The sequence below is a fragment of the Olea europaea genome, unplaced genomic scaffold (genome assembly GCF_002742605.1).
Source record: "Olea europaea var. sylvestris unplaced genomic scaffold, O_europaea_v1 scaffold1355, whole genome shotgun sequence".
In the NCBI taxonomy this organism is placed as follows: Eukaryota; Viridiplantae; Streptophyta; class Magnoliopsida; order Lamiales; family Oleaceae; genus Olea; species Olea europaea.
In genome coordinates this window covers 1,797-73,885 of record NW_019231051.1, presented here as the reverse complement: position 1 = coordinate 73,885, position 72,089 = coordinate 1,797, and the positions used below count along the sequence as shown (strand labels likewise).

The following is a 72,089-nucleotide window of genomic DNA, read 5'->3' as shown; positions in this document are numbered from 1 at the left end:
GGGGCTGAAATCTTTAAAATTTCAGCGAAAGCTACCGTCTTCATTCCAACCAACCAATTTATAGTAACCCCTAAAGTTTTTTTTCCTTCATCTGGCTGCCCCGCCATAACCCATAGAGGCAAGAGCTGCGATGGCTCTTCCTTGTAGCGGCAGACGTCGTGGCTATGTAGCGATGTCTGCTACTACTTTTGGCAGCAGCATCTGTCATTGCGGCGGCGAATAGCCCGCCAAATAGAACTTTTTTTTTTTTTTTTTTGCTAAGAGAATATAAAATCTATTGTTGCTAGATTCAAGAATAGCATATAAAATCAACTTTTTGATTTCATCAATATGTAAATCAATTCCCAACGAACATAGAGAAGGCTTTGATACCACTGTTTGAAATTTACTTATCATGCACATCGAAATTAAAAACCAATTTCAATTCCCACCAATGATCTTCTTTGTATTCTAATAGAAATTGTGATAAATGTTATACATTTTTTCGAGATCGGCAAATTACTTTGTTTTTTATTGTTCCAGCAACCTTGATCTACCATCTACAATTGTCCAATTATCTAGCTTCCAATGGAATTCTACATAGAGAACAACTTGTAGTCACCAGCTTACTCTAAGAACAATGAGAATCTCTACAAATTGAAAACCATAGTCACATATTTATATAAGCCCAAACGGACTTGGCATGACTTGTCTGATATTTAATTAACTCATTTTAATTAAATCCAGTCCGTGAATTAATTAATCCAATTAACTAATTCAGGCCTATAAATAAGCAACCCTATTAATTAATTTATATGACGCTTATTAAATAAATTAATTGACAAATCACAATCTTCCAGTTCTCTTTTAATGTGCGACGCATCAGATCTCCGATCATGATGCCTAATGACGTGAAATATTATTTCGATCTAATTAAAATTAATAAATTAAAACACTCCTTTAATTTATAACTAATTCACACTCGTCGTCCCATATTGATATCTAGCAGGGACATGTGACGGGAAATGTCACGTGGTATGACAAAACCAAACTTATTCGTTTATCGTGAAATTATAATCCTTTTGTCAATATGATTCGATCAATTACGAGATATGGAAGTGTTTCAATTGCGATCATTGATCGTATCTTTCATTCCACTATTAAGTCTATATAAGTTGAAACTCTTTTTCGTCTTCTAAGTACACATTGGCCAATGATTTCGTTATCGACTTAACTGAATGAAATGTGGATCATAATATCTTACTATCTAAGAGTGACAAATCCTCTATTGGTAATTCACAACCTTCATATGATTCTTAACATACTCAAACGATGTCGTATTAGCAACCCTTGGCAGAACAACATCTAATACCATCAAAGTATGACTGTTCTCATACAAGGCACTATGACGACCTCAAGTCAAATGACCAATTCTACTACAGAATGATAGAGATTAACCACTGACATAGATAGTTATCCATATAAAATCTCCTAGAGGGTCTCCAATGCTTTTGTTCTATAACAAAACATTCACATATTCATTAAAGTGTCACTAAACTTTAGCTTGTGGGATCAGCTACTTACTTCACAAGTAAGAAATGTCATACGTGATGGTCTCTAGCTTGTTATTACTCACAACCATGGATTATTTAAGATCCAGTCATATGTAATTTGTATCTCAAAATCACAACTCCTTGTGATGAACAAGTTACTGAAATATGAATCTGAGTACTCTATTATTTAACATTATTCATCATAATATTAATTTAAATAAATAATAGATCTTGCCAAAAATAAATGCGTTAAACACGTTAAACGTGTTTACAACCTAAATCGATTTGATCTAGAGCATAACACTTACACTAAGAGTATGACAAAATCAAACTTGTTGTTCATTTATCGTAAAAATATAATTCATTCATGAATATGATCTAAGTTATTATGAGATATAGATGTCTGTCAATCTCAATTTATTGATCATAACTTTCATCCCACTAATAAGTCCATATAATTCAATAACTCTTTCCAACTTGTACACCTTGGCCAAAGATTTCATTGTCAATTTAATTGAATGACGTGTAGATCATAATCTCTTAGTATCAAGAGTGAAGAATCCTCAATTGATCATTCACAATATTCATATAAGTTTTCACATAATCGAAAGATGCCGTATTAGCGACACTCTACAAAGCAACATCCAACATCACCAAAGTAAGACCGTCCTCATATGACCTCAAGTCGATGGACCAATTTCACTATTGAACATTAGACATTGACTACTGACACCCAAATAGTTATCTGTGTGGAATCTTCCCAGCATGTCTCTAATGTTTTGTTCTATAATAAAACATCTATTTGTTCATTTAAGTGTCACTGTACTTTATTTTGTTAGATTAGCTATGCACTTCACAAGTAAGAAGTCTCACATGTCATGATTTATCCGTAATATCGATATTCGTATCACTTTATTACTTATGACAAAGATAATTTAAGATTCAATCATATGTAACTTGTAAATATTATGCCCTAGGTCCAATCAACATTGGACATAAATACTTTTAATACATAATGTAATTTTATGGCAAATATGTTGTTTAATTAATATTCAATTCAATTAAATAATAGAATTTACATATTCAAATCCTAGTAATTTGTCAATCACAAAGAGTTGCGATTGTGAGATACAAATTAAATTTGATTGAATCTTAAATAATCCATGGTCATAAGTAATAATGAAATATAGTTATCGTTATTACAGTTTGATTTTGTCATAGCACCTAGCATTTTCCATCATATGTATTGCCCTAACACATTGCTAAATGTCAATCTATGTGAACAAATGTAAATTGGTGATAAATTGAAAATAAGTATTTAAATTTATCAATTTTAATTAGATCAAAATAATAATAGCTCATGTCATTAGGTATCGTGATCGAAAACCTAATGGGTCACATACAAAAAGATAACTAGAAGAATGAGAATTACCAATTAATTAATTGACAAGTATTAGACAATTAATTAATTGGATGGCTTGTTAATAGACCCAAATTAATTAATTGGACTAACTAATTTATGGACTAGATCAACTTAATTGGATTAATTAAATATTGGACTATGTTAACTTCAAGAGATGGGCCAAGTCCACTTCGACTAATATTAATAAGTTGCTAGGGTTTGAAAAATTGTAAGAGAAAATAATTATTATTACTAGCACAAGAAAAGAAAATTCTAGTTCTTGCAATCTTGTTCCCTGTGTCGATTATCATTGGAGGCTAGACAATTGGACAGCTGTAAATTATAGATCATGATTGTTCGAGTACAAGAAAAGTAAAGGAGTTTGTAAGATTCAACAAAGGCATAATTCATATCACAGCTTCTATCAAAACACAAAACAAATCCTTTGTGAGAATTGGAATTTTTTTTAATTTTCCGCTATACATGACTAAGTAAATTCTTAGTAATGGTATCAGAGCATATTTTGTGTTTGTTTGAAATTGTTTTGTATCTTGGAACAATCAAAAGTTGACTAGTTTTGTTTCCAGCTTTTAAGAAAATTAATTTTCTTTTTAAAAGTTAATTTTTGGTGAAAAGTGTTTCGGAATTAGCAATAGGCAGAGGCGGCGACTAGTGGCAACACTGTACAGAAAGCTACAACGAACAGATGCACCACATGTTACTGGGTGTGATGCTAGCGTGACGCAGCACTGCGTTGGCGGAGCGGCAACACGCCACTGCAACAGCATCTCTTATTACTACTTATGCGTCAACGATAAGACAATGCACATCACTTGCTTTGTACTTGTTGTTGAGGCGCCGGTGCCCTCCCTGATTTCATTTCTTTAGGGTTTTCAAGTAACGCCCCAAGTTTTTATGAAACTGGAGTGTTACAAAAAAACTCAATTTTCTTTTTAATAATTGCGGAACAACTTAAATAAAAAGAAATTCTTTATTTTCAACCATTTAAAGTAAACAAATGAGTCTTTAAACAAATAAAACTTACAAATAATTTAGAGACATAAAAGGAAATAACTAAATTCTTATTTTTATTTTTCCTTGGATCCCCTTGGTAGTCCACATCACCAATTTGCCATGGTTCCAATTGAACCAAACCAATCTGAAAAAAATATTTGTAAGAATGAGTATTCGAAAACATTCAACGAGATATGTGCAGTTTCCATACGCAATTATATAACAAATAAAATTTATACTTCATACTACTTTGCTCGTATGGAATATATGGGTGACCAAGTGATACACCCATCTTAAGGTACTCTTATAATCCCGTAAGATTTCATCTCTCTTTTTCAAAGAATCCAAAGGTCCACTAGCAATCCATGCACACTTAATTGAATATAAGAGCATAACGAAATGAAAACATTGGCACAAAAGTATCTTACCTAAATAAAATAAATTTTTTTGAAAGAAATACGAATGGACGTTCCAAATTCTCTTCTTGAAATCTCCACTTCAATGAATATAGGTATGCCACGACTTTCCTTACTGTTTTAAATGGGTGCAAATAGACCCTGGTTTTTTTTTTCCCAAAATAAACAAAAGTGACAAACTATTTTCTGAATTTTCTTTGGGTAGGTGCTTGGGAACCCGTGAGCTATATATAGGTTTAGGCTAAGTAATTGATAGGTTTTATCTTAAAAAAAATTGATTTGATTTAATCCCGATTAAATTATCATTATCCATGCATGCACTCGTAAGTATAAGATAAGGTATTGGAGTTGTCAAGATAAATTGGACTCCTGCTTGCATTAGATGCAATTTATTTTAATACAAACAAACAATTTACATAAATAAACAATCAAACTTTTATTTTATTTATACCAAAACTAGTGTTCTATAATCTTTCATTTTATCAAAAACTGAGGGTTGATGATGGACGGCTTCCATAGGATTAGTAAATGTAAAGATTCACACTAGGTCTTAACCACTAAAATGATATTGCTTACATATGATAAAGATTTAAAATTTTACTTTAACTAAATTAACAATGGGAAACAAAATTATGGATAGAGTGACGGCTAATTACTAACATAGTATTAATCCCTTAAGATTCATTTATATATATATAACTCTTTGATCACTCTAAATTAGTTTGATCTTATGCAAATTGACTTTTCCATAAGTCCATGATGCGTCAGTTACTATGAACTACAAAACGAGCCCAATATTGGTATACTAAAATTCGTTCTATCAAAATCTGACCCAAAAAATAAGAATTTAAAACCTATTTTATTTTAGTCTTTATATTTTTCAAAATAAAAGTTATACCATATAAAACAAATAAATTTTCAGGACGTCACATTTCAATTGATTTTTTAGGGTGATGGAGGCTGGGCCTTTGATGCCATTTGTAAGATTGCAAGCCCCCACTTATAATATGATTTTAGAGTCAAGTTGTATTTTTAAGGGATGTCCTGCTTTGCAATTTCTGAAAATGAAAGGGACCCGTCAATAATTTTAATAGTAGGGGTGAGTTTGCAGTTTCGAAATAGTTCTGAATTTAAATTTGAAAAGGGTTGTATATTAGATTTTAAAGGGTTTGTCCCAAAATTTCAATTTGGACCCATTTAAAATCTTCTTTAAAGTTAATGACTTTTTATATTTTCGTTAAAATGGAATTTTAGTTTAAATATTAAAATTTGATCCTAGATTGAATTTTATTTTAATTAGGAGTGTTATCCTAGATTAAAATGTTAATTCAATTTAAATTAGAATTGAAGTTAGAATCTAATTAGGTATTTAATTAAAATTTGATTTTAAGTAAATAAAACCCAACTAAGCATCTTGAAATTAGAGTTGAACTCTAATTTAATATTTAATTATAATTTGATTTTAATTAAATTGCTAATTAAATTGCCTTGCCTTAAAACTTTGGAATTAGAATTGGACTTTAATTTAGTATTAATTAAAACTTGATTTTAATTAAATAAGTTCATCCTAAATCTTGGAATTAGAGTTAGACTCTAACTTTGCTATTTAATTAAAATTTGATTTTAATTAAATTTATCCGCCTTAAGTTTTGAAATTAGATTTGAACTCTATTTTAGTATTTAATTAAAATTTGATTTTATTTATGTAGTTCCGCCCCATAATTGTGGAATTAGAGTTACACTCTAATTTCGTATATGTAATTAAGATTTAATTTTAATTAAATATATCCACTAATTAAATTAATTGATTAGTATGATTAATTAATATTTTATTGAATAGATCCATTTGTCTAAATTAGTTTAGACGACCTTAATTGCTATAAACTTAAAGTATACATGCTTATAATATTAGATATTATATAAGAAAGTATTTATATGATAAATGTTTTATTAGAAGATGATTATGGACTTGACCATGTGGATGTGCTAAATGGTTAGTTTTATTCTTGTTGTTTTATGAGCCCGCGATCACTTATTTATTTTGGACCTATGAGTCCACTATAATTATTGTGGGTATGTGGGTCCAATTGCTTAGAGCTACGTGCCAGTTAGAATAAGATACAAGTTGCAACTGGACTAATTGAAGATATAAGAAGAAAAGGGGACCATAGAGATGGAACATTGTATAAGTCAATGCAATAACCTCCAAGAAGTGACCAACTAGTCTTCCTTATGGCTCAAGAAGACTAAATAGAAAAATCCATAATCGTCCACCTATTATATGGATGTTTATTTACATATCAGATGTATAATAAAACATATATAATTATTATGATAAGACCTTTGCATGCAAAACCCTTCGTTAAGACATTAAGTCATATAAATATTCACCTCCCAATATTATAGTGAAAAACGAGAGTCCTAAATCGGTCTTGGCTTGTTGAGTACACTCAAAACTGGTCTATTTGGAATATATTTGATGCTATAAAATATTTGATATTTCTGAATGATGAGTTTGATTTAACTAAAATTTATCTTTTGTTGAGTTAACTCAAGGAGATAAATTCTAAAGACATATTAAGCTAACACATAAGATGTGTGACAATAAAGAGTAGCCAACTTAATGATATGAGAGTTGTATGGTGATAAAATTGATAATAATATCTACCCAAATATTTTATTAAGGCTTATTAAGTACACACATAGTCTTAATATAACAAATGGGATCCCATCCCACTGAGAGTCAAGTGTGGATTCCATAAATTTATATGAGAGTATCATAAATTTGAGTCAAACAACGGGAGCATAATTAATTTAATAAAAGACCATGTTAAAATAATCACACACACACACACATACATACATATATGTATATGCAAATACACACACACACACACACACACATACATACACACACACATATATATATTCTTTTACTTTTCATTATATATATTTATTTAATCACGAGTAACCATATATATTTAAGAGGCAACCAAACCAAAATTTCTTGATTAGCATTGCAATCTGGGAATTGTTCTCAAGCATGAGAAAATTGGTTATGTCCTTAAGTAGCCCTATCCAAAGACCCTGCTAATAATTCAATTAAGAAAGGGGTGGCTATGCAACATGTGTGATGGATGCAACTATGTCGCCTAAATTACAAAAACAACATGAGAGTATAGATGCTAACACATTTTTTTTATCTCAAGGACTTGTATAATGAATAGTTGCATACGGAAGGATATTAGACTTCTAAGCAACTATACTAGGGCAAAAATGATAGAGGGATCTTAGTCAGTGCTAAGGTATTGAAGATAATTGATATTGAGAAATTGTCTCAATTGGGTTTAGTCAAGAATTATGAACTAAGTATTGACTTAGTTCTGCATTCTCTACTAGAGAGTTAGTCAAAGCTAATTATGAATTTCAATATGAACAAGAGTGCATAGTCATTAAGCTGCTAAGCATGCTTAATACTGTTAAGCCTAAGCACGAAAGTCATATAGTGGACAAATCTTGGTCATCGATTCTTCTAAGCTTACTAATAGAAAGTCTAAAGGGGTTTTAGGGAAGCATCCAAGATGGTTAAGACGGTCAAAGCAAATAAGGACAATAATAAATCTAATGATCTTTGCTATCATTTTGGAACAACATGTCATTGGAAGAATAATTGCAAGGCTTATGTATACTTCATTAGTCTTTTGGGTATTAGATACTGGATATGAATCTCATATTTTTATAAATATACAAAACCTAAATAGAATCAGATCACTACAAATGAAAGAAATTGACCTGCACATTGAAGAGGAACAAAAGTTGCTGCACTGACTGTAGGAGCATAATTCTCGCCGTTGGGATATTGCCATGCTAAAGTCTATTAGGATTTTGCTTGAAATAGCTAAATACCATGACTACGAGTTATGGCAAAAGGATATCAAAATTGCATTCCTCAATAGGAACCAACAAGAAAAAGTGTACATGGCACCACTCGAAAGTTTTGAATCCAAATTTGCTAACAAGATATGTAAGCTCGATCAATTCTTATGTGAATTAAAACAGTCTTTTGGAGCCGAAATCTTCGTTTTGATGAAAAGTCAAGAAGTTTGACTTTATCAAAATGAAGAATATCCATGTGTTTACAGGATAGAAGGAGCGTTATCATATTCCTAATATTATATGTAGATAACATATTTATAGGAAGTGACATTCCTATGTTTTAATCGTTCAAATCATGGTTGTTAAATAGTATCTCCAGGAAAGATATGAGAGAAGCAACTTAATCTATAGAGATAAATCTAGAAGATTGCTTAACTCATCCCAAAAGATTTTAAATGAAGAAATTGAATTGAGAGTTCATGAACATATTGATGCTAACTTCTAGTTAGACTAGAATAAAGCAAATCTCAATCAGGATATTGGTTTACTCTTAAGGGGTATGTTGAAAATGTTTTAAATAGGAAACAATCATTGATTCAATAGTGGAAGCCTTATACATTATTGCTTTAGAAGCAACAAAAATTGTGGATTGCGTCATAAAGTTCATTAATGAACTTGGAAAAGTTCCTAACATTGTTGATCACGAACTTCTACATTGTGACAACAATGGAGTCATCATGCAAATGAAGAAACTAAGGACTCATCAATGGTCCAATCATGTGTTAAGGCAGTATCATCTTATCAGAGAGATAATATAAAGAAATAATGTAAAGAAAGAACGAATTCTCACAATTGATAATATTCCAGATCCATTGACAAAGAGTTGTCATAATATCGATATGATTGTCGTGTAGATTCCTATGATATTATAAACATAAGTTATTAGATCTAGTGCAAGTGGGATGTAAATATTATACCCTAGGTCCAATCAATTTTGGACATAAAAACTTTTAGTATATAATGCAATTATATGGCATATTCATTAGATAATTAATATTCAATTAAGTAATAGAGTCCGTAGGTTCAAGTTCGGTAATTTATTAATAAAAAAAGTTGTAATTGTGAGATACAAATTACATATGATTGAATTTTAAATAATCTATAGTCGTAAGTAATAATGAGATACAAATATCGTTATTACGGTTAGACTATCACGTATGGCGTTTCTTATTTGTGAAGTAAGTAGCTGATCTCACAAGCTAAAGTGTGGTGACACATAAAGGAACACATGGTTGTTTTGTTATTGAACAAAACTATTTGAGTGACAGTGGTTAATATCTAATGCTCGGTAGTGAAATTGATCCTTTGACTTGATATCATCATAGTACCTTAGATAAAGATAGTCATACTTTGGTGATTTTAGATATTGCTCTGCTAAAGGCTGCTAATACGACATCATACGAGTATGTTAAGAGTCATATGAAGATTGTGAATGATCAGTAAAGGATTGGTCACTCTTAAATAGTAAAAGATTATGACTTATATTTCATTCAGTTAAATTGATAATGAAATCCTTGTCCAAACTATACTTATAAGTTGAAAATTCCTTTTCGACTTATATTGACCTAATAATGGAATGAAAAATATGATTGATAATTGAAATTAATACATATCCATATCTTGTAATTGATATTGACAAAAGGATTACAATTTCACGATAAATGAATAAGTTTGATTTTGTCAGACAACGTGATATTTTTCTTCACATGTATTGTCCAGATATATTGATAGATGTCAATTTGAGATGACGAATATGAATTGGTGATAAGTTAAAAAGGTGTATTTTTATGTATCAATTTTGATTGAATAAAAATAATAGCTCATGTCGTTAGGCATTGTGATTAGGAATTTAAAGGGTCCCACAAAAAGGAAAACTAGAAGAATGAGATTTAACAATTAATTAATTTAAAAATGATGGACAATTAAGTTAATTATGTTGCGTGTTAATAGGCCAGAATTAATTAATTTTTCTAGTTAATTTATGTACCAAACTTAATTGATTGTATTAATTAAATATTGGGTTGGGATAAGTTTAAGAGACAGGTGAAGTCCGCTTGAGCTAATATTAATAGATTGCTAGGGTTTGACAATTCATAAGAGAAAATGCTAGCACAAAAAAAAAAAAAAAAAAAAAAAAAAAAAAAAAAAAAAAAAAAACTCTAGTTCTCTTAATCTTCTTCCTTGTGTAAATTTTCATTAGAAGCTGAACAATTGAACAGTTGTGGATTGCATATCGTGATTGTTCAAGTTCAAGAAAAGCAAAAGAGTTGCAAAATTCAACAAAGATATAATTTATATCACAATTTTTTATCTAAATACAAATCATGGTAGGAATTGAAATTTTATTTATTTTCCGCTATCCACGATTAAGTAAATTCCCAACAATTTATATATTACAATCACAACTCCTTGTGATTAACAAATTAGTATGATTTCAATCTACGGACTCTATTGTATAAATTAATTAAATATAATTAAATAATAGGTCTAGCATAAATTGCATCAATTATATATTGAAAGTGTTTATATCCAAAGTTAATTGGTCGTAGGGCATAACATTTTTAACTTCCCCCTTGTAGTAGATCCAATAATTTTTTATCTAATATCGTAAGAGTCTATATGACAATCATATTTATGCTGCGACAACTCTTTGTCAATAGATCTGCAATATTATCAGTCGTGGGAATTTGTTTTTTCTTTATTTAATTTCTTTGATTTATTTTTCCAATGAGATGATACCGCCTTAATACATGTTTTGATCATTGGGGAGACCTTAGTTTCTTCACTTGCACGATGCTTCCATTGTTATCACAATGCAGATGCATGTGTTCAGCAATCTTAGGAACTACTCAAAGTTTATTGATGAACTTCATGATTAAGACCACAACTTTTGTTTTTTCTAAAGCAATGATTTATAAGACTTCTATTATTGAATCAACAATTATTTCCCGTTTGGAACCTTTTCAATACACCGCTTAAGTGTAAACCAATATCCTAATTGAAAATTTGCTATCATTCTAATTTGGCTAGAAGTTTGCATCAATGTATCCATAAGCTCTTAGTTCACTTTTCAAGATTTTATCTATGTGGATTAGAATGAGATAAACAATCTTCTAGATCTATCTCTATAGATCAAGTTGCTTCTCCTATATCTTTTATGGAGAACTTATTCGACAACCATAATTTTAATTATTGAAACATAGAGACGTTATCTTTTGTTAATATGTTATCTACATATAATATCAGAAATAAGAAAACACTTCCACTATTATCTTATGAACACACGAATCTTCTTCGTTTTTTGATAAAATCAAACAATTTGACTTTTTCATAAATTGAATATTTCAACTTCAAGAGGCTTGCTTTAATTTATATATGAATTCATCAAGCTTGCATACCTTATAATCAAACATATGTGGATTGAAATCATTTTTGTTTGTGTCATGTTATATTTCCTCTTACAAGTCCTCATTAAGAAATGCAGTTTTGACATCCATTTGTCATATTTCATGGTCATAATATGCAGCTATTGCAAGCAATATTCATACGGATTTTAGTATGGTTACAGATAATAAGTTTTCATCAAAGTTAACTCATTATATTTGTTTTTAACTTTTTGCTACTAGCCTTACTTTGTATGTATGGATGTTTCCATCCATATCAAACTTTTTCTTGTAAACTCATTTACAACTTGTGGGTTTTATTCCATCAGCCGGGTCGATTAATGTCTAAACCTTGTTTACACATATCAAGTTCATATCGAATTTCATGGCCTTCCACTATTTATTTGAGTCAACATTTGACTTTGCTTCTATCTAATTAGTACGTTCATCATCCTTGATTAGTAATGCATGATTACTAATCTTGAATTCGTACCTTTTAGGAGGTTAAATAATCCTACAAGATTTACATGGAGCTGACATGTCCCTCCCAGGAGTCTCTATTTCCTAATCAAGAGTATGGCTCTTAGAAGATATGGGATCAGACTCAGTTTCATCTACTTGGTCAACTATATATACAGATTCTTGAATTTTCTTAAAGATCAGTTATACTCCCACCGTCTTCTCCAAAATAAAATCCTTTCTCTAAGAATATGATGTCATAAGACAAACACCTTCTTCTCAATTGAATTCTCGAATTGATATTGAAATATTTCTTTTCAATATCGCACAAACGTGTGTTTATTGAATCCAGACTTAAACTTATCCGATTCAGTGCGTTTTGCATAATCATCAAGCCCCCAAATAGTTGGACATTCTTCCTTTCCATAACTTGTATGGAATTTTATCAATCGATTTAGATAGAACACGATTTAGTGTGTATCATGCAGCAATTAGTTTATGACGCTAAAATAATTTTGAGAGGTTTGCATGGTACATCATTAGTCTCACTGTATCTAATAGTGTATTATTCATATTTTCATATACACCATTATGTTGTGGTGTATATGGTAGAGTTCACTACGAGAAAATTCCATCCCCTTTTAGATAATCTAAAAATTCACTTTTTAAGATATTCTCTTCCTCAATCAATCGTAGTGTGAGAATATATTTACTTAATTGTATATCTATTTCTAGCTCGAATCCCTTGAACTTTTCAAAAGTTTCATTCTAGAATCTCTTCAAGTATATGTGAGCATTTATGAAATAGTTGTTAGTAAATGTGATGAGATAGCAATAATTGACATGGGTCCACATACATCACTATGCATCTAGCCCAATAATTATACAGCTCTTTTTCATTTTCAAGTCAAATGGGTGTGGCATTTTGCCTAATAGGCACGACTCGAATTTTTCAAATGATTCAAAATTAGTTGACCCCTATATATACATCTCTATGTAATTTTGGAATTGCATTTTCGTTTATGTTACCAAGTTTGCAATGCCTGATATGTGTTATTTAGATTATCATTTTTACGCATTTGGTTTCTATACTCATTATAGAATATAAATATCATTTCATAATTTACGATAACTATTATGATCCTATCAAGAACAAGTGAACAACAATTGTCCTTAACATTTACATTTATGTCAAAACATGAAATTGAAATAATGTTCTTGGTAATGGTAAGAACAAATGATATTTTTCTAATTTTAATATTAAGCCTAAAGACAATGACAAAAAGTATGCTTCTATAGGAAATGTAGCAACCATTGCTCATTTTCAATGTGTTAGGTCAACTTCTCAATTTTACAGTAGTCTACTTCCTTTAATCTCTACATATTTATACAAATATGAGATCCATATTTGATATCTAATACCCAAGAGACTAATAAAGAAGACATAAGCATTGCAGTTTTTCTTTTGATGACCTTTTATCCTATAATGATATCAAGGTCATCGGACTTGATGATGTCCTTATTTAATTAGATTGTCTTAGCCATCTTTGATGCTTTCCCAAAGCCCATTTAGAACTTTTCTTAGTACCCTGAGATGAATCAATGACTTCCCCACTACTAACTTTGATATTAGGCTTACCAATCTTAAGTATGTTTAGCAACTCAATGAGTGTGACTTGAATTTATTCATATTAAAATAAATAATTAGCTATAAATAACTTTTTGGTAGATATTGCAGAACTAAGTTAATACTTATTTCACAGTTCATGATTAAACTCAATTGAGACAACTTCTCAATGCCAATCATCTTTAGTACATGAGCACTGACTGGAAATCACTCTATTATTTTTTACCAATATAGTTGGTTAGAAGTCTCATATCCTTCCACACTCCATTATTCATCATAAACTCTTTAAAATGAAAAATTATGTGTTATCATCTATTCCCTCATGTTGCTTTTGTAACTCAAGTGACATAACGCAAGCATTACACATGTTGCGATACTATCATCATCTCTATGTTATTATAGCAGTCACATCTTCCTTAGTCAAGTCATTAGCAGGATATAACCAATTTTCTCATGCCTAAGAACAATCAGTATGCCTCTCAAATAAATACAGTTACTCATGATTCAATAAATATAAATGACAAAAAGTAAAAGAATAATATATAAAACAAAACAATTAATTTAACATGGCATTTTATCAAATTAAACATGTTCCCACTATTTAACCCAAATTTATGACTCTCGCATAAATTTATGTAATCCATACTCGACTCCCAGTGGACTGAGATCACATTTTTTATATACAGACCTTAAGTTTACTGAACAAATCTTAAAAAAATATTTGGGTAGGTACTGATATCGGTTGTATCTCCATACGAGACAACTCTCATATTATTAAATTGACAACTATTTGTCTTTACACATCTTATTTATTAGCTTAACATGCCTCTAGAATTTATATCATTCAGTATACTCAACAAAAGATAAATTGTAGTTAAGTCGAACCCATCATTTAGAAATATCTAATATTTGATAGTGTCAAACATAATCCTAATAGACCATACTTAACAAGCTGAGACAATTTAGGATTATCATTTTTCAATATAATGATGGATGGCTAATAATAAATCGACTTAATATTTTTGCAAGTGCTTTATCATGCAAATGTCTCATCATATTTATATATATAGGATGCAAATAAACATAAATATAATAGCATGAACTATTATGGATTTTTAATAAATAGTCTTCCCGAGTCATAAAAAAAAGTCTAGTTCATCAATTCCCAAGGGGCACTGCATTGACTCGTACAATGCTCCATCTGTATGGTCTCATCCTCTTCTTATTTCTTCAATCAGTCCAGTTTTAATCTGTATCTTATACTAGTTGGCACGTAGGCCTAATTCACGTAGGCCCATAAAATTACAACGGACTCCAAAATAAATAAGAGCTCGCATGCCTTTAAAACAACTAGAATAAAACTAACCATTCAATACTTACATATGATTGAGTCTACAATCACCTACTATTAAAACATTCACAATATAAATGCTTTCTTATATAATATCTAGTATTATGCACACATATATATTTCAAGTGTTAAGCAATTAAGGTCGTCTAAACTAATTAGACAAATGAATCGGAACAATGAAATAATTAATTAATCAATTAATTTATATAGCAAATTTATTTAATTAAAATCAAATTTTAATTACATATTGAATTAGAGTCCAACTCTAATTCCACAATTGTAGAGCAGATTTAATCAAATTTTAATTTAATATCTTTTAGAGTCTAACTCTAAATTTAAGATATTAGGGAGAACTTATTTAATACAACTCAAATTTTAATTAAACACCCAATTAGAGTTGAACTATAATTCCAAGAATATTTTTAGGGATAGACAATTTACTTAAAATCAAATTTTTATCAAATGTCAAATTAAAGTCCAACTCTAATTTCAAGAATATATTAGGGTGAGATAATTTATTAAAATCAAATTTTAATTAAATATCAAATTGGAGTCTAACTCAATTATAAATGAATTAACATTTTAAATTAGGATAAAACTCTAAATAAAATAAAATTCAATTTAGGGTCAAAGTTTAGTATTTAAGTTAAAAGAAAATTTTAAAGATAATATAAAAAGTTGTCAATTTTAAATAAAATTTTAATTGGGTCAAAATAAGAAATTTTTGGTTAAAATTAAATTTAAGATTAGACCTTTTAAAATCAAATTGAAAACCCTTTTCAAATTTAACATCGAAACACATCTTGGAAATTTACATTTTGACCCATTTTAGCATTATACACAGACCTCTCTCTAAATACTAAAATTGCAGAGAAGATCTTCCATTTATAATTGCAAATAGGCCCTGAAATGGAATTGCAGGCAGGGGTCGTCAATATCAAATATTGCGAAACAACCATTTTTCCATCTGGTATTTGGAAATTGGCAATATTGGTCATTACCCTAACCACTATGTCCATTTATATATAGTGGTGACCTTTTAGCAGTCTGCTTTTGTCGAAAGTTAAATGTGTCACTAGCATGAATGAATTTTGTTAGTCTTACTTGAATACTTAATCGTGTATTATGTTTTAATCACTTAATATGCTAAATGTCTTCCATAATTGCTGTAATCCTATTATTTAAAAAGTGAAAAAGGCATGTACGATCATGCACAATCATCTTATTTATGATTAGTTATGTAAATTTTTCATGGATTGCAGTATACGAATTCATGTGGAAAAGAGGAAATTTCACCGACTTAGGAACAAAAAGAAGTGACTATTCACCTCCCACATTTGTATTTCTATTTAAAAATTTTCCGGTGTGTTGGGAATTTGCTTAATTAAGTACAACGAAAAATATATTATTTTTCAATTCTCACCAAGGAACTGCTTTGCATTTAGATAGAGAATGTGTTTAGAATAATACTTTTAATAAATTCTACAAACTCTTTTGCTGATCTTGGATTACGAATAATCAGGATCTGTAATCCACAATTGTTCAATTATTCAGCTTCCAACAAAAATTCACACAGGGAACAAGGATGAGAGAATTTTGGTTTTTTTTCTTGTGCTAGCAAAAATATCAATCGTTATTTCTGAAACTTTAATGGCATATTAATTTAAGTCCAACTAGACTTGGCTTGTCTCTTAAACTTAATCCAATCCAATGTTTAATTAATCTAATTAATTAAATTGGAAATTATGCCACATACCTAATTTTCAATAAATATTTATGATTTACTATTCAACATTTTATTAACCATATATACTATTTTTTTATATAGTAAAATGGAATGTGAGAAATTATCCAAATATTAAACAATTCATCACCAGGCTAAGATTTCTCCATCAAACATACCCTTGAATTCGTATACAACAAACACACCCATATTATGCCAATCAATGAACTAAATCCCTGAATTAGCATCCTTTCATATTCCACTTCCAAAATCCCCAAGACTTCGTCTCTCCAAAATCACCATCAAGAAATTCTTGCTGCCAAATCACTAATTCGATCTTCTACTGATCTACCACAGAGAATATGTCACTCCATATCACTCATTCAACTAATTGATTCTTCAGTTCTAGTCGATTCGTTACATGTCAGGGTTATAAAACCCTAGCTCGACACCTTCACTCGGCTCCATATGAGTAATGAAAAACATCGAGGAGACTCTAGTCGTGGTTGCACTGAAATGTCAATTGTCATTGGGTTTTATCAAGACCCAGCAATTAGGTACTTCATCCAAGTCAAGTGAGAATGTCATACCAAAAAATGAACTGGCCAACACTCCTCATCGTATTACCCGTTTGATTAATATAACCTCATAATCAAAAGATGACGACACCCACCCATCAGGTGAAAGAGTCATGGACACCAGTTCTAAATGTACATATGTGAAGAACAAATTAGAGAAGAAAAGGTAAGAGGCCAATCGAAGATGATGTTCTAGGTTTAACAACCAAAAAGCAAAAGTCGGTGCTTTCTCAACACAAACCACATGTACTTGTTCTTGGGGTGGTTTAACACTGCTTGGTTCCATTTTGTTCTTTTTTCATTTCAGTTTAAGGTATGCCAAATATTTTTAAGTTATGAAGTATGTAAAATCTAATATACATGTTGTATGATGCATCATCATAGGTCAGTCGTTTTTTAGTTAAGACGATAGAAATAGATAGGTGTAAAATAGGCCATTATGTTCTATATTACGATGAATGCCAAAATTTTGTTTAACCTTCATTTGTTCCATCATGTTTTTTACTTGAGACGAATGTGAATATGCAGGTGTAAAATAGGAAATTATATTCAATTTTATGACAGCGTCAAAAATTTTATTTAAACTTTGTTAAATTTTGTACGACATGCTACTTTATTGCCACATGTAATTATGCTTTTTTATTCAGTTTTAAGTATTTGATATTAACAACCTTAATATGATGTTCGCAATTCCTATTTTACGATTTAATTTTTGTGTATACCCTTGTACTTAAACTTATGACAATCTTTTAATAGGTTCAAGAAAGATTTTCATGCTTTTGACATGTTTCTAATCTTTATTCGTTATTTTTGTCTCAATAAATAGTATGATGAAATTGTCTGCCTATAATGAAACAGAACGAGAACGTGAAGTGCATTTTTCTTTTTTTTACATAAACATCTAATGCATATTTTTAATAAATGCTGACATTATTCTTTTACATTTATGGTTCTGAATAAACTAACATCATCTTTTATTTTTTTCTTAATGGTACAGGATTCTGTATACTTCCTAGAAGCAGGGAATAGGGTAGGTACCAACGTTAATATCATCTTCAAAGAAGATGTAATCTTAGATCTAAAAGACAATCTAATTGAAACACGGAAGCAAATTTTTTCGAGAACTTGTTTTGGACACTTTCTCCATATGAATTATATTCAGATTCAACACCAAATAATACAAAAAATGCTTTTGATGGAAGTGAAGCAATCTAACAACAATGAGATGTGGTTTAATGTTGCCGAGAATCTCCTTAGATTTTCAATTCAAGAATTCTGTATAGTAACTGGATTGTAATGCATTGGAGAAAACAACATAAGTTCGTTTAAAATTGGCAAATGCAGACTAAAAAGGAATTACTTCAGCGACATGAAAAGCATGTACATGAAGAATTTTGAACAGACTTTTCTAAACCATCCCCAGAACACGCCAGACAAAGATGTTGTGAAGTTAGGGATTTTATACCTTTTAACATCCTTCCTGTATACAACCCCACAGCCCACCGTCGTAAACGAAGTATTAGTGCAAATCGTGGACTCTATGTACATCGATTTGTTCACGTAGGGTAAGGAGCTGTACCAAAACACACACTTCCACATGAAAATTGCTCTCAAGAAGCCCAAATAAAATTTATGTCATTCAAAGTTTATAATTTCATATAGACTATATCGATTCCAACTCGCTTTCCAGTTATAGATATACGAGTCGATCCCATTGTTAACCAGTAAAGTGTATCAGAATTTCTCGCACTTCACCTCAAATTTTAAACTAGTCAACGGATGATACTCGTGTTTTTCTTATAGATCTGGACAAGATACTGTATGATCTTGACGAGGTATGAATATAGAGTATTCTTCTTGACCTATAATTATTTTGACTTTTATCGAAGTTGATTTTTGTTATTTTTGTGGATTGTTCCTTCTTACATTTCCAGTTCGAATTTCTTGATACCCATCCTAGCAAAGTGGAGATGCAGGCAGGATATTTTGCTGGTTTACCCATCAGGGAACGTGAGTTTAAACCTATTGGCATTAGCCGCCATGGCCCCGAGGCTGTTGAAGCCTGTGTTCATAATCAAAAAGTGAAAGTCAAACCTACTACATCAAAGGGTGATTTTATCTCTTGCCCCAAACGGACCATCCCCGACACATCAATTGAGCAACAGGTTAAAAATTTATGCCATTTAGTTTGTTAAAAGGAATAATAAAACAGAAGTCGAATGTAACATATTTACTTTAATTCAAAAGTTTTCTTTACACACTGTCTTTATATATTTTCAAAACATAATCACTGGTCTTATCAATCTTATGTACAGCTTTGTTGAGTAGTAAACTTGATTTTTGGACGAAATAATATAGGCTTAAGGACTTTGCCCATAGGCCCCAAATCAAGTAAAAAGCCCAACATACCTAGCAGTTCTAGAAATATTTTCTAGAAAAATCTATATAAATATTTACTAGAAAAATCCATGTAAATATCTAAGTAAAATATGCGGTGATAAATGTGGTAATGTGTCCAGAAAAATATGTGATCTTATAAATTCTATCTAGAGTATTCTAGGAAAATATCTTGTTCAATGTGTAGTCTTTAGTCTTACGTAAATATGTGGTCTAGGATTCTCTAGAAAAATGTGTGGACTAAAAGTTTCATGTAAACACTATAAAAAAGGGTAGTGTCCTCCATTTTGTAACAAGCCAAAAAAGTGTGTAAGTCTTGAAGAAGTTTCATGTAAACACTATATAAAGGGGTAGTGTTCTCCATTTTGTAACAAGCCAAAAAAGTGTGTAGGTCTTGAAGTTGAGAAATACAAGTTTCCTTTTGTTCACTTCCTTCTTTCTATTAGTGTTGTCCTCCTTAAAGTCTTAGCCAATCCAAGTTAGTAAACCCCTCTTTCCTCCAACAAATTGGATTGTATAGGAAATACTTCAGGAAGTTATGTAGGGGCATCCTGTATTGCTGAATAGAGCACCCACTCTGCATAGATTAGACATACAGGCATCCTAAGGTTTTTGTGAAAAATGGCAAGTGGGATGATTCCTTTTCAAGTTCCCCAACTCAACAAGGATAACTACGACAATTGGAGCATAAGGATGAAAGCAATGCTCGGAGATCGTAGAGAAAGGCTACACGGAGGCACAAGATGAGGTCGCTCTATTCCAAGCACAAATAGATAGTTTGAAGGATGCAAAGAAGAAGGACAAGAAGGCACTCACCCTCATCTATCAAGCCTTAGATGAAGGCATGTTCGAGAAAATAGCTTGTGCTACTACAAGTAAGGAAGCATGGGAGATCTTCCAAAACTCCCACAAAGGAGTTGAGAAGGTGAGCAAGGTTCGACTCCAAACACTTCAAGGCGAGTTTGAAACTTTACATATGAAAGAATCGGAATCAATTTCTGATTACTTCTTTAGAGTATTGGCTATTGTGAATTAATTAAAGAGGAATGGAGAAAAGTTGAATGGCACTCAAGTAATTGAGAAGATACTTAGGTCTTCATATTCTAAATTTGACTACATAGTTGTAGCCATTGAGGAATCTAAAGATCTAGATAGTATGAGTGTCGATCAACTCATGGGATCTTTTACAAGGCCATGAGGAAAGACTAAAGAAAAAGGTGGAAGAAGAGTCGTTAGAGCAAGCTCTTCAAAAAGCTCACTTTCAACGAGGGTAAAGGAAGGTTTGGTAGTAGAAGAAGCCAAAGAGGAAGAGGACGAGGTCAAGATCGAGGAAGAAGTGCATTCTACAAGGAAGAAAGTAGACAAAGCTCATTTTCCACCAGAGGTCGTAGAAGAGGAAAAGGTACGAGACAAAATGAAAGGCCAAGGTATGACAAATCTCAAATTAAATGTTACAATTGTCAAAAATTTGGTCATTATGTTTCAGAATGTGGAAATATTACTAACCAAGTTGAGGAGAAAGCCAACTATGTTTGTCGGGAAAGTGAAGTAGATCCAGCACTACTGTTGGATTACAAAGATGAAGAGAGCGAAAAAAAGAACATTTGGTATTTGGATATAGGAGCAAGTAACCATATGTGTAGAAGAAAAAATATGTTTGTGGAGCTTGATAAATCAGTAAGCGGAAACATTACATTTGGAGATGAATCCAAGATCCCAATGAAAGGAAAATGTAAAATCTTGATTCGCTTGAAAAATGGTATGCATCAATTTATCTTAAATGTCTGTTATGGGTCCAATATGAAGAATAACATTTTAAGTTTGGGAGAGCTCTTAGAGAATGGCTATGATATTCATTTGAAAAATCATAATCTTTCCATAAGAGATCAAAGAGAAAATTTGATTGCCAAAATCCCTATTGTTGGGAATTTACTTAAACATGCACGCGAAATTAAACAATTTCAATTCTCATTTAGGATTCAGCTTTGTATTTAGATAAGAACTGTGATGAGAAATATACCTTTTCTTGATTTTGCAAACTCCTTTGCGTTATTCTTTTCCAGCAACTTGAATCTACCTCCCACAGATGTACAATTGTCCAGCCTCCAATGAAATCCACACAGAGAATAGACTGCAACAGCTAGGGTTTTTCCTCTTGTGCTAGCAAGAATAATGAAAACCTTATGGACCTCAAACCCTAGCCATCGGCCCAGCCCAGTCCGGTCCAATATTTAATTAATCCATTTAATTAAACTCGGTCCGTGAATTAATTAATCCAATTAATTAATTCGGGAATATAAATAACAAATCCAATTAATTAATTTATCCAACAATTGTTAAATTAATCAATTGAAAATTTGTAATCTTCCAATTTTCTTTTGTGTGCGACCCATTAGGTTCCCGACCACGATGCCTAACAATGTGAAATATTATTTTGATCTAATCAAAACTGATAAATTAAACACCCTTTTAATTTATCACAAATTCACACTCGCCGTCCCAGATTGACATCTAGCAATGTATCAGGGCAACACATGTGACGGAAAATATCACGTGGTATGACAAAACCAAAACTGTTCATTTACCATGAAACTATAATCCTTTCGTCAATATGATCCAATCAACTATGAGATATGAAAGTGTATCAATCTCGATTATTAATCATATCTTTCATTCTACTATTAAGTCAATATGAGTCAAAAACTCCTTTTCGACTTATATATATACCTTGGCTAAGGATTTCGTTATTGACTTAATTGAACGAAATGCAGATCACAATCTCTTACTATCTAAGAGTGACAAATCTTTTATTGGTCATTCACAACCTTTATGCGGTTCTTGACATACCCGAACGATGTCGTATTAGCGGCCCTTAGCAGAGCAACATCCAACACCGTCAAAGTATGACTGTCTTCATACAAGGCACTATAATGACCTCAAGTTATAGGACCAATTCCACTACCGAATGTTAGAGATAAAGCACTGACACTTAGATAGTTATCCATGTGGAATCTCTTAGCGGGTCTCCAATGTTTTGTTCTATAACAAAACATCCACTTGTTCATTTAAGTGTCACCACACTTTAGCTCGTAAGATCAGCTACTCACTTCACAAGTAAGAAATGCCACACGTGATGGTCTATCTATATTAACGATATTTGTATCTCGTTATTACTTACGTCCACGGTTTATTCAAGATCCAATCATACGTAATTTGTATCTCACAATCACAACTCCTTGTGATTAGCAAATCACTTAAACTTGGATCTTTGGACTCTAGTATTTAATATTATTTATCACAAAATTAATTTAAATAAATAATAGATCTTGCCAAAATTAAATGCATTAAACATATTAAAAGTGTTTACAACCTAAATCGATTGGATCTAGAACATAACACTTACAAACTCACACTTGCACTTGATCCAATCACTCATGTATCTAATACCATAAGCGTCCACATGACGATCATGTTTATGTTGTGACAGCGACTTTGTCGGTGGATCTGCAATACTATCATCTGTGGGAACTCACTCTATCGTTACGTCATTTCTTTGTATAATCTCCCTGATGAGATAATATCGCCTTAGCACATGTTTGGATTGTTGATGAGACCTCGGTTCCTTCGCTTGTGCAATGGCTCCATTGTTATCACAATACAAAGGTATGGGATCAACAATGCTAGGAACGACTCCAAGTTCATTAATAAACTTCTTGATCCAGACAGCTTCCTTCGCTACTTTAGAAGCAGCAATGTACTCGACTTCTGTTGTTGAATCAGCGGTTGTCTCCTGTTTGGAACTTTTTTAACTAGCCGCTCTATTTTTGACAGTAAATATATATTCTGATTGAGACTTGCTATCATCTTTGTCAGTTTGAAAACTAGCATCAGTATACCCATGAATTTTCAGTTCATTTCCTCCATAGATTAAGAACACATCTTTAGTCATTCTCAAGTACTTAAGAATGTTCTTAACCACTATCTAGTATTTTTCACCAGGGTTTGCTTGAAACCTGCTCGTAACACTTAGAGCATATGAAACATCTGGTCTTGTGCATAGCATCGCATACATGATAGATCCTATCGTCGAAGCATAAGGAATCTTATCCATACGACTCTTTTCATCATGTGTTTTAGGACACATATCTTTTGAGAGGTAAATCTCATGTGACATGGGACATAAACCTCTTTTAAATTCTTCCATATTAAATCTTCTCAAGATTTTATCTATGTACGAAAATTGAGATAAGCTTAGTAATCTTTTAGATCTATCTCTATATATCTTGATTTCCAAGATATACGGTGCTTCTCCCATATCTTTTATGGTGAAATTCTTTGATCACCATAATTTTATCGATTGAAGCATTGGGATGTCGTTTCCTATTAATAATATGTCATCGAAATATAATATTAGGAATACGACCGCGCTCGCACTTGTCTTCTTATAAACACACGGTTCATCTTCATTTTTGATAAAATCAAACCTTTTGATTGTCTCATCAAAATGAAGATTCCAGCTCCTAGAGGCTTGCTTTAATCCATAAATGGATCTATTTAGCTTACATCTGTTGGCTCCTTTGGATTCAAAACCTTCAGGCTGTGTCATATACACCTCCGCTTGTAAGTTTCTATTAAGGAAAACGGTTTTGACATCCATTTGCCATATCTCATAATCATGGTGTGCAGCTATTGTAAGCAAAATTCAAATGGACTTTAGCATGGCTACAGGCGAAAAAGTTTCATCAAAGTCAATGCCTTTTCTTTGTGTGTAACCCTTCGCTACTAGCCTTGCTTTATATGTATGGATGTTTCCATCCACATCGACCTTTTTCTTGTAAACCCATTTACAAGCTATTGGTTTTATCCCACCTGGAAGGTCGACCAAGGTCCAAACCTTGTTCACAGACATTGAGCTCATTTCGGATTCCATGGATTCTTGCCATCTCTTCGAGTCAACACTTGACTTCGCTTCTGCGTAATTTGTAGGTTCATCATCCTCGACTAATAATACTTGATTAGTAACCGTGAATTCGTACCTTCTGGGAGGTTGAATGATCCTACTTGATTTACGTTGAGCTGGAGTGTCTTCAGGGTTCTCTACATCCTGACAAGAGTCTGTCCATCAACAGGTGTAGGATCAGACTCAGGTTCATCTAATTGGTCAACAGTATCTGTGGAATCTTGAACTTCTTCAAGTTCTAGTTTGTTCCCACTATCCTCTCCTAGAATAAACTCTTTCTCTAGGAATATGGCATGTCTTGAGATGAACACCTTCTTCTTAACAGAATTATAAAACTAATATCCAATTGTCTCTTTTGGATATCCCATAAATACGCATTTATCTGATTTAGCCTCAAGCTTATCTGATTCATTTCGCTTTACATAAGCATCATAGCCCCAAACTTTCACGTGAGATAAGTTTGGTCTTTTTCCTCTCCATAGCTCGTACAGAGTTTTGTCGACTGATTTAGATGGGACAGGATTAAGTGTGTAGCACACAGCAATTAGTGCATGACCCCAAAATGATTTTGGGATGTTTGCATGGCTCATCATAGATCACACCATGTCTAACAAAGTGCAATTCCTCCGTTCAGATACACAATTATGTTGCGGTGTATATGGAAAAGTCCACTGCGAGAGAATTCCATTCTCTTTTAGATAATCTAAAATTCTCCCTTTAAATATTCTCTACCTCGATTTGATCTCAGCGTGAGAATATTTTTACCAGACTGTTTCTCCACTTCAAGTTTGAATTCCTTGATCTTTTCAAGTGCTTCATGCTTGAATTTTATCAGATACACATAACCATATCTAGAATAATCATCAGTGAATGTGATGAAGTAAGAGAAACCACATCTGGCAGTTATTGACATGGGTCCACATATATCAGTATGTATTAGTCCCAGCAATTCTCTGGTTCTTTCTCCTTTTCCAATAAAAGGAAACTAGGTCATTTTGCCTAACAGGCACAACTCGCATTTGTCAAATGATTCAAAATCAGTTGACCCCAAGTATCCATCTTTATGTAACTTGGAAATGCGTTTGTCGTTAAGATGACCCAGTCTGCAATGCCAGAGGTATGTATTATTTAGATTATCACTTTTATGCCTTTTATTTTCTATATTCATAATAGACGACTCAGTATCAAGAATATAAATTCCAGTTTGCAAACACCACAGCCATAAAAGATCTCATCTTTATAAAACGAACAACGATTGTTCTTAACATTAATTGAAAAACCATTCATGTCCAAACACGAAATAGAAATAATGTTTTTAGTAATGGCGGGAACAAAATAGCAATTTTCTAATTCTAATACTTAGCTCGAAGGCAGTGGTAAGAAGTATGTCCCTACAGCTAATGCAGCAACTCTTGCTCCATTTCCCATGCGCAGGTCAACTTCTCTTTTCTGCAGTGGTCTACTTCTCTTTAATCCCTGCATATTTATAAAAATATGAGATCCACATCCGGTATCTGATACCCAAGAAGCTAATGAAGTAGACATATTAACCTCAATTACAAAAATACCTGAAGTAGAAGTTTCAAAAGACTTATTTCCCTTCAAGCTAGCAAGGTAAACCTTGCAATTCCTCTTCCAATGACCTTTCACTCCACAGTGATAGCATGGGTCATCAGATTTGGTATTGTCCTTGCCTGCTTTGACTGCTTTGTTATTGACCTTAGCCTTTTTGGATGTTTTCTTAAAACTTCCTTTGATTTTCCTCTTAGTGCCCTTGGAGGAATGAATAGCTAAGACATGCCCAGTGCTAGCCTTGACATTGGGCCCCACAGTTTTAAGCATATTAAGCAACTCAGGGAGTGTGCATTCGATCTTATTCATATTGAAGTTCATAATGAACTATGAATAACTATCTGGCAGAGATTGTAGAACCAAGTTAATACTTAGTTCATGATCCATGATAAAACCCAATGAACCCAGTTTTTCAATGAAACTAATCATCTTCATTACATGAGCACTGACTGAATATCCCTCTCCAATTTTACACCGATATAGTTGTTTAGGGGTCTCATACCTCTCCACACGACATTGTTCATCATACAACTCCTTGAGATGAAAAATCATAGTGTAAGCATTCATACCCTCATGTTGCTTCTGCAACTTAGGTGACATAGCTGCAAGCATCACACATGCTGTAGTGTTATCGTCATCACTGTGTTTGTTGTAAGCAACCACCTCTTCCTGAATGGAATTTTCAGTAGGCACCACTGGAAAGGGCTGCTCAAGGACATATCCAATTTTCTCATGCTTCAGAACGATTCTCAAATTGCGGTGCCAATCGAGAAAATTTGGTCTGGTCAGTTTGTTGGCATCCAGTATGCCTCTCAAATTCATATGATTACTCATGATTCAAAAACTGTAAATGACGAAAAAATATAGAATTAATATGTATTATAATGCATATGCACAAATTCAATATGGACTTTAATTAAACGTGCTCCCACTGTTTAAAATAAATTCATGACCTCATACATAAATTATTTGAATCCACATTTGATTCCCAGTGGGCTGAGATCCCATTCATTGTATCAAGATCTTGAGTGTACTCAACAAATCTTAATAAAACATTTGGGTAGATAATATTATCAATTGTATCTCCATACAACTCCAAGATCATTAAACTGACAACTCTTTTGTCTTCACACATCTTATGTGTTAGCTTAATATGTCTCTAAAACTTATCTCCTTGAGTGTACTCAACAAAAGATAAATTTTAGTTAATCAAACCCATCATTTAAAAATATCAAATATTTTATAGTGTCAAATATATCCCTAATAGACCAGCCTTGAGTGTACTCAACAAGTTAAGGTCGATTTAGGATTCTCGTTTTTCACTATAATGATGGAAGGCAAATAATAGTAACTTAATATTTTAACGAGGGATTTAACGTGCAATGGTCTCATCAAGCAATTATATACATATATATTTAAATATTCATCTACTATACGAATAAATATATATAAATAATAGTATGGATGACTATGAACTTGTTCTATCTAGTTTTCCCGAGCCAAAGGGAAGACTAGTTTGTCAACTCCTAAGGGGTACAACATTGGATCAATACCAATGCACCATCTCCATGGTGTCCACCTCTTCTTGCTCCTTCAATTAGTTAAACTGCAACATGTATCCTATACTAGTTGGCACGCAAGTCTAAAAAAAATTGGACTCGCAGGCCCATAATAATAACAATAACAACGGACTCGCAGGTCCAATATAATAAAGAGCTCACAGGCCCATAGCAACAATAATAACAACGGACTCGTAGGTCCAAAACAATTAAGGGCTCGCAGACCTATAAAACAACAAGAAGTAAATCAATCATTCAACACATTCATGTGGTCGAGTCCATAATCATCCATAAACATTCATCACATAAATGTTTCCTATGTATAATATCTAATATTATATGCTACGTCTCATAAATCTAGCAATTATAGTCATCAAAACTAATTCAAAATTTTTGGATCGAAATAATTAAATAATTAATTAATCATATTAATTAATTAATTTAATTGGGGGCCTATTTAATTAAAATCAAAATTTAACTAAATCCCGAATTAGATTAGAGTCCAACTCTAATTACATAACCATTGGGCGAAGTAATTTAATCAAAATCGAATTTTAATTAATTGTTGAATTAGATTCATACTCTAAATTTTAATATGCATTGGGAAGTGGTATTAATTGAAATCAAATTTTAATTAATATAATATTAGAGTCCAACTCTAATAAAATTGAATTAATATTTTAATATAGGGCAAAATTCCCAAATAAAATAAAAATTCAATTAAGGGTCAAAATTAAATATTTAAGTTAAAATCTAATTTTAACAAAATATAAAAGTTGTCAAATTTCAAATAAATTTTAATTTTGGGTCAAAATTAGAGTATGGGTCAAACCCAATTAAAAAATCATTTTAAAACCAATTTTAAAATACAAATTTTAAAACACCTTTTTGAAATTGCAAATTTGACCCAATTTAAAATTTAACAATAGGGCTTCATTATTCGTAAATTGCAGAAAAGTCCTCCATTTAAAAATTGCAAATTGATCCCCTTTCAGAATTGCAACCAGGGGCCGGTAATTGTATTATTTGCAAATGAGGCCCCCGTCTCCAACCAAAACCTTAAAAAAAAATAATAATAATGAATTTCTTTTCTTCCTTGCGCCGCCCCGCCCAACAGCCGGCAGCGGCAGCTGCTGCAATAGCCTCACTACCACTGCAGTCCGCAGCGGCACCTGCCGTTGCTGTCGCTACTACCGACGCTTAGCAGCGCGCTGCTGTATTAGTGGTGATGGCGGGCGGGCACCGACGTTGTCGCCACTCGACCCAAATTTTTTTTTTCAAAATCAAATTCTGGAAAAATAAAATTAAAACTACAATTGCTAAATTCATGGATAAACATGATTAAATCAACTTTTAATTTAATCAATATGTAAATCAATTCCTAACAAATACAAAGTTGGCTCTGATACCACTGTTGGAAATTTATTTAAAGATACACAACGGAATTAAACAATTTCAATTCTCATTCAAGATTCAACTTTGTATTTATATAAGAATTGTGATGAGAAATATACCTTCTCTTGATTTTGTAAACTCATTTGCATTATTCTTTTTCAGTAACTTGAATCTGCCTTCAACAGTTGTCCAATTGTCCGGCCTCCAATGAAATCCACACAGAGAATAGACTACAATAGCTAGGATTTTTCCTCTTGTGCCAGAAAGAATAATGAAAACCTTATGGACCTCAAACCCTAGCCATGTATTTATATAAACTCAAAAGGGCTCGGCCTGACCCGATCCAATATTTAATTAATCCATTTAATTAAACCGGGTCCATGAATTAATTAATCCAATTAATTAATTTGAAAATATAAATAACAAATCAATTAATTAATTTATCCAACGATTGTTAAATTAATTAATTGACAATTTGCAATCTTCCAATTTTCTTTTGTGTGCGACCCATTAGGTTCCCGACCACGATACCTAATGACGTGAAATATTATTTTGATTTAATCAAAACTGATAAACTAAACATCCTTTTAATTTATCACAAATTCCCACTCCCCGTCCCAAATTGATATCTAGCAATGTATCAGGGCAACATATGTGACGAGAAATGTTACGTGGTATGACAAAACCAAAACTGTTTGTTTACCATGAAATTATAATCCCTTCGTCAATATGATCCAATCAACTACGAGATATGGAAGTTTGTCAATCTCGATTATCGATCATATCTTTCATTCTACTATTAAGTCAATATTATTCGAAAACTCCTTTTCGACTTATATGTATACATTGGCCAATGATTTCGTTATTTACTTCATTGAACGAAATGCATATCACAATCTCTTACTATCTAAGAGTGACGAATCTTCTATTGGTCATTCACAACCTTCATACGGTTCTTGACATACCCGAACGATGTCGTATTAGCGGTCCTTAGCAGAGCAACATCCAACACCGTCAAAGTATGACTGTCTTCATACAAGGCACTATGATGATCTCAAGTCATAGGACCAATTCCACTACCGAACGTTAGAAATTAACCACTGACACTTAGATAATTATCCATGTGGAATCTCTTAGCGGGTCTCCAATGTTTTGTTCTATAACAAAACATCCACGTGTTCATTTAAATGTTACCACACTTTAGCTCGTAAGATCAACTACTCACTTCACAAGTAAGAAATGCCACACGTGATGATCTATCTGTATTAACGACATCCATATCTCGTTATTACTTACGACCACGATTTATTCAAGATCCAATCATACGTAATTTGTATCTCACAATCACAACTCCTTGTGATTAGCAAATCACTTAAACTTGGATCTTCGGACTCTATTATTTAATATTATTTATCGCAAAATTAATTTAAATAAATAATAGATCTTGCCAAAATTAAATGTATTAAACATATTAAAAGTGTTTACAACCTAAATCGATTGGATTTAGGGCATAACACTTACACCTATGACAAGAAATAGAATATTTTGCATTAAGCACTCAAATGATGTCGCTAAATGCTTAAAAGCTTGTTTTAAAGATTCATCTTGGTTTTGGCATTTGAGATTTGGACATCTTTATTTTGGAGGCTTAAAGTTGTTGAGTAAGAAAAAGATTGTGAAAGGTTTGCCACGAATAAATCATGCAGATCAATTATGTGAAGGATGTTTACTTGGAAAGTATTCGAGGAAAAGTTTTCCAAAAGAAGCATCTACAGGAGCTAAGAAATGGCTAGAACTTGTACACTCGGATGTTTGTGAGCCAAACAATCCAAGCTCTTTTGGTAAGAACAGTTAGTAGAAAGACTTGGGTCTATTTTCTCAAACAAAAATAAGAAGTTTTTAGAACTTTCAAATGGTTTCAAGCTCTTATTCAAAAAGAAAGTGGCTATAGCTTAAAAGCTATGAAATTAGATAGAAGAGGAGAATTCACCTCCAAAGAGTTTGAGAAATATTATGAAAAGAATAGAATTCGTAGTCCATTGAAAGTTCCATACTCTCCACAACAAAATGGAGTAATCAAAAGAAAGAATAGATCCATTCTTAACATGGCCTGTTATATGCTCAAAAGTAAGAGATTGCCCAAAAAACTTTGGGCCGAAGCTGTTAATTGCATCGTGTATCTATCTAATCGATTGTCTTCTAGAAGTGTGTGGAATAAGACACCACAAGAAGTTTTTAAATGTCTTGTTGGAAGTCTAAGATACTAGATGTGCATAAGACCAGATATCCTTTTTGGAGTTGGGCTCATTAGTCGCTATATGGAAAACACCTACCATGACCCATATGAAAGTTGGAAAGAGAATCCTTCGCTACATCAAAGGTACGCTTGATTATGGCCTTGTATATTCATCATCTAATGAATTCAAACTTGTTGGATATAGTCACAACGATTGGGACGGAGACAGTGATGATAGAAAGAGTATGACTGGGTATGTGTTCTACTTGGTCAACACAGCTTTCACTTGGAGCTTAAAGAAGCAATCGATCGTAGCACTATCTACATGTGAAGCTGAATATGTTGTAGCTACATCAAGTGTCTACCATTCGATTTGGTTTAGAAATTTGTTAAAGACGCTTGGAGTACCACAAGAAGAACCAACTGAAATCCATGTTGATAACAAATCGGCAGTGGCAAAGAATCCAATATTCCACAATAGAAGCAAGCACATTAATACAAAATATCACTTCATAAGAGAAAGTATTGTAAAGAAAGAAATGCAACTGAAATATGTAACCTCCTAGGAGCAGATCGTCGACATTCTCACTAAGCCACTCAAGCATGACGTGTTCCGCAAGTTAAGAACTCTACTTAGAATAGTAAAATCAAGTTTAAGGGGGATGTTGAGTAGTAAACTTGATTTTTGGACTAAATAATATGGGCTCAAGGACTTTGCCCATAGACCCCAAATCAATTAAAAAGCTTAACATGCCTAGCATTTCTAGAAACATTATCTACAAAAATATATATAAATATTTACTAGAAAAATTCTTGTAAATATCTAAGTAAAATATGTGGTGATAAATGTGGTAATGTGTCAAGAAAAATATGTGATCTTATAAAGTCTGTCTAGAGTATTCTAGAAAAATATCTTGTCCAATATGTGGTCTAAAAGTCTTATGTAAATATGTGGTCTAGGATTCTCTAGAAAAATATGTGGACTGGAAGCTTCATATAAACACTATATAAAGGGGTAGTGTCCTCCATTTTGTAATAAGCCAAGAAAGTGTGTACGTCTTGAAGTTGAGAAATACAAGTTTCCTTTCGTTCACTTCCTTCTTCCTATTAGTGTTGTCCTCCTTAAAGTCTTAGCCAATCCAAGTTAGTAAACCCCTCTTTCCTCCAACAAGCTTAACATCCTCAAGACTATGGAGGAACTGCACTACCATGTACGGAGCATTCAATATAAACAGAACTAAATAATGGTAGGGAAAAAGGAAATGAATTCGGACATTCAGCGACTTGAAAGGTATGTGGAATCCAAGTACGAATGTCTGGTGAAGGAGTTAAGGCAAAAAAAAATAAATGTGGCTGTAGGGCCTAATTCCAGCAATTACCAAGGAAAATCGGGCTCGATTTCACCTATATATCGACACCACCACCGGGTTGAGAAAACGCCCAAAACCACCACCTATATTCCCACCTCCGGTTGCTACAATATACTGACAAAGAGTTGGCCAAGATGAAGAATAATAATATGCCCACGAGAAACCACAAAGGTCATAAGAAGAGGAAAAGCCGAGAAGCAGTCACAGAGAGAGATAGATCATTTTTCATTGTGAAGGCGGAGAAAGGGCCGAGAATATAAGCCAAGCAAGTGAAAAAAAAATGGTAAGTTAGGTTAGGTTCATTTAGTGGACCAAACAAGGCTCGACTCAAAGTAATGGGCTCCAAATTAATACTATAGCCCTCCAAGGAAGTGGGACGAACCATGAGCAACACTATTAACAATAGGTTGCTACTAACGGTCCATAGGGATCTGGGTTGGGTTGTCTCGATAATTGTGTCTACATATAAATCAATTATATGGCTAAGGTCAATTGATAATAGATAAAACCGAGGTTACATCATAGCCCGGGGGGTCGTTTGACAACAAATTGCCTAACAACCTCCACCTTGGTGTCAAAAGACCTGCAAAAGAAAACGTCTCCTATTAGTGATACCTCTAATAGAAAACCAATAAAATTGGAAATCATTTACATGTACCAATGTTTAGAAGTTCCTTCCAACTTCTAAACTTTGCCAGTGGCAGTACCTTCGTCCCCATATCATAAGGGTTGTAGCGGGTGTGGACCTTTTCAAGTCTTACCACCTCTTGAGATACTATATCTCTAATGAAGTGAAGTCTAACATCAATGTGTTTAGTGCGCTCGTGAAAAATAGGGTTCTTGCATAAATGTATAGATGACTGACTATCAGAATACACTACCACATAATCATTCAAGACACATAGTTCATAAAGAAGGCCTCTAAGCCATAGAGCTTCTTTAATAGCTTCAGTGGTAGCAATATATTCTGATTCTGTAGTGGATAGTGCAACAATATGTTGTAACTGTGAATTCCAATTAACACATGAATTAGATAAGGTAAACACATAAGACGAAGTGGATTTCCTACCATCCCTATCTCCCGTGTATTAGCATCTATAAAACTCTTTAATTTTATACCTCCTTTATTAGCACTAAACTTTAAACCTACGTCACTTGTACCCTTCAAGTACTTTAATAGCCACTTTAGCGTTTCCCAATATTCAGGGCCCGGATTAGCTATATATCTACTGAGAGTACTAACAGCAAAACCTAAATCCGGTATAGTGCAAACCATCAAATACATTATGGAACCAATCACATTAGAGTAAGGCACTCTACTCATGTATTCTACTTCACGCCCATTGCAAGGGGATTGTTCTTTCGATAAAACAAAATGATTAGCAAGAGGCAACGTGACAAGTTTGCAATCACTCATATTAAATTTTTTCAATACTTTGGATATCTATGGAGACTGATGCAAAATCAAAACGGAATTTGACCTATCCCTTTTGATTTCAATACCTAAGATTCTCTTAGCCTTACCTAGGTCTTTCATGTCAAATTCACCAATTCACCACTTAGTTTTGCTTTTATGTTATTTATCCCCTTAGAGGATGATCCAATCAAAAGCATGTCGTCCACATAGAGCAACAAAAATAGGTAATTGTCATCAGTCTCATTGTGTTGAAAATACAAGCAATGATCAAATTTACTTCTTTGGAACCCTATAGTGAGTACAAAGGAATCAAACCTCTTGTACCAATGTCTAGGAGATTGTTTTAACCCATACAAGGATCTTCTCAGAAAACACACATAATCAGGTTTTGACTTATCCTTAAAACCTTTTGGTTGTTTCATGAAGATTTGTTCATAAAGCTCACATGTAAAAAAGCAGTTTTTATATCAAGTTGTTCAAGTTCCCAGTCAAAGTGTGCAACCAATGTGAGCATGACTCTAATAGTGGTGTACTTAACAACTGGTGAGAAAATCTCATTATAATCAAAGCCCTCCTTCTGTGTGTAGCCTTTAGCTACTAACCTAGCTTTAAACCTTAGGGGTTCCGAGCTACTAGTACCTTCCTTAACCTTAAAGACCCATTTGCAGTCAACAATCGATTTGTTCTTAGGCCTAGGTACTAGATCCTGAGTATGATTCTTTTCTAGAGAACTCATCTCTTCTTTCATTGCCTTAAGCCATTCATTAGATTGATCACTGCCTATTGCCTCTTCAAAGGTCTTTGGTTCTTTATCAGCTAGTTCTTCATAACTAGCCTGGGTGAAAGCTAATTCAGATTCAAAATCGAACCTTCTAGGTTCTCTCGTTTGTCTCCTCTCTCTATCCCTAATTAAGTTATAGTTAGCTAAAGGATTTTCTTCCTTATAGTGCTCTTCTATCACTACTTCGTTACTATTCTTCACCTCGGGTTCCTGAGCTTGAGTCTCCACCTCATTAGAAGTAGTAGGGCAGGTGTACTGAGCTTTCCTAACTCCACCTTAAACTGGTCTCTCTCTTCACCTAGTTCAGCTTCACTCTCAAGTTTAGTTTTCCCTTTAATATACAACATCTCATTCTCATTAAACGTGACATCCCTACTTATGATGATCTTAACCCCTTTTTGGCTTCTATCCCATAACCTATAACCCTTAACACCATCGGGGTATCCTAGAAAGACACACTTCCTAGCTCTAGGTTCCAGCTTACCCTTACTTTGATGAGAAAAAGCTGTACAGCCAAAAGTTCTAAGCATCTAGTAATCACTCAGTTTACCCAACCATCTCTCATACGGAGTGTCACCATTCAATACAGCAGAAGGAGTCAGGTTTATCAAATAACAAGCAGTCATAGCAGCCTCACCCCAAAATGACTTAGGAACATTGGAACTTATCATCATGCAACGTACTTTATCAAGTATGGTCCTATTCATCCTTTCTACTACCCCATTTTGCTGAGGAGTGTAAGGAACGGTCTTATGTCTAGTTATGCCACTTTCTTTACACATACTATCAAACTCCTTATTGCTGAATTCTAGGCCGTTGTCTGCCCTTAAAAATTTGATTTTCTTACTAGTTTGGTTTTCCACTTGTCTCTTGCAATTGTTAAAACTATTAAAGGTCTCAAATTTATCCTTCAAAAGATAGACCCACACTTTCCTAGAGTAGTCATCGATAATAGATAGAAAATACCTATTCCCACCCGATGTGGGATTACTAGCAGGACCCCACAGATCAGAGTGCACATATTCGAGCATGCCTTTAGCTCTATTAACACTCGTGGAGAAAGAAGTTTAATGATACTTAACAGGCACACAATGATCACAAAATGACAAATCTGACACAAAGTCATTACCAAAAGCACATTTTTCATTAAGTAGCTTAAGTCCCTCGACCCCTACGTGAGCAAGTCTATTATGCCATGTGTGTGTATGATCAATCTTGGCAGAGGAGATAGAGGGGTTCACACCTCTAATAACTTCCCCAGTAGTAATATATATATCGTTTTTCTTAATTCCCTTAATGGAAACTAAAGCACATTTGATCATTTTTAGCATACTATTTTCAATTTTACTAGTAAAGTCATCCTTTTCAAGTCTCCCTACTGAAATCAGATTCCTAGACAACTCAGGAATATATCTAACATCCTTTAACGTATATACAAAATCTGTGTCAAATTTTATGTTTATGTTACCAATTCCAGCAATAGTATAGGCAAAGTTATCACACAGCACAACATGCCCAACATTAGATTCATGCAACTTATAAAACCAATTCTTTTTAGACGTCACATGAAATGCATGCGGGAATTAGCAATTAGATTTAATTTAGCAGTATATACAATGGGACTTGTAATCATATAGACCTCACCACCATTTATATTGGAAGTAGATGCTAACACATTTACCTCATCTCTCTCCTTAACCTTTAGCTTACCCTTCTCCTTATGACAATCCTTTATAAAATGCTCTGTGTTTCCACAACCATAGTATTTTCTCGCTTTAGTCCTAGACTTCGATTTAGACCTACCTTTGCTCTTCTTTTTCCATCCATTACCACTTGACTCCCCACTAGTTTGATATCCATCATGACTATTTTGTATAAATTGAGTTCTACCCAGCATCATATGTACCTCACCATTCCTCTTATCGTGTTTTTCAGCCCTAATTTTCATTTCTTTATATCTAAGGGAATCTATGACAATTTCAAGTGTCAACATGTCTCTACCATACTTAATGGCGTTCTTAACTTCCTTATAGGAATCAGGAATTGCATTGAGCAAAATTATAGCCTTATAAGTTTCGGACACAATCTCATCACAATTAACTATATCTTGCACCAATTTGTTAAACACGTCTAAATTGTCATCAAGATCTTTTGAAGGATCCATTTTAAAACTGAAAAAACGTTCGAGCAAGTAAAGTTTATTCGGCGTAGACTTAAGCAAATATAAGTCTTATAATTTTTTTCAAAGTTCTTTAGTGGTTTTCAGTTTACCCACCTTTCTTAAAACGGCGTCAAACAAGTGTAAAATGATTGAGGTATAAGTAAGCTCATCGGCTTCTTCTCTTTGTTCTTGTGAAAAATCAGTTGAAAAATTGCCTTCAATGGCCTTTGAAACTTTCTGTTGGACTAAAATGCCCTTCATTTTTTGTTGCCAAATAACAAAGTCACCCTTTCCATTAAAAATCTCCAAATCAAAGTTGTGAGTTGTCACCTTTACACAACAGTTAGAGAATGCACAAAACACAATCAAACCACACAAAGTAGTCCTAGGGTCACAGATAGTATACATCGTTCTAGATTCCCAGGGTTTCATAAGACTCGCGGTCTTAGATCAAGGGAATGTTCGAACGGGTAAGATCACGGTATTTCTAACGGAATAAGTAAGCAACGGAAGTAACAATGCAACAACTGATATCTCTAGCAGATAACTAGTTTCACAGTAAAAACTGATTTTAACCCAAAAGCAAATACTCAATCAAAAACAATTAAGAGCACGTAACCCAGATTCTAGCACAAGCAATGGTTGCCAAGCAATGACAACCCCAACCTATTGTCACCCCCACACGGTGACGCGCTAATGCTAAAATTAACGGGTTAAGCCAATTTACCAGAGCGGACGTGTCTGAATCTGTATAATCGAGAGAGATGCGAATTTACTACTTTAGAGCCACGATTTTTGCCTAAAGTAATTCTGTAGATATATGGCAATTTCAAATGTCGATCCACCAAGGGCAAAATTATCCAACTTTTTCTATGTAACCTGAAATAGAAAATGAATAGTGTCAGTGCATTCAGGGGATTGAAATGAGAAAAGTGCCCAAAGGAAGTTCGTCGAAAAACGCCGCCACGCGCCACCGTTGGATGGGCCACGCGCCGCTGTCGGAGTTCACTGCTGCCACCACGCGCTCCACTGGAAGGAGCGCCTCTGCCTGTTGGTTCCAGGTGTGGGGTCAGTTTCATCGAAAAGTTTGTGGTTTGGCTGGAATTCACGATTGCAGGTTCGGTTCCCCTACGAAAAATGCGAAACCGCCGCCATTTTTGGTGGATTTCTAGCCGGAGAAGGTGACCCAGGCTCTGATACCAATTGTTATGGAAGCTTTCTTGAAAGATCTTCAAATTGGTGGTTTTCTGATACCAATTGTAATGGAAGCTTTCTTGAAAGATCTTCAAATTGGTGGTTTTCGGGCTCAGTCCAATGCACTTTTCTCAACCAACAACCACAACCAATTGATTCACCTCGGTTGCTATTCAATCGTATCCACGTAGGACAAGAAATGATGATGATTTGTGGCCACAAAGGCTAGGAGAAGACACCACAAAGGTATACTATGAAGGAACCACTAATTGCACACGTTATACAAGCGTTCTGAACACTTTTGGAGACCTTTTTTCTCACACAAAGGGGAGCAGCCAGGATTCTCTTTTTCTTCTTTCAAAATCGCACAATCATCATTAGAAAGTGGCTAAGATTATAGCCAAATATATACTCTGGGGTTAGGTTTTAAGTTGGGCCATTAAAGGGGTAAACAGGCCAAGATTCAAGCCATCCATAGGGAAATACAATTGGGTCGGGTGTAGCTCATGGACTTGGTTGTTGGACTTATTTCATTCATCGGCCTATGCCTATGAAATAATATTAACCCATGTTAACATCATAACCCGGAATTTATTGGGTATCAAAAACCCAACAGTGGCGATCATGATTACGCTAACAGACCTACTAACTTATCGACAATGACGCTAAATACGCTACAAAATGAGATCATGTATTTATGTTCCACAGTATGTACATATCTTTATTGTTTTATATGTGTTTATTATAATATATATGAAGTTCATCATTTTGTTTTGCAGGTTAGGGAGATTGCCCAATACAAAGATATACAGAACAGTGACGAGAATAATGGTAATATTATTGTTGAAATGTTAGCGATCAACAATGACGCTAACCTGAATGGCAACCCTGAACACGTTCCAGGGAGTGATGACGCTCCAAAAACACTTGCATTTGCTACAGTAAATCATGACGACTTACATTTCATGGAGGTGGATCTCCTGCAAGTGGATCACATTGCAAGAAGTGTTCAATCAATGAAATGAATGAGTACATTATAAGTAAAATGATTGGCATTACGTAGTTCTATTTGAAAATATCTAAATTTATTTTCAATTTGAATGCATATTCAATAAATGACATATGATGTGTACATGTAATGTAGATGGATGCGCAGATCAAGATTTCTGCAGATATGTCAAGAAATGTTGCTTCCATAACAGGCGATATTTCCAAGAACCTTTTCCTTGATATTTTACACCACCTAACAACGTAGCCAAAAAATAAAACCCGTGGTATGCTGTGTCCCAGCCAATCCGAATGCACCAATGGTACGTATATTTTTAATGCACTAGTCATATTTTCGTTTTCATTACCACTGTTCAAAACATAATTTCTAGCATTGATAGAAGTATCAATGCAGTAATGAGATAAACTAATTGATTTCAATCATTTAGATGCAAAGACAAGCTGCTCAAGTCATTGTTGTGCTTGAATCTAGAGATGGGAATCAAGATAATGAATCAACATGTACACAAAAGAATAAAGGTGTTTCGATCAATTCGACATATAATACAGTTGGACCGGTAATGTAGTTCTTTTTGCTCATTGCATCGTACATGATGCTGAGAATCGATCTCAATGATGTTTCTTGAAAATACAACTAATTTATGTGTATTTTCTGATCCTTGTAGATCAATACAATAGGTGACATTGTGCAGAACAATTCGCAATTAAGATGTGCATTGAATATACAATTCTTACAATCTAGCAATGCATTTGATTAGCATCGATCTAATGCTTTCAAAGGAGGGTTGGCATCATTCGGCATTGACGATGATGAAGCTTTTGATAGTTGGTTTCGTAATGGCTACAAGCTCAGGCATATGTAACTCGATTTTTGGTACATTATCAATACTAAAATTAATTTATATATAGTACATTTGATAACTTACAGCAATTTATTGTCCCTGTAGCAAATTCAAGTTCCTGACATTTCCAGAGATAATTAACCTACCTTTCCAATTTAGTCGGTATGTTGTTGATAGAAAGCCATGGTAGCACGAATTACAGCAACCTTATGACTGCCTGAGTGATACGGTAACATATACGTATCCTGTAAATCATATAAGTTTCATGAAACTATATAGTCTCGTACACCATTACGTTTTCTAACAAAAAACATCCTAGAGCATCTGAATGTGTGTTTTTACTACTTCAGGAAGACAGTTAAGTTTAGGAAACTGATAACTTTCTATAGTACAATGACTTATTCATTCTTCGGGTCGATGGTACGAGCTGCTTACAAATCATGCAGTAAGGACATCAACTCCATTTCCAAATCCAGATCATTGGTTGAGTATGTTAATGGAGAGTACATGAGCTGTAATAAATGTTGACTAATTTAACATCAAGCAGAGGTACCTAAATCTCTATAACCCCAGTCGGATGACTGTTAAGGACAGGATCGTGTGTAATGATGTCGAGGCTTTCTCATACATACTCCCATGCCTGATGTTGAAGATTAATGCATGGCAAGCCAGCCCTTCGGATCGCATTGGTTTGGTCAATTTGGACATTAATATTGCCACTGAAATTCCTCGAGATGAAACTAGATATGAAGGACGCTTTTTATTCTTGGAGTAGCAAATCTAGATGCTATTTTCTCCAATTTCTTTTGATGTTATCAAGATGCAATTTTTCGTGCAATATATATGATTTCTATGAAAGTATGATGTCAATTTTATTAACTTTGACTGCTTGTGAAGATATTTCATTTCATTTGTTATCAGCCAAGATTGTGAGGTACACGTCCTGAGGTTTGCTGATTATATAATAAATGGGAAAATTATTATGAGTTCGTGGAAATTTGACCAAGTCAAGTATAAATCAAAACTGGCATGTCAACTTTTCAAACATGGTATGAGAATTTGTGTTGCATTTTGAGCAACTATTGTACGGTGGCTCTCCCTTATCATCTGTCACTGCTAATGTATGTTGACATGGAATATCATTTCCTAGAAATGGTTACAAGTACACATCATGCTTGTCAAGTCTACAATGCACTTCGTTCCATCATCCATCACCTCATACAAGAATTCATTTGATGCGAAAACCTACAAGTATAATCATTGTATTTATTGTTTTATAAAGTATTATTGTAGATTAAAGTTAAATTTAGATCATTTACCTTTGGATCTATGATCAAGTGCTTCTACCCTTACACCTAGGTCAGATAGTGATCTTTCTGTTCAAGAATCAAGGAGAACTGTTTGTTCGCAACTACTCTCTTTTCTTTTGAGATTAAGTCGGGCCCTTGTATGCCCAAATGGATCCCCACACCTAGTGTTTCACATGACACATGGTTCATGTCTTGGATGAACAACAAAAGTTGCTCCGTCCGAATTTTCTATACTTGGGATTGGTACTGCTGGAGGAATCGGACCGTTTAGCATTCAACCTCAGAAGGTTTTCATGGTTGCCAGCTAGCTGCATGAAAGTGCCACATGCAATATTTCGATTCTTATAAAACCATCCTTGCAACATATGCCTCAGTGACTCAAACAGGTAATCTGCTGGACATCCCTTAAATGGCTTTATTGGGGAATTCACAAACTTTACTATGTTCTAGTCATTGCCGCTAAGCGATTATTGGACACATGACATCTGGACTACGTACCTGACTACCTGTGGAAACCAATCTCCTCCTACATCACACATGAAGATTGAACCGAAAATTCAAATATATTATACTTTGTGTTTGGAGAAAAAGAGTAAGACAATGACGGGTTGATTACATTTAAAAGCAATCAAAATTATGCTTACAAAATCTTTTCAGATGCCCTTATTAATTTTATCAAGCTGCCTCCCGTGGTAGTCAAACTCATATTTCGTGTATGCCATCACAGCTGCATTAAATGGCTTCGTAATAATTTTACCTGAATAACCATGTGATGTTCATAGGTTCTGTAACAAATGAAGACCACGAAATCCATGCATAACCCCTGTGTATATTGATTGTATAGCATACAAATGCTCGGATGACGATACGAAATGAAATACATTTTATAACGCTTATCATGTCGCGATAAAAATTTTTTATTTATTTTAATTCATTTTCGTACGTTTCGTTATAATTGGATATTGATTAATAGTAAAATATGTTTCTATGTCGTCACTTTATACGGTAGAATAATCAAGCATTCTTTTAACGAGAATTTTCCCATCAAAATTAGACTAGCTTCAAAACTCATATTAATTGGCGAATTTTAGACTTCAAAAAAAATTAAATATATTGGGATAAGTTAGGATCATATTTTTGTAGCTCAAAGAAATGCATATTTGAATAATATAAAAAAAAAATATTAATCAGGCATGTTCACAGGTTTAGCCATCATGTGTCATTAGATATAATAAACTAACGTATTGATTTAAAAAATTAGACATTTTTAATTAGTTAATTGGTGTTACATTCAAATTCTGTGCAAACCCAATGACCACAATTACAACTTAAATTTCGGGAATTTATCTCATAATTGGGACCATGAAAAAAAAAAAAAAAATTCACCACTATCAAGGCAACAATCAATTCTCACTAATGAGATTGATAAACTTTTTTTTGGGAGGACTTCATCACCTAATTCGGAAAGACACGGTCACGTTTCCTTTTCTTCTGTTCACAAGATATTGCTTATGCAATATACCACCTTGTTCACGCCACCAGAGTTGCCAAAAAAAGGGGGAGAGGACATTTTACATTCAAGATTTGAAAGAAAATAGCAATTTAGATAGTCATCGCTAGATCATTAGAACTATGGTAGGATTTCTGCACTAAGTGATTCTTATATGGATTAAATTTTCATTCATCCATGTTATTTTTATACTTGCTTATGAAAGTATGTAAAGCTTCTTAATGATTTCTCTTTGAATGTAAATGATAGAAAATTTTTATGTTTAACTAATGGTCACACAAGCTTATCAGAACTTCAATTTTACATGATTAACTGATGGTTGCAGAGGTTCATTAGAACTTTAAGTTTAACTGATGGTCACAGAGGCTCATCGGACCCTTAAGTAGAACGTTTAATCATCGATTTAATTATTAACGAAGGCAATATGTAAGAATACATGTTTATATACATGATTATTATTTCCATATAAATTGTGTAGCCTACTGAGTATTCTTGAAATGCTCATTCCTATTTAACATTTTCAGAATGATCGGAGATCATGCGGTGACTCGGCATTGATGGCATAATTATTATTAAGAGAGTTACCCCTTGTATTTCAGATTGTCCCCTTTTTTATTGTCAACAATCCTTGTGGAGTCTAATAAATTTCAGCTTGGGTTTACTTTTCAAGACTGAAAAACCTTAAAGTTTGAAACTGGGAAAGTGTGTCTTTCATTAAATCCCACCTTTTGCCACTGTTTTGAAATTTTTACTATGATTTATAAAAAATGAATTTTTCCATATCTCAAGGTGGAAAATAATCCTTTTTGAGTTATTTATCATATGCAATTGAAAATAAGTCAATCGTAGTCCCGTAGAACTCTTCGTAGCATTTTTTTTTTGTAAGCAGTGATAGTTAAATCTGGGATTTCAGACCAGCCTATTCGAAAAACAATTTGGTACTTCAAATGACATTGTTGAGATCTCAAGTTTTTATATGTTGTACTTATATGGGTTTGTTATCATCCGGTAAATTTTCATATAGTTTCGTCAAGGTTTGCTTGATCAAAGAATTTTTGTAACCTCACTGCATAAATGGAGAAACTATTTTCAAGTTGCTATTGATTTTAAAATAAATAAATAAATAAATCACTAATTGCCAACTTTAAGGTAAAGAAAGTTTTGAGGAATTTTTGTTATGCTATAACATTGCAATGTTTACAAGTGATTGTATCCATTTAAAGTACATGAATTTACAGAAGTAGAGTTTGAGAACGTGATTGAGACATTTGTGAGTTTTGAGAACATGATTAAATTACGAATGTCTATGTTAGTCCTCGAAAAAGGTGCTAGGAACCTACCTATATAGACTTTATGTAGTTTATTTGACACAGATGGCACGTACTAAGAGGACATGTAGGAAGATGTGTACATTTATGCCTTGTCAAAATGAAATCGTGAGGCAGTATGAAGAATATCAGTGGAATCCAGTGCATGATATGGGCCAACACATTAGGGAGATGTTAGGAAGGTGGAGGGACGTGAGAAAACTTGGCCACATGGTCACTGGTCGTCCAGCCACCCGTCTCCATATTGATACCCAGCCCGAAGAATGGTTAGAGATGACCGAATAAATTTATAATTATTTATGAGAAGTTGCCACACCCACCTTACCTCGGGAGATTGACTATGAGGCTTTCTGCAAAGAGTTAATGACACTATGGGAGCAAGCCCAAGATGATGCACCTGCATACCTCGAGGGTGATAGAGTACCTACTGATATATGCATTCCTGAGAATGCACCTCCACCTATTTCAGAAGATGAGTCACTACCTTCTAAGAAAACTAGAATTCATGGAGGATGGAGTAATGATGACCATGGCAAGGAGTAGAGGCATGGATTTTAGTAGATTTACTTAGTTTATCATCACCTTGAAGTCAAGTAGGGTTTCTTGTTTACTTTTCAGTCAAGTAGCACTAAACATTCTTTCATAGATTGTTTCCTCCATGAAGGATTTAGCTAATAATTAAATATGTTATCTTCTAATGATGGATTCCCCATTCATTATATAATGTGTGATTAGTGTGATTTTTCTAAAGTTTTCAAACCCATTCCAATTGTATGAAGAAAAATGGCACCATTACAACGAGTAATGGAAGAAATGAGACGAGTCTTAATGGTACAAGCTACTCTAATGGCACGAATGGCACCGAAAGGGCAAGACACACCGATAACGTCATCTATTACAACATAAACCACTCCTATATCACCCACTACTACAGCACCAACCACTACTTCAAATATGCCAATCATTGGGTAGTTTCATTGATACCGCCCTCCAAGCTTCGTGGCGGCAAGGACCTTTTGGCTGCAGAAGAGTCACTTTGCACAATTGAGAAGATCTTTTGACACATATATTGCCCAGAAAATCAGAAAGTATTGTGTGCAAAATTCATGCTCGTCGGAGGAGCCAGCCATTGGTGGGAGTCCGCATCACGTACCCCAACAAAAGAAGAACAACGTAATTGACATGGACTCAATTTAAAGAGAAGTTGACTAAGAAATATTTTCCACAAGCCCTTTGTGTCCATAGAGAGGCGGAGTTTTTACTACTGATGCAAGGAGACATGGACATCATTGATTATGAGAGGAAGTTTGAGGAGTTATCTGGTTATGCCCCACATCTTGTGAATACAGAGTTCATGAAAGCAAAACGATTTGAGAAGGGACTACGTCCTGAGATCAGGTTGATAGTGAATTCACATGAACTCGCCATTTATCGAGAAGTTGTAAAGACGGCCCAAACTGTATCGTTCTCAAGTCCTAAACTTTGAAGTCAGGGACTACAAAACGATGCCAGAAAAAGGAAGTGGCATGATCAGGGTAAGGATAAGAACTCTAGATAGATCAAGAAACAAAATAATAGGCCTACTAGTGGACAATTAGACAATACTTTCCCTCTCTACCCTAAGTGCAAGAGATCTCGTAAGGGTAAATGTTTATTTGGCAAGAATGTCTGTTACAAGTATGGCCAGTCTGGTCACTATGTTTCTGGATGTCGTGCAATACCAACTAAGGACGCTGAACAGGTGAATAAAGGGAAGGTGAAAAATATTCCATAACACATGATGAAGCTGCCAAGAATTTTGACGTAATCACAGGCATTTTACCCTTGTTTACATCCTTATTGATTTTGGTGTGACACATTTATTTATATCTGTGGCATGTCTAGCAAAGATCAATGTTTCATGTGAGAAAACTAATAGTATACTAGAAGCTTGTATGCCATCAAGAGGAATCATAGCTATAGATAAGATTGCTAAGGCAGGGCAAATAGATTTTGATGAGTTAATCTTTGAGGCAAATTTACATGTCATAGAATTAAAAAATTTTGACATTAATTTGGGCATGAACGGGTTAGGTAGCAATAGAGCTACAATTGCATGCTTCGAGAATGAGGTGATCTTCAAAAGATTTGGAGAAGAAGAGTTTAGATTTTATGGTTCCAAGATTAAGACACTTCCCCCCTAATGTCGGTTATGCAGGCGAAGAGATTATCATGGAAGAAAACTTGTTGAGGATATCTTGTTAGCCTTGTGGCATGTCATCAAGAGAGTTAACACTGGATAATACACTGACGTGTTTTTGGTTGACTTACTAGGTGCCCCAATTGACTAAAAACTAGAGTTTACCATAGGTTTAATACCTAGGGTCGCGCCAGTGTCTAAGGCTCCATATTGGATGGCACCAAAAGAAATACAAGAGTTAAAGATATACCTAGAGGAACTTCTAGAAAAGGTTGTTTTAGACCTAGTGTGTTTTCAAGGGGAGCTTCGGTACTTTTTGTAAAGAAGAATGATGGAACGATAAGAATATGTATTGACTATTGAGAATTGAACAAGCTCAATATCAAGAATAGGTATCCTCTCCCTAGAATTGACAACTTATTTAATCAATTAAATGGTGAAACTGTATTTTCTAGATCAAGCTGAGTGATACACCTAAGACAGTATTTAGAACTCACTATGGACATTACGGGTTTAGAGTTGTACCATTTGGACATACTAATGTCCCTGCAGATTTATGGGTTTAATGAATAGAGTATTTTATCAGTACCTGGACACATTTGTTATTGTGTTTATTGATGACATACTAGTGTATTCGCTCGGCAACATGAAAGTCATTTGAGGACAATTTCGGGAACTTTACCCAAAGAAAAATTATACGCCAAGTTCAAGAAGTACGAATTTTGGCTGATCAAATAAGATTTTTAGGACAATTGTGTCAATTGAGGGTATAGAAGTACACCCAAGTAAGGTTAAAGTTGTTCCTAATTGGAAAGGACTTACGAGTGTTGGAGCCATGAGAAGCTTTCTTGGTCTGGCTGGATACTATCGATGATTTATAGAAGGTATCTCTACAATAGCAGGTCCCTTGACATAACTAACTTGAAAGGGCGTGAAGTTTGGATGGCCCAAAAAGTGTGAACAGAGCTTCTAAGAATTGAAGAGTAGACTACTATCCGCTCCAGTGTTAGCAATCCCAGAGGAATCAAAGGGATTTGTTATCTATAGTGATGCATCTAAACTAGGTTTGGGTTGTGTCTTGATGCAACGTGGAAGGGTGATAGCCTATGCATCAAGAAAATTAAGACAGCATGGGAAAAATTATCCGACACATGATTTAGAACTTGTAGCTAGTTCACACTCTCAAGATTTGGCGTCATTACCTGTATGGAAGAAAGTATGACATTTATAGTGACCATAATAGCCTTTAGTACTTATTTACCCAGAAAGAATTAAATATGAGACAACGACGATGGTTGGAATTAGTACAAGACTATGATTGTACCATCCTTTACCACCCAAGTAAAGCTAATGTAGTAACAGATGCTCTAAGTAGAAAAAATTTGGGGCATTTATCAGCGCTATGTAAACAACAGAGCCAGTAAATCAAGGACTTCAAAAATTTGAGAATAGAAGTATTAACAACAGTAGCTCAAGCATCAAGGGAAGCTAACAATTTGGTTCTAAAATCAAATCTTAAGGACAAGATTATAGCGGCACAAAAAGATGACCATTTCCTGGAAAGGATTTGGGCTGATGTTAGAACTGAGAAAGGGAACGGATTTGAGATAAACAATGATAAGGCACTTATGTTTAAAGGCCGACTGTGTGTACTTAATGATGAAGAACTAAGAAGAGAGACCATGACTGAGGTTCATTCCACTCCTTATGCTACACACCCAAGCTCCACAAAAATGTACAGAGAGTTACATAATACCTTTTGATAGAGGAATATGAAAAGAAAAATAGCTTTATTAGTATCGACGTGTATAGTTTGTCAGTAGGTGAAAGCAAAGCATAAGAGACCATTAGGACTATTAAATCCAATGGACATACCAGAATGGAAGTGGGAGAAGATTTCTATGGATTTTGTAATGGGTTTTCCTAGGTCAGTGAAAGGTCATGATGCCATTTGGGTCATATTGGACCGACTTACAAAATCTGCCCTCTTTCTGCAAATTTGTATGTCTTTTAGTCTAGAACAGTTTGCACAAATATGTGTCAAAGAAATCATTCGACATCATAGGATACCAACGTCCATCATGTCAGATAAGGACCCAAGATTCACCTCAAAATTTTGGAGAAGTCTTCAGATATCTATGGGAACAAAATTGTCTTTCAGTACTACATATAATCCTCAGACCAATGGACAGTCAGAATGAACTATCCAAGTGCTAGAAGATATGTTGAGGGCCTGTATACTACTTTGGTGGTAAATGGGAAAAATTTATGCCGTTGGTTGAATTTGCATATAATAATAGTTATCAAGCTACTATTAACATGGAAAAGTATGAGGCATTGTATAGACAAAGATGTCGTTCACCGATATGTTGGGATGAGGTTGGCGAGAAGAGGATTTTAGGTCCAGAATTTATTGAGAAGACTGTGGAGGCTATTGACAAGATCAGAATGAGGATTAAGATAACTCAAGATTGCCAAAAGAGTTATGCAAATAAGAGAAAAAAAGAACTAGAATTTGAAGTCGGAGAGAAAGTATTTCTCAAGGTTGCCCCGACAAAAGGAATACTACGATTTGCAAAGAGAGGGAAGTTGAAACCAAGATTTTTTAGCCCATATGAAATCCTCGAGAAGATTGGAAATGTGGCTTATCGTTTGGCATTGCCACCTGAACTATCGGCAATAGATGACGTATTTAATATTTCCACGTTGAGGAAATACATTCACGATCCAACTCACATGGTTAACGTTCAATCATTAGATGTGAAGAAAGATATGACTTACGAAGAAGCACCGTAATGATTTTAGAGAGAAAGGTGCACATTTTGAGAAATCGTGAAGTGCCATTAGGCAAAGTCCAGTGGGGTAAGCATGGAAAAGATGAGGCTACTTGGAAGAGAGAAGCGGATGTTTTAGCCAAGTAACCAAATCTCCTTAACCAAGAAAGTTAAATTTCGAGATGATTTTAAGTGGGGAGGTTTTGTAGGAATCAAAAAAAAAAATTTTATTTACTTTAATTCATTTTGGTACATTCCGTTATATTTGGATGTTGAGGGATTGTTATTAAAATATGTTTCGATGTAGTCATTTTATACGGCAGAATAATCAAGCATTCTTTTAACAAGAATTTCCCCATCAAAATTAGACTAGTTTCAAAGTCCATATTAATTGGCGAATTTTAGGCTCGAAAAAAAATTTATTTGGGACAAGTTAGGATCGTGTTTTTGTTGCTCAAAGAAATACATATTTGAATAATATAAAAAAATATATTAATCAGGCATGTTCACAGTTTTGGCCATCATGTGTCATTAGATATAATAAACTAATATATTGATTTAAAAATTTAGACATTTTTAATTAGTATTATGTTACATTCAAATTTTGTGCAAAGCCAATCACCACAATTACAACTTAAATTTCGTGAATTTATCCCATAAATGGGACCATAAAAAAATAAAAAATAAAAACAAAAATTCACCACCATCAAGGAAACAATCAATTCTCACTAATGAGATTGATAAAACTTTTTTTCTGGGAGGCCAATTCACTTCAGCACCTAATCCAGAAAGACGCAGTCATGTTTCCTTTTCTTTTGTTCCACATGATATTGCTTCAATATACCACCTTGTTCACTCCACCAGACTCTAATAATAATAATAATAATAATAATAATAATAATAATAATAATTGGTAAGAGACCATTTCACATTCAAGATTTGAAAGAAAATAACAATGAGATAGTTGTTGTCAATTTTATCCCGCAAGTGGACGGATCGTAACAAGTAATAAAGAGAACCTTTTGAGTCCGGATTATCGTTCCCACGAGAACTATATTTTAGTACTGAATTTATTATTCCTAACTTCTATTTGATGAAAATAAAGAAATAAAAAAATGATTGAATGTGATTTTTAAATCTAACTATTAAAAATTTATTGAATACAATAAATGGAGATTAGGTCGGAACAAATTCACGTATTGGTCACCTTTATTTCTAATATCGAGATTCATAAAACAAAAGCAGTGTTCGGTCGAATTCTTCTATTGTATTCAACTTACCCCTCTCGAGTTCTTGTTGAGCCTATTTAATCAGTTCAATTCCATATCTCTATGCAAATTAAATTTAATTAAGCGAAATAACAGTTCTAAGAATTTCTATAGGACCGCAGTAATTAATATAGATATCTCTATACGTTATATTAATTTACCGAATTTTAATATGTCGTCTAAACAAGAATCCGCATCTCTACGTAATTATTGTTCACAAAATCATTGAATAATTTGCCAGAAAATTATTAATCAAGCATGTTCACAATTTTGGCCATCATGTGTCATTAGATATAATAAACTAATATATTGATTAAAAATTTAGACATTTTTAATTAGTATTATGTTACATTCAAATTTTGTGCAAAGCCAATCACCACAATTACAACTTAAATTTCGTGAATTTATCCCATAATTGGGACCATTAAAAAATAAAAATAAAAATTCACCACCATCAAGGAAACAATCAATTCTCACTAATGAGATTGATAAACTTTTTTTCTGGGAGGCCAATTCACTTCATCACCTAATCTAGAAAGACGCGGTCATGTTTCCTTTTCTTTTGTTCCACATGATATTGCTTCAATATACCACCTTGTTCACTCCACCAGACTCTCAAAAAAAAAAATGATAATAATAATAATAATAATAATAATAATAATAATAATAATAATAATAATAATAATAATAATAATAATAATAATAATTGGTGAGAGACCATTTCACATTGAAGATTTGAAAGAAAATAGCAATGAGATAGTTGTTGTCAATTTAATCCCGCAAGTAGACGGATCGTAACAAGTAGTAAAGTGGACCTTTTGAGTCCGGATTATCGTTCCCACGAGGACTATATTTTAGTACTCAATTTATTATTCCTAACTTCTATTTGATGAAAATAAAGAAATAAAAAAATGATTGAATGTGATTTTTAAATCTAACTATTAAAAATTTCTTGAATACAATAAATGGAGATTAGGTCGGAACAAATTCACGTATTGGTCACCTTTATTTCTAATATCGAGATTCATAAAACAAAAGCAGTGTTCGGTCGAATTCTTCTATTGTATTCAACTTACCCCTCTTGAGTTCTTGTTGAGCCTATTTAATCAGTTCAATTCCATATCTCTATGCAAATTAAATTTAATTAAGCGAAATAACAGTTCTAAGAATTTATATAGGACCGCAGTAATTAATATAGATATCTCTATACGTTATATTAATTTACCGAATTTTAATATGTCGTCTAAACAAGAATCCGCATCTCTACGTAATTATTGTTCACAAAATCATTGAATAATTTGCCAGAAAATTATTAATCAGGCATGTTCACAATTTTGGCCATCATGTGTCATTAGATATAATAAACTAATATATTGATTAAAAATTTAGACATTTTTTTATTAGTATTATGTTACATTCAAATTTTGTGCAAAGCCAATCACCACAATTACAACTTAAATTTCGTGAATTTATCCCATAATTGGGACCATTAAAAAATAAAAATAAAAATTCACCACCATCAAGGAAACAATCAATTCTCACTAATGAGATTGATAAACTTTTTTTCTGGGAGGCCAATTCACTTCAGCACCTAATCCAGAAAGACGCGGTCATGTTTCCTTTTCTTTTGTTCCACATGATATTGCTTCAATATACCACCTTGTTCACTCCACCAGACTCTCAAAAAAAAAAATGATGATGATAATAATAATAATAATAATAATAATAATAATAATAATAATAATAATAATAATAATAATAATAATAATAATAATTGGTGAGAGACCATTTCACATTGAAGATTTGAAAGAAAATAGCAATGAGATAGTTGTTGTCAATTTTATCCCGCAAGTGGACGAATCGTAACAAGTAGTAAAGTGGACCTTTTGAATCCGGATTATCGTTCCCACGAAAATCATATTTTAGTACTCAATTTATTATTCCTAACTTCTATTTGACGAAAATAAAGAAATAAAAAAAATGATTGACTAACTACTAAAAATTTCGTGAATACAGTAAATGGAGATTAGGACGAAACAAATTTACCTATTGGTCACCTTTATTTCTCATATCGAGATTCATAAAACTAAAGTAGTGTTTGATCGAATTCTTCTATTGTATTCAACTTACTCCTCTCGGGTTTTTGTCGAGCTTATTTAATCAGTTCAATTCCATATTTCTAAATTTAATTAAGCGAAATAACAGTTCTAAGAATTTCTATAGGACCGTAGTAATTAATATAGATATCTCTATACTTTATATTAATTTACCATATTTTAATATGTGGTCTAAACAAGAATCCGCATTTCTACGTAATTATTGTTCACAAAATCATTGAATGATTTGCCAGAAAATTCAAAGTATTAAAAACTTAATTAAAATACACACATAAAATATAAAAGAACGAGAATCTCAAATAAAAAAAAATAAAGGTTCCAAATAGATTACATCGTTCGCCCTAAAATTAAATTTAGCTACGCATATTAATGGAGGAAAAACAAGATATTATCAAGAAATTCATCACCCGATTAATTGACGGAACGTGAATAATTTGCGAAGTAAATCTGCCTTTTTTCTCGTGTTACTGTCTGTGTCAATCTCCTCTCTCTCTCTCTCTCTCGATTTTTATGGGTGTAAATATTAATGGCAGAAAAGAAATTCCCAACATGCGTGTCTTTGAAATTTTGGCAGCCTCAATTTCTGTTTGTATGTGTATATCTCTCAAGAAAATATTTTATAGCCACCAAATTTGACTAAAGAAAAATGGATTTTTTTTCTAGCTTCGATTTTCGTGCGTGTATTCTATGATATTGGTTGCTCCTCCAAAAAACTGTCGATTTCCTCGCGTTGGTATATATATATATATATATATCAAAACCTAGAGCAACAATTGTTGACTAAGAAAAAACGACTCTAAAAAAGGACTCTAATTCTTTCTGCCAACCGGCCTGCAGCCACTCTAATAAGAATTAAAATTCATGAATGTATGTAGATGTCCAATCAACCACCAATTTAAGCCATTATTACTTAAATTATTCTTTAAGTCCTCCACCTTTCAAGATAATGCAATTCAATCCTTGAGCCCTTTTATTCTTGCAACCCATGTCTTATTTGATTCAATTCAAATCCTTAACCTTCCAAAATATTCAATTTGACCTCCAAAAATTTCAATCTTCGATTCATGGTCCGGATCAACTATTGAATTGTTACAACTTGGTCCCCAACTTTTGGATTTTGCTCTTTTTCCGGGTTTTCCTCACGTTTCTTCCACTTTCTAGTACCAATATTGAATTTTACCTATTCAACATCAATTGCAACAATTTAGACCATAATTTATCAGAGAAACACTAAATATTATCATTTTAAGGCCTCGAACAAGTGTATAAAATGCACTTATCAATAGTCATCGCTAGATCCTTAGAACTAAGGTAGGATTTGTACTCTAAGTGATTCTTATATGGATTAAACTTTAATTTATCCATGTTATTTTTATACTTTCTTGTGAAAGTACGTAAAGCTTCTTAATGATTTTTCTTTGAATGTAAATGACAGAAAAGTTATATGCTCATCAGAACTTCAATTTTAAATGATTAGCTGATGGTCATAGAGGCTCATCAGACCCTTAGTAGAACATTCAATAATCGATTTAATTATTAACGAAGTCAATATGTAAGAATACATGTTTACATGCATTATTATTTTGTCCATATAAATTGTGTAGCCTACTGAGTATTCTTAAAATGCTCATTCCTATTTAACATTTTCAGAATGATCGGAGATCTTGCGGTGGCTCGGCATTGATGGCATATTTATTATGGAGAGAGTTACCCATTGTGTTGAAATATGTTGTATATTAGCTGTTTATAAATTATTTACTGATTTGATTGAGGTGTTTTAGGAGTAGAATCAGTTGTATTTATGTTAAATTAAAATCCATTATTCTATGGGATTAGCTGCTGATTTCTAGGGATTAAATTCTCCTTAATTGCTGCAATTCCCCTCTATTTAAAGAGGATCATTGTCGAATTCAACTTATCATCCAAATAATTATTTTCTCAACTCCTATCTACTATGGTATCAGAGCAGCTTCTTCACAACCTGTTTTAATGTCTACTCCGGACATGAGCAGAGCTTTCAATAGTGTCTCCGACATGGCAAACTCGACAGCTAAGGCGACTCATTATAGCCCAGCAGATTCCCACTCTCTGCAGATTACTCCAACGAAATTAAAGGGAGATAATTTTGTGGAGTGGTCCCAATCTGCTAAGCTGGTCATCGATGGCAAGGGAAGGCTCGATCACATCACAGGTCAAAGGCTCCAAAAGTAGACACAGCAGATTACAAGAAATGGAGGTCAGCAAACTCAATGGCGAAGGCATGGTTGATCAATTCCATGGAGCCTACGATTGGTCGAACCTATCTCTACAATGAAACGACAAAGGAAATGTGGGATATAGTGGCTTAAACATATTCTGATCTTGGAAATTCAACACAAATCTTCGAACTCAAATCTGCCATTAGAGAAAAAAAAAGGGTGATAATTCTGTTACTAAATATTATAATGATCTATTGATTTTATGGCAAGATTTAGATCTGTTCCAGTATTATAGTTTGAAATGCAGTGAAGATAGTGTGAAATTCAAGCAAATGTTAAACAAAGAGAGACTGTTTGATTTTTTATATGGCCTCAACAAAGATTTGGATGAAGTGAGGGGTCGAATCCTCGGATCAAAGCCATTACCCGATGTCAAAGAAGCCTTTACAGATGTTAGATGCGAGGAGTAGAAAAAGGGTAATGATGGGAAGACCCAAAGAAATCCATACAACAGATTTGTTCAATATTGAATCAGCATCATTTACAGGCAGAAAAAGTAATTTTCTGAACAACAGTGGACCTTCCCGAGACAAAAAAGGGAGAAGAGCCATGTTGTGATCATTGTCAGCTCCATGGGCACACTTGAGAGACATGTTGGGAGATACATGGTAAACCACCAAATTAGAAGCCATCGGGAAAAAAATGGACACACAAAAAGCCAAGAGCAAGCGGAGGAGGATAAGAATGCTACAAGTCCTGGACAAAACCTTGGTTTCAACAAGGAGCAACTTGAACAGCTACAAGCTATTCTTGCACACAACGCAACAAACTCCAGCCCCTCAATTCCCACTACCTCTATAGCTCAGAAAGGTAACATTTGTTCTGCTTTAACTACAATTTCAACCAACTAAAGTTCCTGGATCATCGATTCAGGAGCTACAAACCATATGACAAGCCATCATACATTATTTTCCACTTATAACCTATGTTACAGCAATCAAAAAATTAAAATTGCTGATGGATCCCTATTACCAATCGCTGGAACTTGAACCATTTGAATATCCAAAGAAATAATCCTCCATTATGTCTTGCATGTCACAAATATTACCTGTAACCTTCTCTAAATTAGCAAATTGACTAAAGAATCAAATTGTATTGCTATGTTTACATCTTATGGCTGTGAGTTTCAGGATATACCTTCGGCAATGATGATTGATAGTGCTAAGAAGTGTGATAGGCTGTACATCTTTGAGAATAACCAGCAAGTAGTGTACAAACAAACTCAAGCTTTGATTAGTGAATCATTTTCTACTTCCAATAAAATTATGTTGTGGCATAATGGACTAGGACATTCTAGTTTTCATTATTTAAAGAAATTGTTCCCTTCCTTATTTTATCAATAAAAATGTCGACCTTTTTTCGTGTGAAACTTGTCAATATGCGAAGCATACTCACATCTCTCATCCCATCAAACCATATAAAAATTCTAAACCTTTTTCATTAATCCACAGTGATATCTAGGGTCTATCACGGATAACAAACATTTCTGGGTCTCGATGGTTTATCACTTTTATTGATGATCATACACGTGTATGTTGGGTATTCATTTTAAAAGAAAAATCTAAAGTTACCACCATTTTTCAAAAGTTTTATGCCATGATTGAAACCCAATTTCAAACCAAAATATAGATCCTTCGTACCGACAATGGTCGCGAGTACTTTAACTCTACATTAAGTACATATCTCATAACCAAAAGCATAATTCACCAAAGCTCCTACGTTAATATACCCCAACAAAATGGTATTGCCGAAAGAAAAAATCGTCACCTCTTAGAAATATCTCGAGCCATTATGTTTACTAATTTTGTACCCAAACAATTCTGAGGTGAAGCAGTTCTCACAGCTTCATATTTGACAAATCGGCTCCCTTCCCGTGTCCTTAACTACCAAATTCCTATTCAAATTCTCCTGAAAACTTATCCTCACACACGTTTCTTCGCTTCTCTTCCTCTCCGCACTTTTGGGTGTTCGGTATTTGTCCACAACACAAGCCCCACCAATAACAAACTCGATCCTAGAGCCATTGAGTGTATTTTTCTCAGCTACTCTCCAGCCCAAAAGGGGTACAAGTGTTATAATCCTCAAACAAAGAAAACATATGTGTCTCATGATTTAACATTCAAGGAGCTTGCGAGCTTATAATATGGATCAATCGGCTTCTAGGAGAGTTAAAATTGTCAGATTTTGTTCCTATGAAGCTATACTGTGAATCTAGCTCTTCATGATTGTACCAAGCATGTAGAAGTTGATAGACACTTCATCAAGGGGAAGATTGAAGGAGGAGTCGTTTGCATGATCTATGTCCCGACATCTCAACAAGTTGTTGATATCCTTACTAAAGGAATACCAAGGCCAAGTTTTGAAGAGTTCACAATCAAGCTGGGAATGATCAACATTTATTCACCAACTTGAGGGGGGTGTTGAAATATGTTGTATATTAGCTGTTTATAAATTATTTACTGATTTGATTGAGGTGATTTAGGAGTAGAATCAAGTTGTATTTATGTTAAATTCAAATCGCTCATTCTATGGGATTAGTTGCTGATTTCTAGGGATCAAATTCCCCTTAATTGCTGTAATTCTCCTCTATTTAAAGAGGATCATTGTCTAAATCAAATTATCATCCAAATAATTATTTTCTCAACTCATATCTATTTCAGGTTGTCCCCCTATTTTTATGGTCAATAATCCTTGTGGAGTTTAATAAATTTCAGTTTGGGTTTACTTTTAAAGACTGAAAAACCTTAAAGTTTGAAACTGGGAAACTGTGTCCTTCATTAAATCCCAGCTTCTGCCACAGTTTTAAAATTTTTACTGTGATTTGTAAAAAATGAATTTTTGAATATCTCAAAGAGGAAAATAATCCTTTATGAGTTATTTATCATATGCAATTGAATATAGGTCAATCAGAGTCCCATAGAGCTTTTCGTAGCATTTTTTTGTAAGCTGTGACAGTTAAATCCGGGATTTCAGACCAGCCTATTTGAACAATAATTTGGTACTTCAAACGATGTCTTCAAGATCTTAAGTTTTTATATGTCGTACTTATATGGGTTTGTATCATCTGGTAAAATTTCATAAAGTTTCTCATGCTTTGCTTGATCAAATAATTTTTGTAAACTCGCTGCATAAATGGAGAAACTGTTTTCAACTTGCTGTTGATTTCAAAATAAATAAATAAATCACTAATTTTGCATTGGGAAGTTAACCTAAAAGGACACATGTTGATAACCCAACGTATTACTAGAATACAGGGCGTTACACACCATAAGCTTCCTTGAATCTATGCAAGAACCAACTCCATGAATTATTGTTTTCCAAATCTTCGATACCAAAAGCAAGGACGAATGTTCAATTATTTGCATCTTGTGTGCAAGAGGTGAATAAACTACCATGGTAACGTCCCCTGTGGAACGTTACATCAACAGCTACAACAGGCCTGTTGAATTTCCATCCTTGTATGCATGCTGCCAAAGCTATGAAAGCGTATCTGAATAGTCCATATGCATCGACTTCTATGCCGATTATAGAACCAGGATTCTTTTCTTTAAGCTCGCTCATGAAAAGGGAAAGTCTTCTGTGTGCCTAATCAGGTCCCCTACAACCTCAAGTGCATGTTCTCGAGCCCTCCAAGCTTTTCCGTACTTTATTGTCACTCTATACATCTCTATCATGTCGTTCATTATGTCAACTGGAGTGTATATAGTACATACAGGCGTGTACTTGTGCTCAACACATTCACCTACCAATGCACTATTCTCCTGTTGCGTGATGATTATGAGGTGGTCGACTGTGGTAATCTCAAAAAATCGATTATAGACACAAGAATGTATAACATACAGGAATCGAGATATAAAGTATTTATAGGTAGAAATAAAGTAAAAACTAATACATACCTCGTGATACAATTATAATCTGGATAGTGTTTTTCGATTTTGAAATATGTATGTTGATTGATTTCAGAGGATTAATATGATCAGGTAAAGGTATTAAGTCCAACTTAGCCTTCCTCTTCCCATCCAAACTACCTCGTTCATTTACAGGTAAAGGTATTAAGTCTATAGATGTTATTGGATTAAAACCATAAACAATCTCAAATGGCAAAAACGATGTAGTAGAATATGTGGCCCTATTATATACAAACTTTATGAAAGGTAAACATTCTTCCCAATTTTTCAAGTTCTTATTAACTACAGTATGCAACAATTGTGTTATGGTGCTATTCACTACTTCAGTTTGGCCATCGGTTTGTGGGCGACAAGTTGTAGAAAATAACAATTTCGTGCCTAACTTATTCCACAAGACCCTCCAGAAGTGACTAAGAAATTTAACATATCTATTCGACACACTACTCTTAGGTACACCATGCAAATGCACGATTTCTTTAAAGAACAAGTCTGCAATATTAGTGGCATAGTCGATTTTGTGACATAGAATAAAATGTGCCATTTTACTAAACCTATCCACTACCAGAAAAATCGAATCCCATCCTTTTTTAGTCCTAGGCAAACCTAACAGAAAATCCAATGAGATGTCTCTAAGGTTCACTAGGTACTAGTAAGGGTGTGTAAAGTCCATGAGATAAGACCCGATATTTAGCTCTTTTACAAGTTATGCATCGACGACAAATCCGTTCCACATCATCTTTTATTTTAGGCCAATAAAAGTGTTCAATCAATATCTCCAAAGTCTTTGCTACCCCAAAGTGACCCAATAGTCCCCCACCATGTGCTTCCTAAACAACAACTCACGCATAGAACAATTAAGAACATATAATTTATTTTCCCAAAATAAGTACCCCTCATGCTAAAAGAATTTATCTACCACCCCCTTATGACATGATTTGTAAAGATTGGAAAAATCAATGTCATTTTATACATGTCCTTAACGTACTCAAAACCAAGTAATTTTGTACTCAAGGAGGTTAAAAGCACATACCTTTGTGACAATGCATCTGTTACCACATTTTTCTTACCTTGTTTATAACGGATGACATATGAAAAAGTTTCTATGAATTCCATCCAGTGTGCATGTCGTTTGTTCAACTTACCTTGACCTTGCAAATGTTTCAGTGACTCGTGATCATAATGAATTACAAACTCCTTTGGCCATAGGTAATGCTGCCATGTCTCTAAGGCTCGAACAAATGAATAAAACTCATTATCATACGTAGGATAGTTGAAAGCTACACCACTTAGCTTTTCACTAAAATACGCTATTGGTCTCTTATCCTGCATTAAGACTGCTCCAATACCTATTCCTGATACATCACTCAATCTCGAAAGTTTTGTCAAAGTTAGGAAGTGCTAAAATTGGTGCTTTACACAATCTTTGATAGTGTTGAATGCATGTTCTTGTTCTACCCCCCATTGAAATCCTACATTCTTTTTTATAATTTCAGCTAGTGTTGTTGTAATTGTGCTAAAGTCTCTAACAAAATGCCTATAAAAGCTTGCCAATCCATGAAAACTCCTAACCTCAGTTACGTTTTTAGGAGTTGGTCAGTCTTTGATAGCTTTCATTTTCTCTTCTTCTACCTCTACACCATTAGTACTAACCACAAAACCTAGAAAGACAACCCTATCCATACAAAATGTGCACTTTTTAAAATTGGCATGAAGTTGTTCTTTCCTCAAAACCACAAGCACATAACTCAAATGTTCTACATGCTCATCAAGATTCTTGCTATAGATTAAAATATCATCAAAATAAACAAATTTTCCAGTGAAAGCATGCAAAACATGGTTCATTTGTCGCATAAAAGTGCTTGGTTTCTTTGTGTGCCCAAACGGCATGACTAACCATTTATACAACCCGTGTTTAGTTTTAAAAGCCGTCTTCCATTCATCACTCTCCCTCCTATGAATTCGATGATATCCACTTTTAAGGTCAATTTTACTGAATATGCATGCACTATGTAGCTCATCTAAATGTCATCTAGCCTAGGAATTGAGTGACGATACTTTACCGTGATATTGTTGATGGCTTTGCAATCTACGTACATCCTCCATGTTCCATCTTTCTTTAGCACCAATAGTACAGGTACGGCACATGTACTCATGCTTTCCCTCACATAACCATTGCTCATTAATTCCTCCACTTGCTTTTGAAGCTCCTTTGTTTCCTCTGGATTACTCCGATAAACTGGTCGGTTTGGAATGACAGTTCCAGGTATAAAGTCAATTTGGTACTCAATCCCTCTAATGGGTGATAGCCCACTAGACACATCCACCAAAAATACATCTTCAAATTCCTACAACAAAGAAATAGCCAAAATAGGGAAGAGTGTGTTAGGCTCCTCAAAATTGAGAAGTGGTTCCTTGTAGACCAACAATATCATTTGTTGCCTCTCTATTATTGCCTTTTTCAATTTACTCCCCCTCACAAAGAAATTTTTATTCGGGTTTCCTCTCCTATCAGAATATTCTCTTTGTTTTCTCTCACGTGGCCCTCTCTCTTTTCATCTCCATTCTCCACCTCACTATTTTCTCTCATTTTCTCTAATTCTTTCACTCTTATTTCTTCTTCATTTTTCAGTTGAATTTGGTCTTCAAGTACTTGTGTCGGTGTTAATGGAGCAAAAATGATAGACTTTCCATCTTTCACAAAGCTATAGTTATTTTTATACCCATCATGCATTGCCTTTCTATCATATTGTCATGGTCTCCCCAACAAGATATGCCCAGCATGCATAGGTACAATGTCACATGTCACTCATCTTGATATTTACCAATGGAAAAATTAATTATCACCCTTTTTATCACCTTTACTTCCCAACATTCATTTAACTATTGTAATCTATGGGGCCAAAGTTGTTTTAATAATGTTAAACCCAATTTTTCCACCATATTAGTGCTAGTCACATTAGTACACCTTCTTCCATCAATTATTACACTACATACCTTGCCATTGACGTGACACCGTGAGTGGAATATGTTTTCTCGCTGTTGCTCCAAGTCATCCGCTTTGATTTGAGAGCCGAGAGCTAGCCTCGCGACCAACAGCTTACCACCAACCGCATACTCTATGATGTCTTCTTCATCAGCATTTCCCAACTCGATGTGTCTACATAATCACTTTCACTTTCAGTTTCTACTTACCCGCAGTCCTGCCGAATCATTGTTTTCTTGTTTGGGCATTGAGAAGCAATGTGCCCCGTTCCCAAGCAACAAAAATATTTGATGTCCCTATTTCTTGATGGCTGGGATTCCTCCTTTGGTATGGTCTTACCAGCACCTCCTTCCTTGCCTCTCAGTACTTCAGCTCTTCCCCTTGCAACAGCCCCATCTCCTTTGTTATTTTCCCATTTCGGTTTCAGAGAAGGGTTAGAACCCGAAGATCCAGGTTGGTACTTTGCTGTCCCCTTCCGTTTCAACTGCCTCTATACCTTCATGGTTACATGTAACATGTCTTCGATTTCTACATAGTGTTGTAACTCCACTACATTTGCAATGTCCTTGTTCACACATAGTGTTGTAACTCCACTACCTGAATTTGATCCTTCCCTATCCAACATCCTAAATCTAAATTATTTTTTTTGGCCTTACAAATTTCACTCGAAATTCACTCAATATAGTTTTTTCCTTAATTGTTCTCACCACTCTGCCTTTTACCACTCTTGGCTTTCACCAAGTGCCCTAAAAAAACATTTTGGAACCCAATCAAAATTTTAATCAGTGGAATTCAAACCAGTGTGAGCGAGATTATAAGCCCAAGGAATTTATAATAACTTAGTTAACAATCCATACTGGACAAAAAAAAAAAAAGAAACTGACTCAAAAATAAAAAATAGAAAAATAAATTGGCTGGAGAATTAAACTAGACACAAATAATAAAACAGGCTAATGAAGTTGGTCAATTCCCAAGATCAATAACAATAATAACAATTTTTTTTATATTTAAATTTTTTTTCTTTGGATTTTTTATACCGTAAGGAATGAATAGTAATTTTTTTTTACTCTTGGGATAGAAAAATCAACAATGACCCTAACGCAACAAACAGAAGTTGATTTGGATGCAAATTGAATCCAGAAACAACTTTTGAATTTTTTGGATCAAAGACTCAAAACTAATGACTGACTCGAAGAACACCAAGAACAAAAACAAAAGAAAAGAAAAAATAATTGACTCAACAAGAATTTAAAAGGGATATAACCTTAGATTGGAGCCTAAGCTCTAATACCAACTGATGTTAACCTGTGTAAGGAAACACTACCAAACCCATGATCAAGATTGAAAATCGACCCAAGAAAGCCAAAGCAAGGTTTTGGATTAAACTCAATAAATTTGGAACCAAGCAACCTGAATCACCGGCGGACCTCTTGATTACACAAAAATATGTTAATCTCACCCGGTTGATTTGAAGGCCATAAGATTTAGATCTTGATAAGTTCATAGATTGTCCAATTGAAGAACACGGGAAGAAAGCAATAAAGTCTCTCAATAATAATAATAATGTCAAAAGTTCCAAAACAATGAAATATAAAAAGTATTTATACTAGACCTAAAAACGTAAAATAAAAACATGCACAATCTTTTAAATATGGTAGTTAATTAAATAAATATATAATTCTATCAAATATGGAAAATCTCGCGAAAAGACAAAAAGGGGTCCAACTTTTACGATTCATTCCCCCATCTTATGCCGCGTGTAACGTGTTGATCCAATTTACTTTGACTTTCGACCCGTACACAAAACTTGTCCCAATTTGAGCCCCGAACATGGTTTTATCAATGGTCGGTTTGATGAGCAATCCCATCGCCTCTTTCAGTCGCTTTGCCCTCGATCGCGTCATTGGTCCACCATCGACTATAAATGGATCTTTCCCCGGGCTTGATGTTGGACTTAACTTCGATGCTTGATACTTCGATGCTTGCGTGTCTTGGATCACATCAACAACAGACAACAAGAGCTAGTGCCAAAGCCAGAGTCCAAACTAGAACCAGAAGCAGAGCCAAAGAAAGAGCTTGAGGAGGACCCAAAAGAGGAAATCGAACTTGAGCCGGAAGAACCTGAGTAAGAATTCGAGCCACAAAATTTTATTGATTTGGTTACGGATTTTGAGCTAGAGTCACGCATTACTTCAGACGATAAGACTTCACAAAATAAGATTCTTAGGACTCATAAAAAATATAAATAGATGTTATTTGCTTACTTAGGAAAGTTTTTTTTTCTTATTTGGTATTATTTTTTAATACAAATAACTATATGGAAAGATTTGGAAATTTTTAATTTTTTCACCATTATAAAAATTATTATTATTATTATGCTGATTTTTTTTGTTATCAAATATTTCTAAATTAAAATTTCATTTGTGTTAAGAAAATGGCAAGACAACAACAAAACCAAGCTACGGTCATTAGGGATTTTATTTATGGCTGTACAAGATCTGGGTAGACAACAAGCACAAGCTGGTTCTAAAAATGTAAACATTAACAACACCAACTCAACTGTGGAACAGTTTGGTCACTATAAACCTCCAACCTTCAATGGCAAGGCATAACCACTGACAGTTGAGAAATGGATAAGAGGAATGGAGCGAATCTTCAAACATCTATCTTGCATTGATGCTCAAAAGGTATTATGTGCAGAATTCATGTTAGTTGATTATACAGGCCACTAGTTAGGAGTTAGCATCACTTACCAGAACAGAGGTACAACAACATGCTCTGACTTGGACACAATTTAAGGACGAGGTGAGGGGAAAATACTTACCACAAGCTCTGGGAAATCAAAAAGAGACAGAATTCCTTTAACTTAAACATGGAAAGATGATGCTTGAAGATTATGAGAGAAAGTTTGAACAACTCTCTAGATATGCACCACACCTTGTTGACACAGAACCAAAGAAAGCAAGGAGGTTCGAGTTGGGATTGCGCCCTGATATTGGTAGAATAATGGCATCCCACCAATTCACCACCTATAGTTAGGTATTGCAGACTGCCCAGGCAATCTCAAATAAGTTAGAGATTGACCAAACTTTCCAGGAAGGGATCGAGTCTTCAGGAAAGTGGAAATGGAATGGGTCCAACGAAGAAAACGGAGAAGGACAGAACAAGAAAGTCAACTTTAGATTGAGCTTTGGACGAGTCGTCTCACCTGGTCCAAAGTGCAAAAGGATGTATGGTGGTGAATGTCTGTTCAGGAAACACGTGTACTATCGATGTGGTAAAATAGGCCACATTTCCAAAAATTGCAAAGAAGACCCCTTGAAGAAGAATGATGAGTAAGAAAAGAAGAGAAATGCCCAAGTTTTTCCTTTAGCCGAGGAACGAACAATAGAAAAGCCGAACACAGGTAACTTTGAGAATGAAATTCTTTTAAGGATGGGAGATTGTAGCACACTAAAATTTTAAAATAATAATAATAAATAAATAAAATAATAAAATTTATCATTATACTTTGAAAAAAATGGGGAAATGAAATATATTTTAATTTTCTATCTTATTTATAGTCATATAATAAGATTTTGTTAAAAAGAGATGAAGTAAATCAATATTGGATAGGGATGGTAGTTCTTCAAGATTGAATAAAACAATGATAAAGTACAATCTTTGTTTTAGGATACACACCACCTTGGATTTGACTCTATCGAATAAATTTTTTTGGTTTATCAATTACTCTAGCTTACACTTATATATAGGCATGATGGAAGAGTTTTACATACACAAATCCAAATATTCAGTTATGGTAGAGAGAGAGTAGTGCTGGAAATCGAAAAGTTTACAAACATCAATGTTAATCAATACACTTTCACGGAAGCAGAGAGGTTGAGAAAAGAATTTGGGCATTTCATTTTATTTAGCAAAGTAAGACACTATATGTGTAAGTGTTTTCGTTTCCTTATGTTCTTATATTCAATTAAATATGCATGGATTGCTAGTGAACATTCGGGTTCTTTTAAAGAGAGATGAAATCTTAAAGGCTTAAAAAATACCTAAAATAAGTGTGTCGCTTGGTCACCAATATACTCCATAATAGTAGAGTGGTATGAAGTATAGATTTTGTTTGTTATATAATTGTGTATAGAAACTGCACGTATCTTACTAGCTATTTTTGAATACTCACTCTTACAATTTTTTTTTTTTTTTGGTTAATCTGGGTCGATTGGAATTGTGGTGAAGTGGTGACCTGGATTGCCTAGGGGATCCAAGGAAAAAGGAAAATTATACATTTAGTTTTTTTTTTTTCATGTCTCTAAATTTGATTATTAGTTTTATTAGTTCAAAGACTCATTTGTTTAATTAGTCCATTGATTGTATTTAAATTTTTAGAAACTTAGATCTCCCGTTTAAATTGATATTTATGGTTGAAAATAACAATTTTTTTTTTATTTGAGACATTATGCAATTATTAAAAGTGGGACGTTGCAAGATCTGTCATAAAATTATATCAATTATCTATTAAAAGTGTTTATGTCCAGAGTTGATTGGAGTTAGGGCATTACACTTACATAGTGAAATTAAAGAAATAGAACCATCTAATTTGAGTATTGTAAAGATGTAATTCAATTTTCTTTAAATTAAAATGAAAATCTAGAAAATCGTCATTGATAAGGATGGCTCATGTACCAACATGGAAAAAGCATTTACTCAAATCTGATATCGACAAATCGATTTTAAAGGAAAAAGGGTAATTATTAATTTGATAATCTTGGAACTAGAAAATGCATAAGAAAAAGTTAAAAGTATCTCATTGGGTTTGAAGGATATATATGAGAAAAATTGACGATCTTACATTAAGAATCTTCTTCTCCCAAGTTAAGAACTATAAATCATACTTTCTTGATTTTTATTTTGATTTTTTATCCCTTTATCTCTAGTTTTATGTGATTAAACGTCTTTTTATGACCTAAACAAGGTCAATTTATAGGATAGAAAAAATTTGGTAGTTGTGCTCTGAAAATGAATCAAAAGCAATCAAGAAAACTAAAAAATAACAAAACTTAGCAGCCAGTCCAGATTTGTCTGACCTAGACAAAAAAGTAGTTTGGACTGGACCACGGTCAACTCCTGAATTTTCAATTAGGTCCTCATATTATGTTTTTATATGATTTTTGTCCTTTTTCGTTCTCATCTTTAATTGTGATATTGAAAATTCCAAAATCTCCTGCATTAGTCCCCCAAAACTTCATAATAATTCGAAATTGGTCCATCTTAAGTTCCAAAAATATATAATTTAGATCTCGACTTCCTAATGGTCAAATTTAACTATTGAATTTTATGAATTTCTTCTAAATGCTCTATTAATTCTTCTAATTGTTCATGTGCAATTGCTCCGAAATAAACTCTATTTAAGCTTTAGAAAATCATTTTTATGCTAAATGTATTAAAGCTGGAATTTCTTCTAAAATTAATAGAACTTACAGAAAATTAATTAAGTAGATATATGCATAATTATCAATAAATAAGCAGTTTTAGAAGTCTAGATAGGTGCATAAAATATATTTTTCAGATAGCATGCACAAAATCTTGAGAACACTAAAATTACTAGCAACCTTCTAACTCGTGTTGATTTAATCATGAATGCCAAAAGCTAGACATCAAATGCTTGTTGATTCCGTGAAATATCGACAATTTAGATACATAATTGAGAATACTCCATTTTTCATCTCATTATATTCAATTTTTCAAAAGGCCCGAGTAGTCTTAGTTATACAATAAAATAGAATCTTATTCTATAACAAAATTATAAAATATGTCAGTAAAATCCTTGTCTACTATATTAATCAAAAGACTACCATAAGCAAAACTTTAATTAAAGCAAACAATAAAAAATTATTATAAAGTAATAAAATCTTAAATTTGAAAAATAATTTCCATATGCAAACCATATCAATTATATTCAAATGAAATGACAATGTAAAATAAAAAAATGTTGAGGCAGATGTGTATTTAATCAATGACTCATGGTTTTCATGCAAAATGATGACATTCTTTTGTAGCAGGGGCGGGCCTAGACGTTTTGTATTGTAGGGTCAAAAATTCAAATATAATTTATTTATTTTTTCAAAATAAGATATCATTAACAAAAATAAGTCAATACACTACTACAACTATAACTTACGCATCTTCAATTGATTGTTCTCAATTTCAAATATCAGACTATTAGACATACCAAATTGTAAAAAATCCCAATATTTGTAGTAAACAATCAGTCTATGTTTCCAATTCCTCAATTTCAGCCATCAAGTTCCAATATTTTCAATCTTCAACCATCAAAAGCAGTTTTACGATTGGGCCTTAATTTTCTTCTAATTTCAACCATTTTTAATCACACGGTTTTTTTTTTTTTTTTAATACAAGATATAAAATCAAAGGATCTAAATAGAAATAAGGAAGCCCTTTAAGCTTCCATTCTAAAACTGTAACATCAAAACCCTTTAATATTTCATGTTTACAGAGAATTAAAAATAAAAAATAAAAAAAATACTATCAGTCATCAGAAATCAGAATGACAGAATTGGAAGGCTATTCTGCATCTGACATCTACTTCTCTTGTGTTACTACTACTCAAAAGCGACATAACCAAACAAAAACATACCAATTACCAAATGCCAATAGCATATATTAATTTACCTACCACTTCGGTTGTTCGTCTTAGACTAAAATCATCAGCAATAGCAGGGATGGAGTGAGGAGTTTTCATTTCATTCATGCCATGAAGAGAAGAAGTAAATGAGAAGGGAAGAGATACAGTCTGAGTTTGGGATTGAGAAGTGGGAAGATTAGAAGTCCCTAGTCACATATGTTTAGTTTGGTAAATGGAAATTAGGTTTGAGTTGCAGGTTATATGATGGTAATTTGGTTAACCGGGCAAGTAGTAAAAACAAAAAAAGTTCCAAAAATTTGCATGTTCATTTTGTTGAGTTTGTCTCACATCCGTTATGGAAGGGGTTAATGGTTTGTTAATAAGTGTGAGGGAAAGTCTCACCTCTTACCTATCAAAAAAAAAACAAAAAACAAAAAAAGTCTCACTTCTTGACCTAGCTTTTAGGATTGAGAACGCCTGAGACTACCCAGCACTGGTATTAGAACTCAGGTTATCAAAAAGTCTCTAGCCCAATAGTCCACGGGAGATACAGGTTTGTATAAGGGAGAGATAGGTTTGATACAGAAGACGGGTTTAGTCTTACCTAGGGCCCGATGTCACTACTAAAAAATATGGCTTTAGGCACAGATTTTCCGTTCCTGAAACCTCGATATCCGTTGCTATTACTCTTTACCAACGAAATATTTGCAACCGCAAATCTGTTGCTAATTAGAGGGTCGCTGATAGTTACCAACGGATCCTACCGTAGGTAAAGAGAAAACATTTTACCAGCGAATTTTCCGTTGGTAAAGTGTGAATCTTTTAACAACGAAATTCCTGTTGGTAAAAATCTTAACTAATACCAACCGACTTTTCGTTGGCAAATGTCTACCATTAAAATTAGTAAAAATCAATCTTGTAAATAGCCGCATAAGTGTGAGGCATGGTAAAAAAAAATTATTTATTTTTTTATTATTGTTATTATTATTTATTTAATAATTCTAATTTTTTTAACTTTTAGCCATTTGAATTGAAAGGCCAAAATATTGTTTAACCACTCATTGGATCACAAAGTAATTAATAGAGAACAACTCCGAAGACTTTGTTATGAACTTTCGATGTGAGATAAGTGAATTACTTTTTCCAATGGATAATCCGTTTCTAATTACCAACGGAATATCCATAGGTGAAAAATCCAAATGTTAAATGATTATATGAGGCACGGAATATCCGTTGGTAAAGAGATATCATCGTTACAAATGGAAAATTCATTGCTGATTATCATAGTTGAAAGTGAATTACCATTACTAACGGATAATCAGTTTCTAATTACCTACGGATTGCATCCGTTGGTAATATTCAGTACGTCACCTACGAATATTTTGTATGTGAAAGATTTAAATGTTAAATGGTTACATGAGACACATAATATCCGTTGGTAAAGAGATACCATCATTACCAACGGAAAATCCATTGCTGATTATCGTAACTGAAAGTAAATAAATTTTGTCAACGGATAATTCGTTTCTAATTACCAACGGATTGCATCTGTTGATATTTTTTTGTGGGTGAAAAACTGTTTTTTAATAGTGTATGTGAGAGAGAGATTGTTGAGGTTGTCACACATCGGTTGTGGAAGGGGATAGTGGTTAGTTTATAAATGTGAGGGTAAGCCTCACCACTTGAGCTAGCTTTAAAGGTTGAGAAGTGGGTAGATTAGAAGTAACTAGTCACATATGTTTAGCCGGGTAAACGGAAATTGGGTTTGGATTGTAGCCTACCGGATGGTAATTGGGCTAACTGGGCAGGTAAGTAGTAAAAAAAAAAAAAATCCAAAAATTTTGTGGGGTCATTTGACCTCACATGACACTATGTGGGTCCGATCCTGTTTCGTAGAACATTAGTGATAAATGTATAAATGACAGGTTTTGCACCAAATTAAAACCTTGTTTATATCATCAATGACATCATATGAAAGAGGAAATAATGAACCACAAGGCACGGATAGAAAGTTTTGCTGTAAGGGGAAATAATGAACCGTGAGGTGGATTATTTAACCACATGACACATGTGAATTGGACTAGAGAGTTTGTGAGGATTGTGCCACTGTAGAAGAATTGTGGAACATCGATTAAATTCAATTCAACCGTTAGATTTAGTTTTGTGATCAATTTCTCTACACTAGACTTTATCATAGTGTAATGTTTTCAAATTTCGAACTCAAATGTCTTGATATTTTAATTGTATGTTTTGCCTCTTGGTTTCATTAAAAGTTGGAAAACAAGAGAGAAGAAAGAGTAACTAAGGGGTGAGACTTGTTCTCCATCAAGAATTCTTGACTACATCTTTCAAATTTATTTATTTATTTATTTTTATTTTTTTGGTTATCCATTGTCATTTCTTTGGACGATGATGATGCTTTGATCTACTGTGACTAAATTCTGAGCTCAACATCATAGAACATATCAGTGACAAAGTTGAAGAAGATTTGAGTTGTTGTGTACATTGAGAATTTGTTTTCCTATGGTAGTTGTAACCATCATTGTTACACTAAATCACAACTTTATAGAACCATATTTTCATGAAACAGATATAAGTGTTAAGTTTTGCATCTCATGTCGTCATACCAGATGCTGGGATAGAAAGTAGAAACAAACGTTTACTATTAAAATGAACAAATGAAAGTTCTTCTCATTGTGGAAAAGTTGTAGTTGTAGACAAATGTATTTCTTGATAGGTGGGGAGGATTGTGGAAATTTCTTCAATTTGCACAACTTTTCTAAATGCGGTCCATGGGCCCATTATTGAGAAAAAATTGTTTGGAATGTAGAAAAAATTGTTTCTTTTTCTTTCAACAGTCAATCAACCATTTATTTGATTGTAAAAAACTCAACAATTTAAATATCTCAATATTAGTGCATTAACTATGCATTACTCAAGCATTTTTGTTAACAGTACTAACGGAGAAAAAAAGAAAATTATAAATGCACTTTATGTTTAGTCATAAATGTGTACAGTTATAAACTAGGAAAAAAAAAATTGTTGCAAATGCTCATCCCTAATTGGTGGCAGAAGCTAAGAGAGCAGTTAGAGCCTCCTTGTCTTGGGAATGAGTACTTAAATGGCAATTATTCTTTCCTATTGGTCTGCTTTCTAGTTGTGTTTTTCGGATGATTGAAGAGTTTATTTTCTCGATTTCCCTTTCGCTGATTACTTTGTTCAAGGAAGATGCAATATTTTTTTTTTTCTTGAAACATTGTATTAATGGCCGTATAAGCCAAGGCATACGTTCTTTATTTTTATTTTTTACCCATCTTGGTGTTCATTTTTATGATGCAATCTAGCCATTCTGAGAAGCTTCCTTGGAGAATAGCATATAGCCACCCATACAACATCGTGAGAAACAGTCGATAACTGATGAACCTTCCCAAAGTCATTTCTTATCTTCTCAATTAAGCCCTCAACATTGAGCAAGTATATATGATATCAAAAAAAACGGAG

At 33.6% G+C, this 72,089-nt stretch overlaps 1 protein-coding gene across 1 annotated transcript; it reads left to right on the top strand.

The window, feature by feature from the left end:
- The first annotated feature begins 48,959 nt into the window (after positions 1-48,959).
- Positions 48,960-49,436, top strand: LOC111375293. Its single transcript, XM_022998095.1, has one exon. The coding sequence runs from the start codon at positions 48,960-48,962 to the stop codon at positions 49,434-49,436; it is 477 nt and encodes a 158-aa protein (XP_022853863.1).
- Positions 49,437-72,089: the final 22,653 nt, after the last annotated feature.

Bases quoted from the DNA above. Each gene is read 5' to 3' on its own strand.
- LOC111375293 (XM_022998095.1), top strand. From the start codon at position 48,960: ATGGAAAAGTATGAGGCATTGTATAGACAAAGATGTCGTTCACCGATA.